This window comes from Pongo abelii, chromosome 7 (assembly GCF_028885655.2).
Source record: "Pongo abelii isolate AG06213 chromosome 7, NHGRI_mPonAbe1-v2.0_pri, whole genome shotgun sequence".
In the NCBI taxonomy this organism is placed as follows: domain Eukaryota; kingdom Metazoa; phylum Chordata; class Mammalia; order Primates; family Hominidae; genus Pongo; species Pongo abelii.
This window is the reverse complement of record NC_071992.2, coordinates 23,199,913-23,267,044: the sequence shown is the minus strand read 5'-3', so window position 1 is coordinate 23,267,044 and position 67,132 is coordinate 23,199,913. Positions and strand designations below refer to the sequence as shown.

The following is a 67,132-nucleotide window of genomic DNA, read 5'->3' as shown; positions in this document are numbered from 1 at the left end:
TCTGAAGCTATCCTGGAGCCCCAGCCATCAGTCATCCCATTAGCATAGAAAAAGGCATGTTTCACTCAGAGATTCCAAAGGCTTTAGGAGCTATGTGTCAGGAAACAGGTGGAAGACCAAAATATATAGTTCTGTGTAGAATGAGGAGATGATTAGGTCAATAGAAGACTACATATATGACCCTGGTCACATATTATGCTCCCATAATACTGTATTTTTACTGTACCTTTTCTAAACATACGCATATGTTACAATTGCCTACAGTATCAGTAAAATAACATGTTGTTCAGGTTTGTAACCTAGGAGCAATAGGCTTACCACATAGCCTAGGTGTGCAGTAGGCTATACCATCTAGGTTTGTGCAAGGACACTCTACAATGTTTGCACAATGACACATATCTTAGAATGTATCCCTGTTGAACACATGCAGCATCATATGTTCAGACTGCAGCATCACGCTGCCCTTATAGGCGTCTATCCTCATATCCCTTATAGGCATCTATCCTCATAGGTGTTCAGTGAGGCTTGTCTACTACCCTGACCTAGTTCTGGATCGTTGGAATACAGGCATCTGCTGAGATATCCTGCCCAGGACCTCTTCAGACCTAGGGGCTCCTCTGCTTTATCTGCTGTTCTTTGGGGAATGGGAACTGTCCACCTACTTCCATCATGCTGGAGTGTGGAGATTCATGCGAGGATGAATATGGGTCAGGTGTTCCATACTGTCACTTCCTCTCTGGGTTTATGCACTTCTGTAGAACCCACCTGTTAACTGCTCAATTGTGTCCCCCTGCAAATCCATATGTTGAAGCCCTAAACCTCCCCGGACCCATGTGACCGTAGTTGGAGATAGGACCCTTAGGGAAGTAATGAAGGTTAAATAAGGTTATAAGTTTGGGACCTCATCCAATAGGACAGTGTCCTTACACGAAAGGAAGAGACACCTGAGAGCTTTCTCTTCTCCACACGAGCACAGAGGAAAGGCCAGGTGAGGACCCAATGAGAAGGCTGCTGTCTGCAAGCCAGGCAGAGAGGTCTCACCAGAAACTCATCCTGCTGGTGCTTTGATCTCGGACTTACAGCCTCCATACTATGAGACAATAAATTCCTGTTAAGACGCTCAATCTATGGCTTCCTGTTATGACAGCCTGAGCAGATTGAGACAGTATCCCCAGAAAGGATCTAGCTTGAGCATTGAGCTCCTCTGCTCTCCTATCCCTTCCAAATCTCATATTCTTACCTTTTCTTACCCTGTCTCATCGGCCAGAAAATGTGCTGCAATTTGGTTGTAAAAATAAAGATGAAGTCTAACAATAGATTTAGAAAAAATGGTTACGTTCATAAGAGATTCATAGCTGTAATATACAAAGAGCTCTTAAAAATTAATAAAAAGATAACCAAACAAAACAACAGGCAAAGAATATGAATAAGCAGCTCACAGAGGAGCAAATCAGAATGACCAATAAACACATTAAGAAATGCTCAAGCTCACTAGAAAATACAAATTAAAGCAGCATTGAGTTATCACTTTCTACCCATCACACTAGCAAACATTAAGAAGACCAATAATATCTATTGTTGGAGGAGATATAGGGCAGAGTGAATTCATACATGCTGCTGGAGGACATGTAAATGGTTTCAGTCTTTTTGGAAAATGGCATGGCAATAGCTTGTAAAATAAAAAGAATATATATCCTCTTCTACCCAGCAGGCCCACTTCTGGGAACCTATTTCACAAAAATAAGAGCACCAAAGAGTAAGGGTAGATATGCAATGTTGCCTCAAAGGAAACATCCATCAATAGGAATAGTTGAATAAATTGCAGTACATTCACATCACAAATATTATGCCAACATTAAAATAAATTAATTTCAAGCTGCTCATTTGGAGAAATCTACAAAATATGAAACAAGCAAAGTGCAGAGAAGTGTGTAAAAATGATCCTTTTGTAAAATAATGACAACCTTCCTTACATGAGAGGTGGAGGGAGAAAGGGAAAGAGTAAATCTTCCCCAAACCAAGCTTGTGTGATACGATCCTATTAAATATTGTGGCAATACATAAAGACGTGTATGAGAGAATTCGGCCACCAAATCATTATTTTAGGGTTGAGAAATTTCAAGTAATTTATTTCTCTGTTATACTTCTATGTACTGTTAGAAAAAGTTATAATGAGCACTTACTTTTATAGTAGTAATGCATTTTACTTAAAAAAAAAAAAAAAAAAAAAAAGGATCTCACCACCCTCTCCAGTCCAGCACACTGCAACCCAGCACAGAGGATGATTAATTGACGTCACATGCTTCTCCCAGGAGAGGGGCTGTAGGAAAGACTTAGATGTACCTTCTGGGGACACCCAGCGGTAATGTGTTAAGTCCCTCCAGCCATCCCCTGGAAGCTCCTTCTTTCAGTGCCATTTCCTTCCTTGGGCCCCTGAGCTTGGGGTCTCAGGCCTCAGTGATGACTCATCACTGTGTCCCATCCCTGGCCCTAGATGGGGATGTTCCACCAGCTGCCATTGGGTCTCTAGAGAAGCCAGGCCTCTCTTGCCTGGGCCCCAGATCCTTGTGCCTCTGGTTCATTTTCCAACTCTCTCCCTGAATTCATGACCAGTAGTCCTCCTTGGGTAGTGCCTAGGAATCCTACTGTTTCTCACCCAAAAATACCTTCTCAAAAGCTCGTTATCCCTTTAACTCTGAATTTCCTGAATTGCCTTTTCAGATTAAGTAGTCATCCCTCAGTGTCTGTGGGGGATTGGTTCCAGGACTCCCTGTGGATACCTAAATCCACAGATGTTCAAGTCCTTTATATAAAATGATGTGATATTGGCATATAACCTAAGCATATCCTCCTGTACACTTTAAGTCATTTCTAGATTACTTATAATACCTGATGCAATGCCTACACATCACTTCATTCTTGAGGATTCAATGTAGTACTTGGTGCATGGCAAAGTCAAGGTTTGCTTTTTGGAACTTTGTGGAATTTTTTAAAAAAAATATTTTCAATCTGTAGTTGGTTGAATCCATGGATGCAGAATCCACGGATACGGAGTGCTATTTTTCTCTCAAACCCCAGACCACATCTCACATTTTACCTTTCTATAGCTACACCATTTTTTATGTCCCTCCTCTTCTGACAGGTGCTGGTCATTTGGCCAGGGCTGGGAATGAGCTTTCTGAAGGACTCCTAGGATATCCCACAGCAGGGAAGTGGAGAAAATCCAAGACAGAGACCTCCAGGGGGAGAGCAAGGGAGGAGCCAGAGAGAGCAGAGACACCCACAGGAAAGTCAGGGGCAGACAGAATGAGAGGGAAGACAGAATGAACAAGTGGACAGAAGTAGGCTGGGAGTGGCCGAGGTCCCTCTGTGGGTTCAGCCCTCAGGGGGTGGTATAAAGGCATCCATGTCTTGATGGGGTGCTTTACTCTTGGAATGTCATGAGCAAAGATTGATGTGGATCAGAGGAATCAGGAAAAATTTTAAGGAGTCAGAACTCTAATTGGATGCTGGAGAATGGATATATACATTTTTAAATCTATTCATATTTTAGATAATCACATGAAAGCTGAAAAGGACCTTAGAGATAATCTGGCCCTATGCTGTCAAGTATAGTAGCCATTAACCTCATGTGACTATCGAGCCCTTGAAATGTAGTAGCTAGCTGAACTGAGATGTCCAGCAGTGTGCAAAAGACATATCCAGTTTTTAAGACTTTGTATGAGAACAATAATGTAAAATAACTCCTAAAATTCTTTATATTAATTATACATTGTACTTTTGGGATATATTGGATTAAATGCAATATATCATTAAAATTTATTTTACTGCTTTCTTTTTATAGCACAGTCTTGGCTCACTGCAACCTCCACCTCCTGGGTTCAGGTGATTCTCCTGCCTCAGCCTCCTGAGTAGCTGGGATTACAGGCATGCATCACCACGCCTAACTAATTTTTTGTATTTTTAGTAGAGATGGGGTTGCACTATGTTGGCCAGCCTGGTCTCGAGCTCCTGACCTCAGGTGATCTGCCTGCCTCAGCCTCCCAAAGTGTTAGGATTACAAGTGTGGGCCACTGTGCCTGGCTTATTTTATTTATTTATTTATTTATTTTTTGAGACGGAGTCTCGCTCTGTCACCCAGGGTGGAATGCAGTGGCACATTCTCGGCTCACTGCAAGCTCTGCCTCCTGGGTTCATGCCATTCTCCTGTCTCAGCCTCCCGAGTAGCTGGGACTACAGGCGCCTGCCACCACGCCTGGCTAATTTTTGTATTTTTTAGTAGAGACGGGGTTTCACCGTGTTAGCCAGGATGGTCTCAATCTTCTGAAATTGTGATCCGCCCGCCTTGGCCTCCCAAAGTGCTGGGATTACAGGCGTGAGCCACCGTGCCTGGCGTGTGCCTGGCTTATTTTTTAAGCCAACTACCAGAAAATGTACTATTCCATAGTTGGCTCACATTGTATCTAATCTGTTGGACAGGGCTGCTGTAGACTAGGGGTTGGCAAACTTTTTCTTCAACAGGCCAGATAGTAAATATTTTAGGCTTTGCAGGTTGTATGGTCCCTATCCCAACTATCCAACTCTCCGATTGTAGTGCTTGAGGCCTGTACAAAAACAGGTAAAAGACCAAAGGCCTGTAGGCTATAGCTGGCTGTCCCATGTCTGGACCAATCCTCTAATTATAGAGTTGAAGTTATTAGTGCCTGGAGGGACAGAGACTTACACACATCATGTTATGCTAATACCAGAATTTACTAGACTTTCTGCCTGGTCTATTTATTTCCATTTTCAATAAATAAGCAAGAGCGCAGGTGTCCCTCTATGGATAAAAATACTATTCTATGTAAATCTGAAGTCTAGTTAAAGATGTGATAAACATGGCTGTCTTTTACAAAAATACACATTAATTATTGTGATTCCTCAAAGAAACTTCTCCAAGACTAAATCCAACTAAAAGTGGCTCAGATATTTCTGTTGATAGCTTTGGTGTCTCTCATTCCTCTTCTGATCAATGGTAAGGGTCTCTATGAGTAAGACTGATGAGGTTTTTGTAAGCTCTGGCAAGACAATGAGACCTTGGTGGTTCCTCAGAAAATACCTATGTATTTTGGGGCAGTCGAATTTGGATATATGTATTAAACAAATATAGAATTGGGAGAAGGGTGAAAGTGGAATCTTGATTCAGTTGGCAGGAAGTATCTAATTGATTATTCTTTGCCTGTGGGTTCCATCTCTAGCCTCAAGTCCTTTTGCTCCTCAGGACAAATGAGTAGGTTGCCATGCCAACCTGCCTGCTCTGGCATTGGTGACGGCTCCTTCATATTGGGTGTGGGTCAGTACTGTGGCAGGAAGTGACCCACTTGACATTCAGATTCCCTCTTGGGTAGAGATTTCAGCATAAGAGCATTTCATGGTTCCTAAAATCCCTCTCCTTTGCTGCGTCCTAACTGTGCCTTGCATTTTGGCCACTAATCAAACCTGATCTTCTCTTTGATGACTGTTTCGTGCTCTTTCCCTTGAGAAACTTGTAATCTTCTTGAGGCATATTTCTATCTGTTTAAAAAATATGACTGTTAGTAATTTTTAAAAATGTATTATGAAATATTTAAGATATGAAAAAGCTTTACAGATGAATATAAGAATGCCCATGCATTGCTCTGTGTACCATTTCCCACAGCATCTTCCCAGGTAACCTCTGCCTGAGTTTGTTGTTTATCATTCTCATGCATTTTATTTTTTACACATATGTATGTGTCTCTAAATATTATGTTCTACAGATTGAAAAATTTTACAGAAATTGTACCATCATGTATATATTCTGCTACTCTTTTTTGTTTTGTGTTTGATATTTGCCAAAATTAGGTTTCAAAAATTTATCCACATGATACATTGATTTGTTTTTGCTGCTAAATAAGTTTTCATTGTATAAATATGAAATTTATGTTTCTGTTCTCTTGGTGATGAATATCAGGTTGTTTCTAATTTTTGCTCACAAACAATGCTACCTCAAATATTTTTGTGCCCATTTAGAAGAATCTGGGGTACATACCTTGTAATGGATTTCCTTGAGCCTAGGGTGTGTACATGATACAATTTGGCTCTGTGTTCCCACCCAAATCTCATCTTGAATTGTAATCTCCAAGTGTTTAGAGAGAGGGAGACCTGGTGGGAAGTGACTGGATTATGGGGGTGGTTTCCCGCATCCTGTTCTCGTGATAGTAGGTGAATTCTCACGAGATCTGATGGTTTTTTGAATGGTAGTTTTTCCTGTGCTCTTACACACTCTTCTCTCTCCTGTCACCTTGTGAAGAAGATGTCTGCTTCCCCTTCTACCATGATTTTGTTTTCTGAGGCTTCCCCAGTCATGTGAAACTGTGAGGCAATTAAACCTCTTTCCTGCATAAATTATCCAGTCTTGGGTATTTCTTTATAGCAGAGTAAAAATGAACTAATAAAGTACATCTGCAGCTTTATTGTATAGTGGCAGATTGGTCTCCAATGCGATTGCACCAATTTGTATGATATCCACCTTCCTATCCTTCCTTTTTCTCACCAACACTTAGTGTCATAAGACATTCATCTTTTGTTGTTGTTCATCTGATGGTTATGAAATGGTAGCATTTCAGATTGTGCGTTTTTTTTCTGATTTCTAGTGAGCTTGATCTTTCTGGTTTTTCATACTTTAACTTGAGCTTTTTGTTCTGTGAATTGCCTGTTCATATCTTTTGCCCATTTTTCTATTGAGCTATTTGTCTCTTTCAGTAATAGACATTTATACATTCTAAAAAGTTATCCTCAGTTGGTTATGTGGCTTACAAACATCTTTTCTCAAGTTCTGGGTTGTCTTTGCCACTTTTAACAGAATCTTCAGAGAAATAGAAGGAATCTTGCTATGTTGCCCAGGCTGGATTCCAACTCTTAGGCTCAAAGGATCCTCCCATCTCAGCGTCTTGGGTAGCTGGGACTATAGGAATGTACTACTGTGCTTGGCTGAGGTTTTCCACTTTAATATGGTGATAAGCTCCAGTCCCACGTGGGGTGATGTGGAAGCTGTGCATAGGGGCCAAGAACAGTGGGCTCAGGGACACATGTTTTTTAACTCCCTTTACCCATCAGCCCAGGGATCCCTGATACAGATAACATAGCTAAGCAGACTAGAGGAAAAGAAGGCAGTCTGTGTTCCCTGCTTAGTGATTTTTTGGGTACTTAATATACTACTTTGAATCCCATGGTAATATTTGCAAAATGCCTCAATCGTAGGATAACTTAATTAAATATTACTTACAAGAATTTAATATTCATTATTTGGCTTCAATTACTGTCTTTGTCCCCTCCCCTCTTTCTCCCACACTGGAATGTTCTCTCCCCTCTCTTATTCCAAAGCTCTAATTAGGCTAATGGCTGCTGCTTGCAGTGACCTTGTGTCTGTTGAAAAACAAAAGAACAAATAAAGGCTCTCTTTGGTTTTCTTTCCCCAGTGATCTTTGCATGTGGCAGCTCCAACTCTTGAATTCCATGTTTCTTTCCTTTTTCAAATGCCGGAGCTCACTTGGGCTGTATAGCGGAATTAATGATGTCTATTTGAAAAGTCTTGGCAGCCAAATTGCAACAAACACAAGAGGGCTGCAGCATTGGAGAAAGGGAGGAATTGAGAAAAACCCTGAACCTTCCCACAAGGACTCAGCAGCAAAGACTGCCACAAGGCTGACAGGGAAAAGCTCTCAAAGGAGGGGGCATGCACAAACAAAAATGCATTCTTTTTTATTCTTTCTTTCTCCATCTTGGAGCTTAATAGCATCCTTAGCTCTCCTCTAAGAGTGTTTCTTCCGAGGCTTTTGGGAGTCTTTCCCAGGGCCCTGCCTGTAGCCTGTATACCACTGAGGGGCTGTCATGAAGGGAGGAAGCCGGGTGAGAGGTTTGTTCTCTGCTCTGGCTCAAAAGTCAATCTATACACTTATAGGTGCTGTACGTTGAGCTGGGCATTGTGGGGATGAAACATGGGAAATCTCCAGTTTCTGGAAGCCAGAGAAGCACAGAGGGAACTGTACTACCAGTCAGCTTGGGAGAACAGGAACAAGCTTTATCAAAGAGCACTCGGGTTGCTGAGCAGCGAGAAACTGGTTCTGACAAAAGCTGGGTATGGGAAGGAGGGAGTCAGGGAGACTGACTCCAAGAGTAATGTTCGAGGTGTGCCTTAACAGGTGAGAAGGAGGTGGAATTAACCAAGGGAAGGGATGGCATCTGGGCAGTGGAAAGGGGAGGTGCTAAGTACATGTCAATCAGAGGAAGCACTACCCCAAAAGCATTTGGGGTAGTGCTTCCTCTGATGGAGCTGGAACATAGCGAAGTTCTCTGTGGAAGCAGGAGGACTCTGTGCCTGGGAAGGTGAGAAGAGGAGGTGAGAAGGCAGTTTGCATCCAGGAGGTGAAGACCTTGAGTCTCAGCTAGGGATTTGGTCTCTATACTGGGAATACTTTATCCTGGGAATATACTGAAGGTTTACAACATATAGGGGATGATATAGTCTAAGGTGTGTTTTAAAGTAATACCTCCTGTAGCAGTAAGAAGGGTGAGTCTATGAGGAGATGAAAAGAGATACTGCATGGAAGAGACCAGAACCAGACAGAGCAGCTGGCAAGAGCTTGCTCACATGAGTAGAGATGCGAGTCTAAAATTAAAGGCACTTGGGAGGTAGATTCAGCAGGACATGGTGACCAAGGGGACGTGGCAGTTGTCCAAAGCTGCTTAGCCCTGATCATGAGCCACGCTGCAAACTCCCGTGAGGAGGAGAGAGTGATTGAGACCAGCTGCAGGCAGAGGCCAAGCAGAACTAACCCAGAGAGAGGCTGTCCCCAGTGGCCCAAGTCACTAGATTCACAGAGACAGAGCAAACTTAAGCCTGGTCCAGGCCCCTTGATATCTGAGGGGTCATGTCTGAGAGGGCAGGGTGAGACACAGGGTTAGAGCTTCTAGGGGATCCCAGGGAGGGGGTGATGACATCAGGACCCCAGCCTAATTCAGGGTTCCAGGCCTGACTTCAGTACTAGTGTAGAGCTCAGGATGTAGCCCATTGTTCAGACTGTCCCCAATTTCTGTTATTCAGGAAGGAGACTTGTCCACCTACTGCTTCTAAATGTACCCAAAGGCCAAGTTCACTCTCAAAGCACCCACGCCACATAGGTTTGTAGCCACAGAAAAATTCTACAGCCCATGTACAGGCAGGATAGGATCCCCCTCCCCCAAATATCTTTGCAATGGCCTCTTTTTGTTGGGATACTGAGCTGAGCCTATCTTTGGAGTCACTGATTCATGTTGGGGTCATCTGGGTAGAACTGAAATCGAAAGGGCTGACAGCAGAGTGGAATAGGGCAAGGAGGAAGTGAGGGGAAGTGACTTTCCCTAGGACAGTTATTGAATGGCAGAATTGGAACCATAGTCGACAACTTTTAACTTCTATTCTCATGTCTCTGTGTAATAGAACTATGGTCCTGGAGAATTTTCTTGTTTCCTCTTAGATCTTAGACTCCCGGGCCAGTGGTGGTTGTGCTGCCTGTACTAATGGCAGAGCCATGGCTGAAGCATATTTTCAGGCGGCTCATGGTTTTTATGGCTAGTTCCCAGAAGGCTGGGCAAACTGAGTATGGTGTAGAGTAGTGGTTATGGGAAAATATTCTGGAGCCAGACTGCCTGGGTTCAAATCCTGTTACTGCCACCTACTAGCTATATGTCCTTGGGCAAGTGATTGAGCTTGCCTCTACTTCAGTTTCGTATTCTGTAAAGTGCGTAGAGTAAGCAGACATCCTCAGCAGTTCGGTTAACACCTGTTTTCTTAGTATAATTATTAACGGTATTCCCTTTTCCTCTCAAAAATGTGTTGTTTTGGGTGAAACATCATATGGTCACTCTAAATACAGGGTGAGAAAAGTACCTATTTTATGAGGTTATAAAAAATATGTGAAAAGTCTTAGTGTCTGATAATATATGTATAGGCATCTGTTATTAATGATATACTGGATATTGCATTAATTTTCCTAGGGCAGTCATAGCAAATTAGTATTAATTAGGTTGGTGCAAAAAAAAATTAATGGCAAAAACTGTAGTTACTTTTGGACCAACCTAATACACACTAGAAGGCTTAAAACAACAGGAATATATTCTCTTACAGTTCTGGAGGCTACAAGATGGAATCAAGTTGTCAGCAAGGTTGCCCTCCCTCCAAAGACTCTACAGAAGAATCTTCTAGCTTCTGCTGGCAGCTGGTGACCCCTGGCAATCCTTGGATTGTGATAGGATCACTTTAATCTCAGCCCCTGCCTTCACTTGGACTTTTTCCCTGTTTGTGTGTCTGTCTAAATGTTCCTCTCCTTATAAGGACACCAGTCATGGGATTAGGGGCTTATCCTAATCCAGGATGACATCATTTTAACTTGATTACCTCTCAAAGACCTTATTTCTTTATCTTTTTTCTTTTCTTTTCTTTTCTTTTTTTTTTGAGACGGAGTCTTGCTCTGTCACCCAGGCTGGAGTGTAGTGGCGCGATCTTGGCTCACTGCAACCTCTGACTCCCTGGTTCAAGTGATTCTCCTGCCTCAGCCTCCCAAGTAGCCAGTATTACAGGCATGCACCGCCATGCCCAGGTAGTTTTTCTATTTTTAGTAGAGATGGGGTTTCACCATGTTGGCCAGGATGGTCTCAATTTCCTGACATTGTGATCCGCCCCCTCGGCCTCCCAAAGTGCTGGGATTACAGGTGCGAGCCACCGTGCCCGGTCAACCTTATTTTTAAATAAGGCACATTTACAGGTTCCAAGTGGACATGAATTTTTAGGGAAATGTTATTTGAGTACAGACAGATAATATATCTCATCTCTCAATTACATTTGGAGATATTTGACTTTTATATTTAGCATGAAACTTGGTGTGGCATAGTAGGTAGTTGATCTTTGATAGATACAGTGTTGCAAAATGATGGCCTTTGTGGGTTTATTGTGGAGGCAACAGCTGAGGCAAGGGAATTAGGGAAAAAAAGAGAGGCAGAAAGAAATATTTCTTCATGTCATCTCTCCCTTGGGTCAGCGGAGAATCTAGTTTCTAGGAGGTGTCAATCTCATCGCTTGCCTCACCCTTTGGCTAATCTTTAAAAAAAGTAAAAAGAAAAAAGCCATCAAATCATTCTTAAAAAATAATTTCAACAATGCAAATCAACAACCACACACACAAAATCCAACAAAAAGACCCCTCGGCACATCAAGAAGATGGTGATACCAAAAGCTGAAATAGCTTTTCCATAATGCAATGAAATATATTAAATTCAATAGACATCAAAGGAACTTCGAGAGCAACTGCTGAATTTCCGAAGTAAACAGGGCTTTCAAAAGAAACAAAAACAGCACTGGGATCTGGGGGGTGGGAGCGCATTTTGACGGGGCAAAGCATGGAATCCCCTGGCTCTTGATCAAAGGGGGAATTCTTTAAAAAGTACTAATAAATGAAGACTTGAAAACTGTTTTTGATCCAAACTGCCCCAGGTACAGGTACTGACTGCAAATGACAAATCCATTTCCAAATAAGGGAGGCCAACAATTCTGTCTTCAGCCTTACATTTTGCAGGTTATTCAAAGGAAAGAAATAATTCCAGACAAAAGGGATCCAGATAAGTAAAATGCAGCCTCATGTGGGCTGTAAAGAAGCAGAGGGCCTTTGTGTCTGGAATAGTATAATGACAATTCTGGCACCCTCAATCTCGGAGACATTAACATTTTAAAATTGAAAGGTGGGGTGTGGGTGTGTGTGTGTGCATGTACTCATGTGTGTGCATACCTACTTGTGTGACTGGGTGTCTGGCAGAATGACACCTGTTAGGGACACCCTGTTAGGGACACTGAGTGGGTTTATTATGGAGTTCTCTGAGATCATCAACGTATAGAATCCTGCAGGCTGGGGATCGCTCAACCTCCCTCTTAGGGTTCAAATGTACAAAATACAGTTCGAAAAAGATAAAAAGTGACTTGTCGAATATTACATAGATTCATTAAATGGCATTCCTTCCCCAACAGGCTAAATTTGGAATTCAACCCCTTCCCTACTTACATAGCTATCTGAGGAATAAGAGGATTTTTCTCAAGCAATCATATATAACCGAGTGTCCAGCCCAGTGGTTCCAAAACCTGCCTCATTATTAGAATTACCTGGCTGATTTTAAAAACACAGATTCCTATTAAATGTAAAGTTTGCTCTGAACATTCATGAGCAGGCATTTGTGTGCACAGGTGCTTTCATTTCTCTTGGGTAACCACCTAAAAATGCAGTGGCTGGTTCATATGATAGATGCACGTTTACCTTTTTTGAGACACGGTTGAATTGTTTTCCAAAGTGGCTGTGTCATTTTATATTCCCAGCAGCAGTGGATGAGCATTCCAGTAGTTCCACATCCTCACCAACACTTGCAATGGTTGGTCTTTTCAAATGTTAGTCACTCTAATACTTGTGGAAGGATATCTCATTGAGGTTTTAATCTGAATTTCTCCAGTGATAAATGGTGTTAAGCATCTTTTCCTGTGATTATTTGCCATTGGTATATCTTTTTGGGTGAAGTGTCTGTTCAAATATTTTCCTGATTTTTAGATTTTTTTTCCTCTTATTATTAAGGTTTAAGAGTTTGAATGTGAATGTTCCTAGAAGCCTTATTTGGAATAGCCTCACACTGGAAACAACACAGATATTCACTAACAACTGAATGGCTTATCCTTGGGATTGAATCTGCTCAGCAATAGAAGGGGACATGAAAACATGTGAGAACACACATGAATCTCAAGATAATTATGCTGACCAACAGAAGCCACATACTTCATGATTCCATATTCTATATAACTATAGAAACATATACTACATGATTCTATATTCTATATAAAAGTGCAAACTAACTTACAGTGACATAAAGGTCAGTGGTGGCCTGATGGTGTGGGGGATCCTGAGGGTGGGGGAAGGAGAAGGATTACAAAAGGCCTTGAGGAAACTTTTGGGGTGATGGAGATATTTATGATCTTGGTTATGGTGATGGTTTTACCAGTGTATATGTACGTAAGGACATCGAATTGTTCACTTTGAACATGTATAGTTGGGCATAAAAAAAAGATCTAGATTTGAATTTGACTGAAAATCAAAACCAAAACCACATAACCTCTCTGCATCTTAGTTTTCTGCATCTGTGCAAATGGAGTCATAACCTGAAATATCTTCCCAGTACTCTTGTGAGGCTTAAACTAAGTAAGCGAACGGAAGTGCCTGGCCCAGAGTAGGTCTCAGTAAGTGGATATTCATTTAATTCCCATTTTCATAAGAATCCTCAAAAGAGAAGTGGTGGGCTCTGGGAGAACACCCCAGGTGGGGGCCCTGGAGCATGTGTGTGTGCCTGTGAACGTGTGTGTACATGTGTGCACACACATGTATCCAGGTGAGGCTGACTCTGACTAGCCAAGGTTTAGCATGAAAGTCCCTGAAGACTTTGGGAAGTGGGATTAGCATTACTAACATCCACGTTTACTTCCTACATTCCCCACCAAAAGGCCTTAAGAAAAACACCAGCTCCCATGTGGGATTGCAGTGATTAATGTTTATCTCATTCTGCATCAGGGCTCCAGGCTGGAAGCTTGGGCTCCTTTCTGCCAGCCTTTATCATATTGTTACCTGGTTAACCAGCTCAGATCTTGCAGCCAAAACCAAAGGGAGGCAGCCCAAGTGGGCGTCTTTCTTTACTTCCCTGCCTCTTCCTCCCTCTTTGTAAGCTCTGTGGCTCGCTGCTCCATTGTTGGATGAGCTACAAAGGCTCTCCAGGTGCACGGCGAGCAGGAGTGTGACACGCGGGCACGCACACACACGCTCGCACACACGCCATCTGCTTCCAGCCGGGGCCAGGGTGATGAATTGCGCATTTGAAAGTCAGTCTCCTTATCGCGGTGATGCACATGGGCTGGGATGTGTGTGCCTGTTCGGGTGTTGCAAGAAAGCATTGGGGAGCTGGGAATGAGAAAATAGAGCTCCTGGCTCCCCTTGTCCCTGCCTCTTTGTCTAGATGCAATTTCAGATGCTGCTGGGTGTCTTGTCAGCAAGTCTTTTGCAAAATAAATGGAGGTAATATTTTTTAAAAAGCTGATTTGTTCAGTATTTAGCCCACGGAGAAAATGTGCACACAGGTGAATGAAAGACCTGCTCCCTTGTGTTGATGTGATGCCAAGAAGGAAGAAAGCAACGCTTTACTGAGTGCCTACTGTGTGCTAAGTCCTTCATGGACATATGCTGGCATGAGTCTTGTCACCTCCTGTAGGAGGCAGGTACTAAATAAATGTTACCAGGCTTGAAGTGGGTTAAAAGTTAGGGAGTTGCCTCTGTCCTCCTATCATGGATGGCCCAGTGTCAAGAAATGCGCCTCCACCTGGGAGGTGCTGGACACCGTGGGCAGGAAACTGAAAAGCCACATCTTGAATTTAGAGAGCACTGGACTTCCACGGTAAATCAAAGCACTTCTTTCTGTCTTTTTTTTTTTTTTAAATTATTTACTGTCTTCATTAAAAACACATTCTGCTTACTATTAGGCTGCAGGCAATACTAATGGAATTAAAAGAATGAAAAAAACTGCAGGCAATTAAATGACTAAGTCCTTTTGTCCGGGAAACAACTCTGAAAAAAAGGATGCATCATTTCTCCAAAGACTAGGGCAGGGAGTTGACGGATTTTCCCCTCCTCCCCACCACTTGCCACCCAATCTTCTGTCTAGTTTTTGGGGAGTGGTGAATGAAGAGCATTAGTTCTTCTGGAACTTTCCATTCATTTTTCACATACTGCCGTATTGTCTTCCCAACTCACCCTAGTGACAACTGTGCTGAGAAGGTCCAATGCATTTACTTCTTGTCAAAAGTGTTACTACCAGAGTACGATTCTATGGGAAGCTTGAGGATACTTTCCAGATAAGGGATCTTAGGTATGAACCATCACTGGCTGAGATAATTAATACACATTCAGTGCTTTACCACTTACTCCATTTCTACTCCCATTTGGTTCTTACAGCTTTTCTGCAACACATGTAGGTGTATTTGCCCCATTTTACAGATAAGAGAACTGTGGCTCGATTTGAGAAATTTAAAAAAATGTGCTGAAGGTCAAACAGTAGTGAAACCAGAACCATGATCTCAGGTCTCCTGACTGCTCTACTCTTTTCTCAGTGCCTAGGGCAGCATATTTTCTGAGTCAGAACTCCAGGTATATGATTTGAGAAGACTGAGTATTATGATATTTGCATCAGAATCATTCTGGGACATTAAAGGGTCCATTCTTTATGATTGCACCATATTGCTGGCATGGATGCACCTAATGTGAGCCTTAGAGCCTCGAGAATAAGAGGTGAGGGCAGCACAGGCTCTGAGTTGACCTGCAGAGTGGTTGCGGAGGATACAAGTTCTTGAGACTTCTGCCTTCTAAGACCCATGCACCATCCAAGCAAATGCTTGGACTGTTTTCTCTCTGTGGTCACCAGATGGTCTCCAATGTGGACAAAGCCTGTAGGCCTTAAAATAACAACAGTTTTAGATTTGGTTGCCAATTCACATGTGTGATTTGCTGTTAGCTACCTATTTTAAAGTCGTTGGTGGTTACCATTTTGCCTTGGGCAGCCTTGCCCCCAATGACTGGCTGTCTTCCACAGGACTGGCAGCCAAGGCAAAGGAAGAAAAAGGATTAAAAATTGGATCTTTCCTTTCTTATCTATTGACAAAGTCAATGCTATCTTCCCAGTTCATTGGAGTAATTGTCTTTGGTTCTTTAAGAAAGGCAATTTCATTAATTTTTTTTTTTTTTGAGACAGGGTTTTGCTCTGTTGTCTAGGCTGGAGTGCAATGGCTTGATCGTAGCTCACTGCAGCCTCCTGAGAAGCTGGGACCACTGGCATGCATCACCAACCCAGATAATTTTAATTTATTTGTAGAGACAGGGTCTTGCTATGTTGCCCAGGGTGGTCTCGAAATTCTGGGCTCAAGCAATCTTCTTGCCTTGGCCTCCCAAAGTGCTGGGATTATAAGCGTGAACCACTGTGTCCAGAGAATTTCATAAATATTTAATGATAGCAATAGTATCAATAATATCAACAGAATCCTTTCCAAATGCATAGAGCTTTGGAGTTTGCAGAGCTCCCACTGAACAGCCACAGGCACCTCAACTTTAAGTTGTTCAACGTGAGCTGTTTTCTTTGCTGTTCCCTTCTGTCAGTGTTCCCTGACTCAGTATTGTCACCATCCCACATCCTGATGTTCAAGCCAGAAACCCTGGAATCACCCCAGATCCCATACCACTCTCCACATGCAGGCAATCTTCCAACAAAGTCAGTTCTTTCTCCAGTTTTTTCAATTTACCTATGTTTCCCCATTCGCAATACCAATGCTTTATTCCAGGCCACTGCGGTGAGTCTTGGTGGGAGGAAAGGCTCAGTGTTTCCCCATGGAAACTGAAAAGTCTAGACATGTGTTCCTAGGACCCTGGGCAATTGGATGTTCCCATTTGGGACTTAGAATTTGCAGTAAGAGCTGCAAAGAAATGGGAACAGCTTGGAATTGACTGCAGTGGCTGCTGCAGCAGCGTCTTCATTCGCACAGTGAGGCAGGGGGCAGCCATAGGCTGGGGAATATTCTAGCCAGCAGTGGTGTTGGCAGCATCCTAAACCACCTGTCCCGTTGGGCAGCTGAAGCTGGGGTCTGGCCTCCTTACCTCCTTGGGTGCTACCCATCTGCCTTGTCAATTCTGTGAGATACCCAGCATCTTTACAACGATTGCTTTTGTTTGATTTAACTGGGTTATTTCCTGTTGCTTGCAATCAAGGACCCCGACTAGGACAAGGTTGTGGCCTCTATGCTATGCAAGACATTTTCTAGGATGCTGCATGGACAAAATCAAAGAGCGTGCAGCCTCAGGGCACTATGAACTGATAGGTGCATTTTAGAATTGTCTGGAATGTAGTTGGGCAACGCCGATGTGGACTTTCCACTAATATGGTCTCACCTCCTCCCAGGCTACTTAGAATCTGAGGAAAACTCATAGATAAAAGCATTTAAGGCATGTAGAGCAGAAGGAATATTACTTGCAGAGAAAGTTTTTAAAGGATTGGCCACCAAATAAAAATCGCTACAAATATTTAGAGGGAAAAAACAAAGCACAAGATTTTCGAGGTTATCAAGTTGACAGTCTGTTCTTGGTGGACAAACAATAATTTTCTCATATGAGTATCATGTTTCCCAAGTTTATGACAAGTCTTCAGCTTTCAGCTTTGAAAATTCAGGGCACAGCTGTTCTTGTTAGGGAGTCAGTAATTTACAAGAAAGCTCAAGGTTTCCTTTATTTTTGAAACTAGAGCTAGACAGGGAGGCTCTGGGGCTTTTGTTATGTTTGCTTGTAGAGTTGATGCTGGTTATTCGTCATAGTTCTGTTTTACAAAGTTGCCATGAACACTGAATTAGCCAATACTGACCCATTGTTCCCAGGGGAGATACAGGGTTAGGTTCCTGACAACCTCTGTTCATAACATTTTCATCAATCAGTCAATACAGGACCTTGTTTTATGTGTTTCTATTTAAAGATACTATATTTAATTTGCATCATTGATTCATTAACATTGAATCACGGCCAACACTATTATTCATAGCTGATTAAAGCCTGTCTAACACATATATTTTCTTTATAAGACACATCACAGCCTTCTTGTGCTTGGGAATTCTAGACAGCTATTGAGCACTACACTTGGGGGCCATCTTAAATAGTGAGATCACCAACAAAAAGCAAGAAAATACAAAAGATGTGGCACTCAATGGACCGTGAAGAGGACACTTGTTTACAGTATGGGAGCTGAGGCAAGAAGGCAGAGGGTTTGTTACCTTGTTGGAACTCCACTGGGAACATGCATGTAAGCAACTCCAAGTTTTTGCCACTTTGTGGATGTCCAAGTAGTGCGTTGAGCATTGGTTTTAGGATTATGAATCAATTCTAGGGTGTACAGAGTTGGTGAATAATGAAGACCAACTGTATGCATGCATGCACGTATGCTGTACATATGTATTTTGGCTTATCTAAGGGTACAAAGAGCTTTCTATGTCCGTTTATTGTGAGTTGAAAAAAGTAAAAATTAGTTCAGACTAGATGAGATGTGTATACTGCTCTTTAGTGGCTGAAGGTCAAGGTGTCAATTTTGTTTCCAAGTCAAATCTCCTTAGGCCCTTCACATGAAAAAACAGCTATACCTTTAGGGCAGTGGTTCTCAAAGTGGGGTCCGGGAGCTCTTGGTCTCCAAAACTATTTCAGCTGGTCAACGAGGTCAAAATTATTTCAATAGTACTGAGATGTTATTTGACTTTTCCACTCTTGTTCTCTCATGAGTGCAGAGTGGGGATTTCCAGGGAATTCGGGACATATGACGATGCCATTGCTCTGCTAAACCAAAGTTTATCCCATCAACATACATGTGCAACTGAAGACCTCAGTAATTTGTCTTGAGAACAGAATAATTTGTACTCTCTGCTCGAGATTGGGGAAAGTCCTCTAGGGGTCACATATAAGATGGGTCTGTCCCTTGCTCACTCTCAGATGTGTTCAGACCTCCCCTATTTGCCCACTCTGACTCCCATGATTGTGCAAGCTTTGCCCCTTGACCTCTGACCCCTCTGCATTGTGAGACCTCATGGTCCCTTGAACCCTGTTGGGACATGTATCCTGCTGCTTTGTTGCCTTTGGTTCTCTTCCCAGGCCTGGCTGCCATGGCTGTGGACAGAGGCAGCTGCTGCTTCCAAACGTCCTCTCCAGCTCTGACATGTGGGTTGTCCAGGCCCCTTCCTGGTGGTGGCCACCTCAGGGTGCTGCTGCTTCCACGGACTTGTCACTAATTAGGCTGTGCTCCTTCCTCCCCCAACTCCTCCCTTGTACTCTCTCTTCCTATTTCCTCTTCTGTCTCTTCTCGTTCTCACTTGATTTTATCCAAGTAGGCAGCCCAGTGGATTTGTATCAATAAGAAGCAATCAGGGACTGCCATAATACTTGCAATCAATAGATAATTGCATCAGGGTGATTCCATTACCTCAGGCTTCCATGCACTGATTACCGCTGAGGCCTTGCCGTTCCAGGAGCTATATCTCTGCTGTGCTGCAGGCGTTGGTGGAGCAGAGGGTAGGGGGCTGCTAGGTTGAGCCCCGGGGAGCCAACCCCGGGCCTGGGCAGTTGTGGGGCCCATCAGGGTCCAAGGTCAGGGTCCAACACCAGGAAATCAGGCACAGATGTGAGAGTCTGATGGGCTGACGAATGAGTCCAGAGGTAGCCTGGAGTCGGGCAGCAGGATCAACAGGACTAGAGCCCTGAGAAGCACATTCTGGAGTGGCCTTCTTAGATAGAGGCAACTACCCTCATGGCCCCCAAACCACTTTAACTGATGTTAAATTTGTATTGTGCTTTTCAATGCAGATAGCGCTTTCTCATACAGGACCTCACCCCAACCCTACAGGTTAAGTGTGACCATCCCTACTATATAGGCGAGAAAGTGGGATCCCAGAGGGGAGGCCGGGCTGAGGGCTCAGTGTTACTCACCTTCCAAGCTGAGAAGCCACAACTCAAACTCGATATTGAATTTAAAGTTGTAATCCACAGTTGAGTTCAAGGTTTGGTATGCTTTTTGTAATAGACCCAGAAAAACAAACAAACCCCACTGCCTTGGTAGAGCACTTCTACACATGTCACTTCAGCTGTCCTATGAGAAGGGCAGTGTAGTATATTACGGACATTTGACAGATAAGGATAGTGAGGTTCAGATTAGGGTGACCAGGTGTCCTGGCTTGTCTGGGGCTAAGGGAGCACTCCTGGAATTTTCATTGTTGACCAGCGAAGTCCCGAGTTGAGTGGCCACCTTAGTTCTGGTAAATCTGTGTTGACTTATTATAATGGCTGCTGATAGATTCCTTTCTCACAGCACTAAGCTACTCCAGGTAACTGTCTGTGCACCCATTTTACCTCTTGTCTTTAAGACTAATATAATAACAACAGCTATAATTTAGTGAGTGCTGATGGGACACTGGCATGTCACATAGTTGGTAATAATAGCCAACACGTTCTTAGCACTTACTGTGTGCCAACCACTCTTCTAAGCACTTTACAAACATTAACTTGTTTAATCCTTTTTTTTTTTTTTTTTTGAGATGGAGTCTCACTCTGTTTCCCAGGCTGGAGTGCAGTGGTGTGATCTTGGCTTACTGAAACCTACACCTGCTGGGTTCAAGTGATTCTCCTGCCTCAGCCTTCCAAGTAGCTGGGATTACAGGCACTTGCCAACATACCCAGCCATTTTTTTTTTTTTTTTTTTTTTTTTAAGTAGAGACAGGGTTTTACCTTTTTGGCCAGGCTGGTTTTGAACTCCTGACTTCATGTGATCCACCCACCTTGGCCTCCCAAAGTGCTAGGATTACAGGTATGAGCCACCACGCCTAGCCCCATTTAATCCTTTTACAGAGGAGAGCACAGAAGCAGAGAGAGTTTGAGTATTTTGTTCAAGATCATGCAGCCAGTGAGGGATGAAAACAGGTCTCAAATGTGGCCATCTGACTTCCAAGTACCCCCTCGTAACTACTTGCCTCTGTAATCTTGGACAAATGCTTAGACAACAGGAGATATTACCACTGTGATCTTTATGGAAAATAAAACTGAGGCAGAGAGTAAATTCTTGTTAAATGAATAAGTGAATAAGTGAATGAATGAATGGGGAGTCCTATAACTTTCCCGAGATCACAGAGTGAATGATGCCTATTCCCCTGTATACGATGGGACACTAGTCAGTAAAAGAAAGAAAATAATAGAGATGAAGGTCAAAAGCAATATGTTTTGGAGAAGAAGCTTGACACAAAAGACAACATTCTCTTTCATAGGAGTCCTTATTTATGAAGTTCAAGACTGGATCAAATCTATAGTGATAACATTCAGAATTGTTCTTGCCTATGGATGGTGGGGGTTGACTAAAAGGGGTCCTAAGGGAAATTTCTGGGGTGATAGAGATGTTCTATGTCTTTTTGTTTTTTATTATACTTTAAGTTATGGGATACATGTGTAGAACATGCAGGTTAGTTACATAGGTATATATGTGCCATGGTGTTTTGCTGCACCCATCAACCCATCATTATATATTAGGTACTTCTCCTAATGCTATCCCTCCCCAGCCCCCCACCCCCTGACAGGCTCCAGTGTGTGATGTTCCCCTCCCTGTGCCCAGATGTTCTCATTGTTCAACTCCCACTTATGAGTGAGAACATGTGGTGTTTGGTTTTCTGTTTTTGTGTTAGTTTGCTGAGAATGAGGGTTTCCAGCCAGGTTCGCATCCAGGTCCCCGCAAAGGACATGAACTCATTCTTTTTTATGGCTGCATAATATTCCATGGTGTATATCTGCCATATTTTCTTTATCAAGTCTGTCATTGATGGACATCTAGGTTGGTTCCAAGTCTTTGCTATTGTGAATAGTGCTGCAATAAATATATGTGTTCATGTGTCTTTATACAAGAATGATTTATAATCCTTTGGGTATATACCCAGTAATGGGATCACTGGGTCAAATGGTATTTTTAGGTTTAGATTCTTGAGGAATCGCCACACTGTCTTCCACAATGGTTGAACTAATTTACACTCCCACCAACAGTGTAGAAGTGTTCCTCTTTCTCCCCATCCTCTCCAGAATCTATTGTTTCCTGACTTTTTAATGGTCACCATTTTAAGTGGCATGAGAGGGTATCTCATTGTGGTTTTGATTTGCATTTCTCTAACGATCAGTCACGATGAGCTTTTTTTCCATATGTTTCTTGGCCGCATAAATATCTTCTTTTGAGAGTGTTTGTTCATAACCTTCACCCACTTTTTGATGGGATTTTTTGTTTTTTTTTTCTTGTAAATTTAAGTTCCTTGTAAATTCTGGATATTAGCCCTTTGTCAGATGGATAGATTGCAAAAATATTCTCCTATTCTCTAGGTTGCCTGTTCACTCTGATGATAGTTTCTTTTGCTGTGCAGAGGCTCTTTAGTTTAATTAGATCCCATTTGTCAATTATGGCTGTTGTTGCCATTGCTTTTGGTGTTTTAGTCATGAAGTCTTTGCCCATGCCTATTTCCTGAATGGTATTGCCTAGGTTTTCTTCTAGGGTTTTTATGATTTTAGGTGTTACATTTAAATCTTTAATCCATCTGGAGTTAATTTTTGTATAAGGTGTAAGAAAGTCGTCCAGTTTCAGTTTTCTGCATATGGCTAGCTAGTTTTCCCAACACCATTTATTAAATAGAGAATCCTTTCCCCCTTGCTTGTTTTTGTCAGGTTTGTCAAAAATCAGATGGTTGTAGATGTATGGTGTTATTTCTGAGGTCTCTGTTCTGTTCCATTGATCTATATATCTGTTTTGGTACCAGCATCATGCTGTTTTGGTTATTGTAGCCTTGTAGTAAGGTTTGAAGTCAGGTAGCATGATGCCTCCAGCTTTGTTCTTTTTGCTTAGGATTGTCTTGCCTATACAGGCTTTTTTTGGTTCCATATGAAATTTAAAGTAGTTTTTTTCTAATTCTGTGAAGAAAATCAATAGTAGCTTGATGGGAATAGCATTGAATCTATAAATCACTTTGGGCAGTATGGCCATTTTCACGATATTGATTCTTCCTATCCATGAGCATGGAATGTTTTTCCATTTGTTTGTGTCCTCTCTTATTTCCTTGAGCAGTGGTTTGTAGTTCTCCTTGAAGAGGTCCTTCGTATCTCTTGTAAGTTGTATTCCTAGGTATTTTATTCTCTTTGTAGCAATTGTGAATAGGAGTTCACTCATGGTTTGGCTCTCCATTATTGGTGTATAGGAATGCTTGTGATTTTTGCACATTGATTTTGTATCCTGAGATTTTGCTGAAGTTGCTTATCAGCTTAAGGAGTTTTTGGGCTGAGAAAATGGGGTTTTCTAAATATACAATTATGTCATCTGCAAACAGAGATAATTTGACTTTCTCTCTTCCTATTTGAATACCTTTTATTTCTTTCTCTTGCCTGATTGCCCTGGCCAGAATTTCTGACACTATGTTGAAAAGAAGTGGTGAGAGAGGGCATCTTTGTCTTGTGCCAATTTTCAAAGGGAATGCTTCCAGATTTTGCCCATTCAGTACAATATTGGCTGTGGGTTTTTCATAAATAGCTCTTATTATTTTGAAATACATTCCATCAATACCTAGTTGATTGTTTTCATTATGAAGGGGTGTTGAGTTTTGTCGAAGGCCTTTTCTGCATCTATGGCAGTAATCATGTGGTTGTTGTCATTTGTTCTGTTTATGTGATGGATTACGTTTATTGATTTGAGTATGTTGAACCAGCCCTGCATCCCAGGAATGAAGCCAACTTGATCATGGTGGATAAGCTTTTTAAAGTGCTGCTGGACTCAGTTTGCCAATATTCCATTGAGGATTTTCGCATTGATGTTCATCAGGGATATTGGCCTGAAATTTTTTTGTTGTTGTTGTGACTCTGCCAGGTTTGGTATCAGGATGATGCTGGCCTCATAAAATGAATTAGGGAGGAGTCCCTCTTTTTCTGTTGTTTGGAATAGTTTTAGAAGGAATGGTACCAGCTCCTCTTTGTACCTCTGGTAGAATTCGGCTGTGAATCTGTCTGATCCTGGGCTTTTTTTGGTTGGTAGACTATTAATTACTACCTCAATTTCAGAACTTGTTATTGGTCTATTTAGGGATTTGACTTCTTCCTGGTTTAGTCTTGGGAGGGTGTATGTGTCAGGAATTTATCCATTTCTTCTAGATTTTCTAGTTTATTTGCATAGAGGTGTTTATAGTATTATCTGGTGGTAGTTTGTATTTCTGTGGGATCATTGGTGATATCCCCTTTATCATTTTTTATTGTGTCTATTTGATTCTTCTCTCTTTTCTTCTTTATTAGTCTGGCTAGTGATCTACCTATTTTGTTAATCTTTTCAAAAAACTAACTCTTGGATTCATTGATTTTCTGAAGGGTTTTTCATGTCTCTATTTCCTTCAGTTCTGGTCTGATCTTGGTTATTTCTTGTCTTCTGCTAGCTTTTAAATTTGTTTGCTCTTGCTTCTCTAGTTCTTTTAATTGTGATGTTAGGGTGTCGATTTGAGACCTTTCCTGCTATCTCATGTGGGCATTTCGTGCTATAAATTTCCCTCTAAACACTGCTTTAGCTGTGTCCCAGAGATTCTGTTCCATTGTATCTTTGTTCTCGTTGGTTTCAAAGAACTTATTTATTTCTGCCGTAATTTCCTTATTTACCCAGTAGTCATTCAGGAGCAGGTTGTTCAGTTTCCATGTAGTTGTCTGGTTTTGAGTGAGTTTCTTAATTCTGAGTTCTAATTTGATTGCACTGTGGTCTGAGAGACTGTTATGATTTCTGTTCTGTTGTATTGCTGAGGAGTGTTTTACTTCCAATTATGTGGTCAGTTTTAGAATAAGTGCTATGTGGTTCTGAGAAGAATGTATATTCTGTTGATTTGGGGTGGAGAGTTCTGTAGATGTCTATTAGGTCCACTTGGTCCGGAGCTGAGTTCAAGTCCTGAATATCCTTGTTAATTTTCTGTCTCATTGATCTGTCTAATATTGACGGTGGGGTGTTAAAGTCTCCCACTATAATTGTATGGGAGTCTAAGTCTCTTTGTAGGTCTCTAAGAGCTTACTTTATGAATCTGCGTGCTCTTGTATTGGGCACATATATATTTAGGATAGTTAGCTCTTCTTGTTGCATTGATCCCTTTACCATTATGTAATGCCCTTCTTTGTCTCTTTTGATCTTTATTGGTTTAAAGTTTGTTTTGTCAGAGACTAGGATTGCAACCCCTGCTTTTTTTTTTTGCTTTCCATTTGCTTGATAAATCCTCTATCCCTTTATTTTGAGCCTTTGTGTGTCTTTGCACATGAGATGGGTCTCCTGAATACAGCACACCAATGGGTCTTGACTCTTTATCCAATTTTCCAGTCTGTGTCTTTTCACTGGGGCATTTAACCCATTTACATTTAAGCTTAATATTGTTATGTGTGAATTTGATCCTGTCATTATGATGCTAGCTGTTATTTTGCCCATTAGTTGATGCAGTTTCTTTATAGTGTCTATGGTCTTTACATTTTGGGATGTTTTTGCAGTGGCTGATACCGGTTTTTCCTTTCCATATTTAGTGCTTCCTTCAGGAGCTCTTGTAAGGCAGGCCTGGTGGTGACATCCCTCAGCGTTTGCTTGTATGTAAAGGATTTTATTTCTCCTTCACTTACGAAGCTTACTTTGGCTGGATATGAAATTGAAAATTCTTTTAAGAACGTTGAATATTGGCCCCTACTCTTTTCTGGCTTGAAGGGTTTCTGCAGAGAGATCTGCTATTAGTTTGATGGGCTTCCCTTGTCGGTAACCCAAGCTTTCTCTCTGGCTGCCCTTAACAGTTTTTCCTTCTTTTCAACCTTGGTGAAGTTGAAAGTTATGTGTCTTGGGGCTGCTCTTCTAGAGGAGTATCTTTGTGGTGTTCTCTGTATTTCCTGAATTTGCATGTTGGCCTGTCTTGCTAGGTTGGGGAAGGTTCTCCTGGATAATATCCTGAAGTGTGCTTTCCAAATTGGTTCCATTCTCCCCGTCACTTTCAGGTACACCAATCAAACATAGGTTTGGTCGTTTCACATAGTCCCATACTTTTTGGAGGATTTGTTCATTCCTTATCATACTTTTGTCTCTAACCTTGCTTTCATGCTTTATTTCATTAAGTTTATCTTCAATCTCTGATATCCTTTCTTCCGCTTGACTGATTCGGCTATTGATACTTGTGTATGTTTCACGGAAGTTCTTGTGCTGTGTTTTTCAGCTTCATCCAGTCATTTATGTTCTTCTCTAAACTGATTATTCTAGTTAGCATTTCCTGTAACCTTTTATCAAGTTTATTAGCTTCCTTGCATTGGGTTAGAACATGCTCCTTTAGCTTGGAGGAGTTTGTTATTACCCACTTTCTGAAGGCTACTTCTGTTAATTCATCAAACTCATTCTCTGTCCAGTTTTGTTCCCTTGCTGACAAGGAGTTGTGATCCTCTGGAGGGAAGAGGCATTCTGGTTTTTGGAATTTTCAGCCTTTTTGCATGGGTTTTTCCTCATCTTCATGGATTTATTTACCTTTGGTCTTTGATGTTGGTGACCTTTGGATGAGGTTTTTGCATGGTCGTCCTTTTTGTTGATGTTGATGCTATTGCTTTCTGTTTGTTACTTTTCCTTCTAACAGTCATGCCCCTCTTCTGCAGGTCTGTTGGAGTTTGCTGGAGGTCCACTTCAGACCCTGTTTCACTGGGTGTCACCAGTGGAGCATGCAGAACTGCAAAGATTGCTGCCTGCTCCTTCCTCTGGAAGCTTCATCCCAGAGGGGCACCCACCAGATGCCAGCCAGAGCTCTCCAGTATGAGGTGTCTGTCGACCACTGCTGGGAGGTGTCTCCCAGTCAGGAGGCATGGGGGTCAGGGACCCACTTGAGGAGGCAGTTTGTCCTTTAGCAGAACTCAAGCACTGTGCTGGGAGATCTACTGCTCTCTTCAGAGCTGGCAGGCAGGAACGTTTAAATCTGCTGAAGCTGCGTCCACAGGTGCCCCTTCTCCCAGGTGCTCTTTCCCAGGGAGATGGGAGTTTTATCTATAAGCCCCTGACTGGGGCTGCTGCCTTTCTTTCAGAGATGCCCTGCCCAGAGAGGAGGAATCTAGAGAGGCAGTCTGGTTACAGAGACTTTGTGGCACTACGGTGGGCTCTGCCCAGTCCGAACTTCCCGGGAGCTTTGTTTACACTGTGAGGGGAAAACCGCATACTCAAGCCTCAGTAATGGTGGATGCCCCTCCCCCACCAAGCTTGAGCATCGCAGATCAACTTCAGTCTGCTGTGCTGGCAGTGAGAATTTCAAGCCAGTGGATCTTGGGTTGCTAGGCTCTATGGGGGTGGGATCTACTGAGCTAGACCACTTGGCTCCCTGGCTTCAGGCCCCTTTCCAGGGGAGTGAATGGTTCTGTCTCGCTGGCATTCTAGGTGCCACTGGAGTATGAAAAAAAACTTCTGCAGCTAGCTCAGTGTCTTCCCAAATGGCCGCCCAGTTTTGTAGTTGAAACCCAGGGTCCTGGTGATATAGACACCCCAAGGAATCTCCTGGTCTGTGGGTTGTAAAGACCATGGGAAAAGCATAGTATCTGGGCTAGATAGCACCGTCCCTCATGGCACAGTCCCTCGTGGCTTCCCTTGGCTAGGGGAGGGAGTTCCTCAACCCCTTGAGCTTCCTGGGTGAGGTGACGCCCCACCCTGCTTCTGCTCACCCACTGTGGGCTGCACCCACTGTCTAACCAGTCCCAATGAGATGAACCAGGTACCTCCATTGTAAATGCAGAAATCCCCTGCCTTCTGCGTTGGTCTCACTGGGAACTGCAGATTGGAGCTGTTCCTATTCAACCATCTTGCCCAGGAATATTGAGATATTCTATGTCTTGACTGGGCTGTTAGTCACATGGCTGTATCTATTTGGCAAAGCTCATTGAATTGTACCTGTTAAGAACTATTCATCTTATATGTAAACTTTACCTCCAAAAAGTATAAAGCACAAAAGAATAGATGAAATAGAAGAGACATGATTCCCAAGTAGAGGTGTCTGTCCCCAAAGCCTGACTTCTGCCTACTGTTTGGATAGAAAGCACCTCTGTGTACAGCTAGTCACAGGTGGTGGCCAGGTGCGCTGCCAACATTAGGGGGATGTTCACAGGTAGGGGAGCCATCAAGGAGGAAGCCAGTTGAGCTGGTTCACCTGAGCCCCTGACCTGGGCCATGCTGAACTAGCCCCACAAGTGAGGATGAATTAGATGCAGCCACCACCTGGAGCAGTTTCCAGCCTGGGGATGCTGTCAGTATAACAGAGGTGGACCACAGGGAACAGCTTCAGTTGATACGGGACTCCAGTCCTTGAATAAGGTATGGGGTGGGGTGCATAACCAACAAAGGAAAAAGGGGATCCTAGTTTCAGAGGAATAGGGGTCCCAGGGACATAAGAAATACGGAGTCCCAGCCGGAGGGAATAAGGATGGAATTCAACTACTGCACGTGGAGTAGAAGGTAGGAATGTGGTTTTCAATGGAAGCCAGAAGAATAGGAACCACACTTGGGCCCAAAGAGAGAGCTGGGTTATCAGAAAGTCTGACTTCAGCTGAGTCTCCAGAGCACAGAGCCAGTGTGGTGTAGCATGGCTCTATTGCCTGCTAGTGTGTGACCTTGGGCTGGTTACTCAACATCTCTGCTCCTCAGTATCCTCCAGGGGAAATAATGACAGTACATACCTCAGCACAGTGTTCTGAGGATTAATTTATTTTATATGTCAAGCCATTAGACCAGTGCCAGCATCACAGTTGTTGTTATGTTATCACAAGTGTTGTTAAGTTAGGACCCTTAAACTGACACTAACTGAAGACATAGTTGGTTGCTAGCCCTGGTCAGGGGTCCATTTGTGGGTTAAGTAGCTCCAAAGGTGAGTTGTGGGGGTTGCAGATGCAACAGGACTTGGTGGGCATTAATAAAAAAAAGAACAAATATGGCTATCCCATTTCATGGGATAATATATCAAGGCCTCAGGAGGTTAACACTGGTCTGAGATGGCACAGCTAGTTAGTGGAAGACCCAGGGCTACCTGTCGGTTCTTCTGCTCCCCATCAGAGCTTCTCCCATCAGCTCAGAAACTGCCATCCTCCCTAGCCCTTTGGACTCATTAACTGACCTTGTACAGAGGTGACCTTGATCAGGAACGAGGGCTGCCTGTCTGATCTTCAGTTTGTATTGTGTAGAGCATCTTGCCCGGCACTTTGCTGGTGGTTTGACAACATCCTCATTACATTCTGGCTTGTGTTTATGTCAGAGGCACCTGTCACTATGTCACCTTGGCACCTTGATCACATATTTAACTGTCAGATCCACAAGCTCAGGGGCTGACAGTCTGCCATTTTTACAGAACACACCATTCTTCGCGATGAGTCTCTGACCCTGACCCCAATCTTTCCTTTGTTCTTTGTGTTTCTACACCTGGAAGTGTCAATATCTGCAGCAAGTCCCACTGCTTGTGCCCCCTGCCCTCTCTCCCCTAGAAAGAAAGATGGATAAGACCCAGGAGGAAGATCTCTGGCTATAACTAGGGTGGGAAGGGACAGGGAGCCTCAGCCCTGGGAAGCTGGACAAGGCAGATCTGTGTGGAGTGGTGGTGGCTGCAGCTGCTGTCTGCAGTGGAGTCTTAGAGTTGGCAGGAGCTGTGGCCAGCAGTGGCTAGGAGAAGGGCTGGGGTTGCAGGCAGGGGGTGGTTAGCCAAGCTTCCTATATGCTGTAGCTGGGAGGGTACTTAGGAGTTGTCTCTGAGTAACCTTCCTGATTCCTTCTTCCAAGCAAGAAAAGAAACCAAGGGGAGCTTATTCCGATCATTTCACTCGGCAGTCATGGTTTAGTTGTTGGTTTGTTTCCTAAATTCATTCATTTGCTCACTCATTCATGTATTCAACAATGTGTTAATAAAGCAGCTATTTGTTTAGCATCCAGGAACCAGAAGAAAATTAAGTTTTGGCTTTACCCAGCAAGTTAAAATAGAGACAGAAAAATATTAAGTGTGGGGAGTGAACCCAGATTTTAATAACATTAAATTCTCCTTGTAAGTCTATTTCTTGATACATAACCAATAAGATGCAGGACAACCATGTGTAGTGCTGCTACAGGAGCACCCAGTGAAGGTCACCTTTGGCTCACAGAGATGTGCACTGTTGGCCAGGGTAGCTATGCCACTCCTCTCTGCTGAACTTGCAGGAGGACACTCTTGGGGAAAATCGGCTTGGATCCTGAGAAAGTCTCTTGGTTACCTTCTGAGACTCTGGGAACCTTCCAGCTCAATGGTCTGGGGGCCCTGGAAGTTGGATAGATGTTGCACACATACCTGAAGCTATACCTAAGAAGAGGCTTCTACAAATGCCCAAGTGTTGGCTGGCTGATGCCTAGCCTTTAAGCAGTGCAGCATTTGTGCTTCTGTCCAGGATACCAGTGCATGCTATGGCATGACTCGTGTCAGAATATTCTCGATCTCTCTAAGTCTGGGCTACATGCTGCTCTGCTGAGTACTGACAGGACATGAAAGGGTGAGCCTTACCATTTGGTATGTGTGTCAAAACTCTCTGCAACCCAACTCAACCCCAAAATGTGCAAGGCCCAGGGCAAACCACATGTCCTGCCTGTTAGCCACCACTGGTATAGGTGGTGTATGTCATGTGTGGAAATGAATTAACAGAAGAGAAAAAATGTTATCAAGGATCCAAGAAAAAAAATACCAAGAGAAATAGAAACAGTAAGGAAGAAAATGGGTTGAGGTGAAAGCAGATTGAAAAGAAGATGGATGAAATATGAATAAAACTGAAGGATCCCTAAATGCAACAGAATAAATAAAATTCATATGGCAGTTAGTAAAGCAGGAGTTAACACTGCTAACACTCCAATTATTGATGAGAAGAACAAATTCTTATATTCACAGGGGAAAAAATAAAGAGATGAAAGTGATGGGAAGATAATGGGAATGGAGAAGGGAGAAGGAGATACAATACAGGAATCATAGGTATTGCTGAGGAATAATCCAGAACAATTTATACAGAAAGAACAAAGTCAAAATGGAAGAAAATGTTGGCCTAAATATGCAGGCAAAATAAATTTAAAGGGAACGGCATCAACATACATCCTGGCTAAATTTTTGAATTGCAAAGACGGAAAAAAATAGAAACAAATAGTTTGAATATGTAGTTACAAAAATTAAAATTAAAATATCTTTCAGCTTCTCTGCAAATACAGGACAACAGGGTAATTCTGTGGCCCAGACAGGGCTTCGTATTCATCAAACCATTTCCTTTTCTGTCTGGGAAAACAGGAAGACATTTCCCAGCCCGCTGGCATATAAGTGGCCCTGTAACTAGTTCTGTCTGAAGATCTGAGGGCAGAAGCCACCCATGCCCCTTCTGGCCTGGTCCCTAAAATCTGCTATGAGATCTACTATTCTCCTCCTTTCTTCCTTTCGTTTTCTCTGTTCATTGATCAGCCAGATGCCGAAGGCAGAGCAGAAGACCAGGTAAAAATGAAAACAGCCTGGGTTCCTAAATCTTGTCACAGAAGGCTGCCTTCTGTTCCCCAAAATGGACTTTGACAAGTGTTAAGCCACTGCGATTCCGAGGTTGTTTGTTACAGCATTTAGCTTGCCTTCCTATAAAGAGCTACAGACTTTGAGGGAAAATAATCATGATTCAAGTATTTTTAAAATTTAGTCAGGCTATCAACACAAGAGAAACACAATTTTGGAAACATAAGAGTTCAGAATGTAGAGCAATTCTATTTCCTTCCTGAGAAAAAGTACTGGAATATATTCCAGTTAATAGAGACATGTAAAGAATAAAGAATTTAAGCACAAGGAAGTTACCAAAGAAAAAGCTTGGGGCTGGGCACGGTGGCTCACGCCTGTAATCCCAGCACTTTGGGAGGTCGAGGCAGGCAGATCACTTGAGATCAGGAGTTCAAGACTAGCCTGACCAATGCGGCAACACCCCGTCTCTACTAAATATACAAAAATTAGCCAGGCGTGGTGACGCGTGCCTGTAATTCCAGCTACTCCAGAGGCTGAGGCACGAGAATGGCTTGAACCCAGGAGGTGGAGGTTGCGGAGAGCCCAAATCACACTGCTGCACTCCAACCTGGGTGACAGTGTGAGATTCTGTCTCAAAAACCAAACAAACAAATAAACAAAAACCCCAAAAAGCTTCGGTGGTGAGCACTGAGATCAGCTGAATATGGAGTAAAATCTAAATAATTCTTGTTAACATAGCTACAAAGTAAAATGGAAAGTAAAAAGTCATTCTCAAAAGTGAAAAATAAAACAAAAACAAAAAACACATTTTATTCCAAGAATGGGGTGAAAGAAGATTTGAAGGCATTAAAAGCATACTGGTTTCCTCATCTTACAGGGAGAAGTGAATAGATACTGTTTATTTTTGACCTTGATTATTAGAAAAATAAAGTTCAAGAATTATTTTCTAAAATGCAAAAGGACCACTAAGAGTTTAAAATGTTTTCTACCATCCAGGCTGTAAGAGGGGAAAAAACATGAAGAAAATAATTTATGTTCTCTCTACTAAATAGGCATTTTAAAAAGAAGGAAAATTACAAGGTAAAAACAAGTTAAGAAAATCAGAAAAGCTGAGGAAGTTCCAGTGGCAGAAATACTAAAATGAAGTGACAGTATGAAGTCTAGATGTAAAATTTATGACAAAAAAGTAAAAGGGTCAACCCTTCCATTGAAATACAGAGATTCTTAGATTAGGTCAAATAATAAATGTCAACTACATGCCATTTACAAGATATAAATCTAATCTACAATCATCAACAGAAAACGATAAAAAAAGGCTGGGTGAAAAATATCAGGAAAAGACATACAAATTGTAATAGTGACAATATTAATATAACAACAATAGAATTTGAAGCACAGAGAGAATTATGTAATATTGATGAAATAAAAATCCAGAATAAAAATGTAGCAGTCATAAATGAAACAGTAGATGATGTCAAATAATTGAATATTAAAATATTTAAAGAGAAAGCATTAGAAAATATAAGGAGAAAATAACAGAAAATATTTGTGGAGGGATGGCAATATATTTTTCTCAGAACATAGCAGATGAGGTGGGCAAAAAATGGAGGTGTGAGGTATGTGGACAGTGGAATTAGTAACTTTCGTTTGATAAAATGGATAACAAAGTTTAACTCTATGAAGACATCATAAACCTTCCTTTCAACTATTCTTAGAACAGTGAAAAAACTTAAAAGTTTAGTAAGTACTAAAAATCAGTGTTTATGTAGAGCATATTCACTGACCACAAATAAAGCATAGATAGCAATTAAAAAAGTTTTAAATAAGGCAGATCTGAGATCTTAGAAACTAAAAACTTCTCAGCTTAATTGTTAGGTCAAAGAAAAAATAACTATAAAGTAACAACAATAAGAATAGTTTATATAAAAGCTTTTATGGGGTAAAGTAAAAGCTATACAAAAGGGAAAATTCATAGGCTAAATGCTTGTATGATTACAATAAAATGAAATAATTATAATATTTTAATAAGCAACAAAGAAACTGAACATAAAGGGAAAAAAACAGGAGAGCTATTCTTGAATTCGAATAGCAGTAGAAAGACCTAGAAAGTCTAACAGGAAAAAGGAAAAAACAAATACATTAGGTTGCTGCAGCAGTAATTGTGGGTTTTGCCATTAAAAATAATGGCAATTATATAAAATTATAATAATACAACAATAAAAATACAAAATATTTAATACAATAATAATACAAATATTTAATACAAAAATGAATAATACAAAACCTTAGCTATTAGAAAGTGAACATAGCTGCAGATACTGAAAATATAGCATGTTTCATGATATTGACATATAATATTCTAAACTTTAAAGAAATTTTGATCACAGGACATAATTTTGTAGCAAGATATTAATCACCAAATTGACTTAAAAATAGAAAACTCATATTATTTGAAGAAATTGCAAGAAAAAATTGCTGAAGAATTACCTTTCGAAAAATGCTCGTGGCTTCTTATAATTCAGTTGATTAAATTTCAAGAAACATGTAATTTTTAGGGAGAAATTAACAATTTCTAATCATATATAAAAGTGGAAAACTTTCAAAATCATTTTATGAATCCAGCATAATCCTATCATAAAACAAAAGTAAATAATGGTTTAATTTCTTTTATGAAATGAGAATAAAAATCCTTAAATGCCATCCATTGCTATTAAGAAAAGAATACTATACCACATGCAGTTAGGCATTTCTCAAGAATGTAAGAGCCACTTAATGTTAGGAATTCTATTAATACAATCCAGGAATAAGTGAGGCAGAGAAAATTTGAGTTGATGCCTCAGTGACATTTGATAAAATGCCATTTGTTTGTAAAATATCTTGGTAAAAGTTTAATAAAAATTGATATAATATCGTTTATCACAAATGAAAAGTTCAATCTTACATGTGATGGTGAAATACAAAAGGAATTATCATTAAACTTGGAAAAGCATAAGGATACTGCAATACCACTGTCATCTAACAATGTTGTATACATTCTAGCTACACAACAATAAAGAATGGATTAAAATGGACTATGGTATAACTATATAATGAAATACAGTGCAGCAGTGGTTTTCACATGAGGTGACTGCAAGGTGATTGTGTGCCCCATGGGAGATTTGGCAATGTCTAGGGACATTTTTGGTTGTAAAGATGAAGGTACTACAGGTATCTAGTGCATAGAGGGCAGGGATAATGCAGGGTATATTACAATGCCCAGGACCATCTGCCGTAACAAGAGATATCTACCAGTGGGTACTCTTGAACAGCCATTAGCATCTGAGATTCAACCCATGCAATATTGAGCTTGTACTAAGTGAAATGTACCACACTAAATATGTAATTTAATCTTATTTAATCCTCACATACCCTCTGTAAATCAAGTACCATCATTATACTCTTCTCACATACTAAGTCATTGAGACATGGCGAGATTTCTATAACTTGTTCAAGGTCACATAGATATTAATGATAGGGACAGATTTGAACCTAGGCATTCTGGCTTCTTTCTTTTTCTTTTTCCATTGTGCTAGCTTGCTGACATTAAGTGACCAAAGCAGGATTCAAAATTATACACGCACATCATGATTCATCCCAATTTTGTAAAACACGATATATATTTAAATACAAGTAAATATATCTTGGTTTTTAGTAGTAATCTTCCATGATGGGACTTCTAAAGTGTTTTAATGAACATGTATTATTTTGTAATCAGATAAAACAAAAATCCAGTAAGTCATATAAAAGGATCAATGGCGCTAAATGTCTTTTGGTATTCTCTTATAAAAATTCAAAGCCTAAATTGAGAATCATGCTGCCTCTGCATTTATATGCATCAGAAAAAAAAATCACCATTCAAGAACATGCACTAGAATCCCTTAGAGTGCAGAAATCCTAACTAAAACAGGTTGGCTTAAACAGAGAAATGAGTTGGTTCATGTGACTGAAAAGTCTTGGAGAAAGGGCTGTGCTAGCTTCAGGCAAGGCTTGATCTTGCAGCACAAAATTTGTGACCCAGAGCCAGTTTCTCTGTCTCTCTCTGCAGTGCTTGACTTTGCTTCCTTAGTGCTGGCTCTACTGTGAGTAGGCTCTCTCCTCTCTCATACATCCAACAGGAAAAGCAAGTCTCTTGTCTAGCATCCCTTGCAGCCATCTAGATGTTTGCTCTGACTGGACCACCTTACATCGCATGAATGTATTGATTGGCCTCGCCTTGGTTTTGGGTCTCACTTCTGGAACTAGGGGTGAACTCAGCTTCCCTGGTGTCCTCTCATTCCCTAAATAGAAGATGGGGACATTCGGAAATGGAGTAATTTACATGCATTGGGGAAATGAATGGTGAAGACTGAACCAACGCAGGTCCACTACTTTAAGCGATGAGGGGAATAAGGCTCAATTGTATTAAATATCCACTTTGGTACATTTATTATCTAATAACAGACAACACATACACTGGATTAAGAGTAAGGAGAGGTCCCTGAAGGATGCAGTTATAAGGGAAGGTTGCCTGGTAGGGATGGGACTAGAGGAAACTCTTCAGGGACAGATCAGAGTTGGACTGGCAGGCAGAGGAGGGATGTGTCTGGGTGTGTAAGTGTAGCAGAGCAAGGCTAGGTGGCTTGTAGGAGAAGTGCTTGCCTGGGACCTAGAACAGCCACAGCAAGGAGCTACAGTGTGAGGAAAGGACTTAGCATAAGAAGGCTGGCTGTCTAAATCTTGCTGCTGCAACCCTTATCTGTAACTGGAGAAGAATACTCACGGGAAGCCATTGTGTGAAGGGTGTTCATACGCTAGTTGTTAATATTTTATACTGCAAAGCTCCTTTGTTTTTCCAGCCTCATTTTCCACATCTGTAAAATGGACAAAATAGCATAACCACAGGATTGGCATGTTGATTAAATAAGATTGTCTCTTTGGGTCTGCTGTAAGCTGTCATTAGGAGATACATATAGAAAAGGGTTTTGGAATGAGCCCAGGACTAGATGCAGAGTGTGATAGGGAAGTGGGGCACACTCATGTTTTAAAAGTGAGAAGAATCCCTGGGTTCCCTCTTACCCCCAGATGCACTGCCTTGCCTTCCTGGGATCTCGAAGACCTCCCTGTTTCCCTATGAGACAGCTGACTCATGTGGCCATGAGGGTGGGGCTAGCAAGAGAAGACAGAAGCTCTGGATGGCAAGGGAGCCCAGAGAGCTTCAGCGGAGGAGGGGCTGGGAGCGGCTGCATTCTGAGAAGGGGCAGGAGCTCCCAGGGAGGAGACAGGATGACTTCTTGGGCTGAGTCTGCCAGAGACCATAAAAACCTCAATGTATGAAATTAGCTTGATTCTATAAAATAGTTACATCAAGGTGGCTGTCAGGAAATCAATAGCATGCTGTAATTATGTCCATAAACATGCTGAAGAAGCAGGAGAGGTCAGTGGCAAAGGAAGGGGGTGGCCACTGCAAGGCCTTCGAAGACATGAGTCATGAAGCTGTGGGCAGTGGAGCCACCCCAGAGGGAGCCAGCTCCTCTCTTCTGCCACCGATTAATCCAGGGAGAAGGAAATTCAATTTGGCAAACATTTATTGAGCATTTACTTTAGTCCAGGCGCTGGGGGCAACAGCAGTGGGCTAGGTATTGGGTTAGTGGGCCAACCCTCTTAATCCAAATCATACTTTGCAAATGTGCCAAGTGGGAAGTTACTGGAATTGACACAGGGTTAGTAAATATAGACCTTTTGGGGAACAAGAAGAGAGGAATTTGCCCACACTTCTTCATGTTTGGATTTACAAATACAGCTGATTCTGCTCTGAGGATGGTGCTTGCAATTCCAGTGCCTGATATATGACCCATTTGCACTCAAAAGCTCTTCCTTTAAAATTCAAATACTATACATTTTGGAGAAGGAGGACGGAAACTCACAATTTCTGAGTGCTCAACAGTTCTGTGCTTTACCTATATTATATCATCTTCTCAAAAATATGAGCTGGGAATTTGAATCTCCCATTTTATAGATCCAAAAACTGAGGCTCAGTATAAAGAGGTGATATTTTCAACATTATGTTGATAGTAAGTGGAAATTTATGTATGATTCATATTTTAGTCTGAATGACTTTAATTGTCACAGTGGTGATTAGGACAAGCTCCTGGCTGATACTGATTTTGCTCAGAAAATAAGAATGTTGGCAGTAGAGGTGTTTGTGTGTTGGCTGGGACTGGACAGAGAAGGAAAAACGTAAATTTGAGCTGGGGAAATAGGGGAGAAGGGCAGACAGTTCTGGATGAGCCTTGGGTGAACTGGCTGGAGAGGGGGCAGCAATTGTGGCAGGGGGAGGAGAGGGGGCCATTGAGAAGGGGTGCACTGTTACTATTGCCCTCCAGCCCAGGGTGGGGTGAGGGGCTCAAGACATCCACATCCAGTGTCTGACTTGGACTAGCCGTGCCTGGTGAGACTTTCCTCTCACCTGTGTGCTGGCCCCCTAGAGTATTCTAGATGAGACTTCTTTTCCAGAATTTCCCAGGAAATGCGTGTGTTTTCCCAAATCATGAGAAAAATCAGTTGAGAAACAGGGTAAATGGTGAAAAGCAACATAGGTCTCCTTCAAGAATGATTGAAGCTTAATAGTCAACATAAAGATGTTACTGCTTTGAAAGAATCTGCTGAGATAAAGTAGAAACTCCTGATCGCAGGAGTTAAAGCTCAAGGTCTTAGTTTCCAGGACTTGGACAGGAGCAGGTGGGAGAGTAGCGGTCATTCTAGCCAGGTGCTTGGAGTCTTTGACATGTGAGAAGAGTGAGTTAATTGCCTTGTCTGCTGCTAGTGGTGAGTGCTTATTGCAGATAAAATAAATATTAGTAAGATGACACACATGGATAACTTTATACAACTTCTCTGGGTGGTGTTTCAGGAAATAATATGTTTTGGAAGTGAAATAAGTCATTAAATTGGCAATTTCAGCATGTGAGTCTGTGTGGTGCTGTTAGGAGCGCTTGCTAGGAGATCCAAAAATTATTTTATTTCGTTGCTACCCCAAAATGTTTATGGCTTGAATATTTGCTGTAAGTTACATTACAGTTATTTGCAAATACTTTAACAGAAATGCAAAGAGAAGATTTGGATGTTGTGGGAATACTACACCATTAAAGCGGAAACTGATTTAAAAATCTAAATTAGTAGAAGCAGTAATGAATTCGAAGACAAAACCAAAGTCAGATCAAGCAGACAAAATGCTTTAGCCATTAAAAAAAGAAATGAGCTTATGTAAAGCATCATAGACCTTAATGCCAGCTTGAAGTTGCTTTTTGACACAATCTTATCAGCTTGAAAAACGTCAGTGCAAAATGAAAGAAATTTTCTGTCCAGAATATTTGTCACACATACAAAAAGATCCAAACTTTTGGGTAGGGCAATTAATGCATTGTGTGTTTTAATATTTCATTTTGAGAATTTAAACGAGCATTTGAATATTAAATATTGTGCTGTTATTTTTAAATTTTAAGTAACTTTTATTTGGCATTCATTTTCTGCTAATATTCCCTTCCCTTCTTTTAATGTTTTTGATCATCAAACGTCTCTATCGGGGAGAGATCGTTTTTACATATTGAAGTTTATACTCCTGAATTATATTGAATTATATAATCTTAAAGTATATACTTATTGCAGTATATGAGCTTGTCATAAAATATTTTTATACTAACAAACCATTTATGACAATAAAAAACATTTATGATGTTTTTAATAAAAACTTCTGTGATAACCTGAAAATGATTCACTGTTTATTATATTCACTCATTATTATTTAAAAACACACAGAAGAAGTGTTATGAAAAACAGGGAATAACTTATGAATGGAGGGGACTCCCGAGAATTACCATTAATTCTGATGTCTTGTTTTTAAATTGTGCAGATTACTGTCTGTTGGGAATTAGGAAACACTACCCAGGAGACTCGGGGCACCTATACCTGTAATATTTTCCTCTTCTGCTGCTGGCCCTGACTCAAACCAACCAACACCACTGCAATATCAGAAAAGGAGATAGGCAAAGGGGAGAACTGGGCAAAGTATGAGATGCAATTTGGTGCTGCCGGTGAAAGTATTTATCATTAAAAAGAGCAGTTCTGACAACGGCCTTTAGAACTGGGTCAGCCTCAGAGGTCTGGCTTCATCTGGCCTGAGAATTGCTGAGTTTCCTATAGTCAACATGTACCTGATTCAGTTTCTCAACTTCACAGCCCCGCCTGGGGTACCCTGGGGTCAGTCAGTCCTAGGCCGACATGCTAGGTGAAGTGACATTTCTGGGGCCCCTTCCTCCTGCAATTTTTGCCATGCCCTAGCATCTGAACGTCCTCCCGGCCCCTTTTTGGAATGGATTCCTGTTCTTTGGATCCCCGGCCTAGCTTAGCATCCAGTTCTTGGCGCTTTGTTTGTTTTGTGGTCTTTTAGAAACATAATCAGAACTTGGCAGGATTAATTACAACAATACTTTTTTTTTTTAAACCAAATACCTAATAGGATTAATAACAGCTGATAAAGGAGCATAGGCCTTACTAGCTGATAGTGTTACAACACATAACAATTATGCTCCTATAAAGCTGATAATAGCTTAACTGCTATGGGGGGTGGGGGTGTGGTGTCAGCTCCTCAATGGGGCCTTTAGAAGAATCTAAACCTGGGGATAAGTGGCAGATGATGTTAGTCACCTATTCAGGTGCTGTTCCACCTTCCTCCCACTAACAGAACCTAGATCTTATTCAAGAAATTAGGGCTTCATGGAGCCCTGCATTTTTCAGAAGAAAGCTGACCAGATGAAGCCAGTCAGTGCAATCCCATTTCTTTGGCTGGGACTGATCAGGCATGAGTTGGTGGCCCTGCTGTAGTTCATGATAAGTAAAAGAAGTTTACTGAGTAGGGGGTGTCTGAAACCATCTTCATTGGTCTCATAAAATGGGGATATATTTTGTTTTCCTTCTGATTCAGTTATGTGAGGAAGAGATGCCTGGAGCCACCCACTGCAGCCATTGTGTGTCCAAGAGGGGAGCTGTCACCTTGCCAGGATGCAGAGCAGAAAGTTGGGAAGAACTTGAGGCCTGAATGACCTCTTTGCATGACTTTATTGACAGCCTGGGGCTACTCCATCTCTACATAGAGACTTCTATGTTTCAGATAGCATTGAGCACTTCTGCCTGTCTCTTGAACTTGGCAGTGAAAAGCATCTCAGATATAGATAGCCTTTGCCCTACCATGAGGTGAGTTTTGTGGTAAAACATGCAGAAGGACTTTTGAAAAGTTAAAAAGTCTGTAAGTTGAAGCTATTTATCTTTATCCCTTCCCCCAAACACACACATAATACCAAATGGTGTAACTCTATGCCTTGAGACTGGTTAGACAGGGAAATATTGGGAGGCAGGAGATCTTAGCAAAGTCTCTCAATCCACACCCCTTAGCTGGCTGGCTGCTTTGACATCCTATGAGGCTGACTCAACCCTCATTGGAAAGACTGCAGCAAGAGGAGATAGCTCGTGATGGTTGCCAGACCTGGTTTTAGGTTTATCTCTGTAAATAATTTGCCGTGAGACCCCAGACAAGTTAAGCATCCTCTCTTAGCCACAGATGCCTCTCTTAGAACCTGGAGGTCATAGCCTGTGTCTCTCTCAGGATCCTTTCCAGGATCAAATAAGCAGGCGTGTAGTTTTCAAACTACAATCCTGGAAAGTGATGATGATGTTTATGATAATAGTGATAAAGATGACTTTGTTCCATCTGGCTGTCAGTATAATTCTAAAAATAATGAAAATTGGAGAGAGCAGCTGGTGGACAGAAAAGGGTCGCAGAACAGGTGGGAAATCTGTGAACCCTGAGGTCTGAAACCTACCAGGAGGTCAATTTCCATGTAGGCGAGAGGAGCATTCACAGAAAATGTGGGTTGCCATCTCCTTAACGCAGGCACCATGAGCCTCCCGGGAGTCGATCTGTGCCTCCCTTATTCTGTTCTGACACATTTAGAAGAGTTTCCATTCAAATGGGCTTTCTCCATTTCTGAGCCTCACTTTCCTGGGGCTGCCTGTGTGCCATATGCAGCCAAGCACTGAGCTCCAGCAGTGTCTTCTTTTACTGCATTCTCTGAGAACACCCAGATGCGGCAATTCTTTTCTTACAAATGTACCTCTTTACACAAAATTAATGAGTTTGTTTATGGACATAAAGCAACATCTTGTAAATTGAGTCATATCATAAGTGCAGCAGGAGAGCTGTTTAGCTATAGGAATCCTGTGAGGACTTCTTAGGTACATCAGCTGAGTGGGTGAAGAATAAAGGTTTGAGTCTGGCTGAATCTGATCCTCCAATAGAGCGTGCTGTCTATCCACAACCTTCTCCTCTATTTCACCTTTGTGATCCTTCCCTCACCACCCCTGGGTGTTCTATGCATAGGCACACTGTTTCTTTATCATGTGGGATGTGGCCACATTCCAGCCTGGTGAACTCTTACTTAAACGTCAAGGTCCATTCCAAATGTCCCCTTCCTTTAACTGTCACCTGCTTTCCCTACAGCTTTACTTGACTATTCCATTATTAATAAATTGTTTGGTTTATCTTGATACCCAGACAATTTTAAGTGTGTCTTCGCCATAGCACTCACCACATTTGTAGAGGTATTTGTTCACTTGCCTGTCTCCCTCTGTTAAAGTATGAGTTTCCGAAGGGCAGGGATCATGTCTTAAGCATCTTTGTTATCACCTTCACTGGCACGATGCCCTGAATACAGAAAAAGTAATCAATAAACATTTGTTCAATTAAATTGAATTTGTAAATTAGACTTGCTTAAGGGAGAGCACACCTGTATTCATTTCACAAAAGAATTCTTGGCTATATAAATTATTTTGCTAAAGAATCTCTTGAAAGGGTGAGCCCCCTGGTGTATGTGCAGTAAGAGGCAATTTCAAATAGGCCACATTCCACATCATGTGTTGCAGGAGCACATTTCCTGCTTAAAGTGGGACGCCCACATTCACATCCTCAGCCTGCAATCAACACCTTGTTCGCAAGTGACATTGATAGTTCATAGAATGATAGTTTTTTTTTTTTCTTCAATCTCTGAGGAAAATCCCTGGGGGCATCCAGGGTACTGACTGAGCTTCTGAAATGACCCTGCAGTCTGCTGAAGACATAGGGAGACAGCGTGAAGGCCGGTTCTCACAAGGAGGAGCACACATCTGGTTTCCCATCTCCCATCAGCCTTCATGATAGTCCATTTCAGTTCCACCCAGGAATTGCCCATCTGTCATCACTCATTAAAGGTGTTTGTAAGGAATTGAAAAATATTGAAGCTGATGCTTTTTTGGCACTAATATTGCTATTAATATTGATATCCTTGTAATGCCAATGTCATATTAATCGTGCTTCTTGTAGGCTTCTTCGACGTTGTCCTCTTCTCCACTTTTATGTTTTCTAGTCTTGCCCTGCAGCTTATTTTTAAGGATTTAAAGAAGTTATTGATCACACAATAAAAGGGAGCAAGAAATCAAACCTGGCCTTTACATGGCTCTAATATGGTGTGTGTTGGAATGGGCATTCTTTAAATGCTATGGGATAGCTTCCTTCTTTGAGCAAGGTGGGCATGGTGGATCTTTAATCACTCATTTACCCCTGGAAATATCTTCAATGCCGTCTGTCTCTCAGGTACCATGGGAGGTGCTGGAGTCCCAGAAGGGAAGAGTCAGGGTCCTGCCCTCAGATGGTCATAGTCTGGCAGGAGACACACACTCAGGAAATAGCTCAGCAGTGAGAGGTGCTTCGAGGGGATGCTGTCTTGGTCTGTTTGTGTTGCTGTAAAGGAATACTTGAGGCTGGGTAATTGATAAAGGAAAGAGGTTTATTTTGTTCATGATCTTGCAGGGTATACAAGATGCATGGCTCCAGCATCTGCTTCTGGTGGGGGCTTCAGACTGCTTCCACTCAAGGTGGGAGGTGAAGGGGTGCTAGTGTGTGCAGGGATCACATGGTGAGAGAGGAAGCAAGAGAGAACGAGAAGGGGAGTGCAAGGATTTTTTGTTTGTTTGTTTTGTTTTTTGAGACGGAGTTTCGCTCTTGTTGCCCAGGCTGGAGTGCGATGGCACGATCTCGGCTCACCGCAATCTCCACCTCCCAGGTTCAAGCAGTTCTCCGGCCTCATCCTCCCGAGTAGCTGGGATTACAGGCATGCACCACCACGCCTGGCTAATTTTTTGTATTTTTAGTAGAGACGGGCTTTCTCCATGTTGAGGCTGGTCTCGAACTCCTGACCTCAGGTGACCCGCCCGCCTCAGCCTCCCAAAATGCTAGAATTACAGGCGTGAGCCACCGCGCCTGGCTGCAAGGATCTTTTTAACAATCAGCCCTTTTAACAACCAATAATAGAGCAGAACTCACTTCCCTGGCCCCCTCCTGCCTCAGGGGGGGGGCATTAATCTATTCATGAGGGATCCACGCTTATGACCTGAACACCTACCATTAGGCCCCACATCTAACACTGGAGACCAGATTTCAACATGGGATTTGGAGAGGACAAACCGTATAGATGTAAAAGCAGCATCAAGAAGGCCGCCTCTCCTGGCCTGATACAGGAGGCTCAGGAAAGCCTCCCTAGAGTTGCTGACAGCAGAGATGGGTTTTGCTTTAAGCTGAATTTTGTCCCCCCTCATGTTTCTATGTCGGAGTCTTAACCTCCAGTACCTTGGAATGTGACTGTATTTGAGAACAGCGTCTTTAAAGGATGACTAAGTTAAAATACAGCAACTGTGGTGGGCCCTATGCAATAGGACTGGTGTCTTTATAAGAAGAGGAGAGCAGGACAGGGACATGCACATAGGGGTGACCATGGAATACACATCTACAACCCAAGGGGAGAGGGCTCAGATAACAACAACCTTGCCAACACCCTAATCTGAACTTCCAGCCTCCAGAATTGTGAGAAAATAAATAGATGTTGTTGAAGCTCCCAGTCCGTGGTACTTTGTTATGGCAGCCTTAGTAGACTCATCTAGGCCTTAAGGCAGACCCAAGTAGAGAACATCCACTAGGCTGTCCAGATCCTGGGATGATTTGGGAATTAGAACACATGGAGAACATCTGGAACCTCTAAGGTGAATGTGGGAGAGCATATTAAGTGAGAAGAGGAGATGGGAACATGAACACATCTTGAGAACAGGACTTCCCAGTCTTCTTTCTCTTTGCAAAACCCAGCCAAAGGTATATAAACAGTCAAGGCTGGGCACGTTGGCTCACGCCTGTCATCCCAGCACTTAGGGAGGCCGAGGCAGGTGGATCACTTGAGGTCAGGAGTTCAAGACTAGCCTTGCCAATATGGTGAAATCCCATCTTTACTAAAAATACAAAAAAAAAATTAGCTAGGCATGGTGGCACACAACTATAATCCCAGCTACTTGGGAGGCTGAGGCAGGAGAATTGCTTGAACCCAGGAGGCAGAGTTTGCAGTGAGCTGAGATCGTGCCACTGCACTCCAGCCTGTGCGACAGAGTAAGACTCCATCTCAAAACAGCAACAACAACAACAAAAAGTCAAAAACTACTTTTAGAAGAAAAGTGTTGTGATAGTTCCAATTATTTGTGAGTAGATTTGTGTTTATAAAGTACCTCCCTGTATTTATCACATTCACCCTACACTGGGTGTACATAGAGATGTATAATTTATCACTCACATTTTATGAATGAGGAAACTTAAATTCAGAGGAGGCCGTTTGAGGCCCAGGTCTTCCTCACTGCAAAACTGTCTGTAGGAACAATTTCTGGTTCGGGGCCAGCAAGGGGCTAGGCCTGTGTGCATCAGATGACAGTGGAAGGAGCTACCTCTCCCCAAACTCTGCTGCTTCTGGCTTCCCTATGCAGGGTGTGTGCACCCCGGCCTCTTGTGGGAACCTGAGCCTTTATTTTGCATAGAAGTGTTTAAGGGCTGACTTGCTCCATTGTTTCATGCGAGGGTGGGATTTTGTTTTGTTTCCTTTATTTTTGTAGACAAGTGTCTCGCTCTGTCACCCAGGCTAGAGTGCAGTGGTGTGATCATAGGTCTCTGCAGCCTTGAACTCCTCAGCTCAACTGATCCTCCCATCTTAGCCTCCTGACTAGCTGGGACTACAGGCAAGTGCCGCCATGCCTGGCTAATTTTTTTTTTTTAAGAGATGAGGGTCTTACTATGTTGCCCAGATTGGTCTTGAACTCCTAGGCTCAGGTGATCCTCCTGCTTCAGCCTCCCAAAACACTGGGGTTACTGTTTTCTTTGTTCCAGCAGGTTCTTCTTTTTCCCAGCTGCCCCATTTTAAGCTCTGACATCCCTCAAATGTGCCCTACATCCTCCCCAGCCAGGCCTTAGTCTTCTGCTCCTGGACATCCTGCCCTTCACTGACCACTGTCTGAACAGGTCTGAGCCCTGCTCCCCGCTGTGCTTTGCTTGAGCTGCTCCCCCAGGCTCCAGCCAAAGCCAGTGGAGTCTTCCTCTGCTTAGCCTTTGCTTAGTTGAGAAAGGGAAGGCGGAGGCACAGAGCAAAAGAAAAACTTCTGCAGCTTCAAGTGTAGACCCATGTCTCTACCCACAGAGCCACTGCTGGTATTCCTCCCGAGTGTCCTGAAGGCAAATGTAACTTGCTTCCTTGAAAATAAATTTTCTTCATAGACTACCCAGTCTAGGCTACATGAGGAATTCTCCCTCTAGTCTAGGGGAAAAAAACCAGTGACTGTGTCCCTGTTCCTTGAGAAATAATAACCTTGACCTTGTTTTGCTAAAGGCATGTTCTCCTTTTATCCTGGCCTGGATTTCACCACAAAATGTTCTTGCATTAACCCTGGGGATGAATGTACCATGTGTGGAGATTTTCTCTGACCCTCAGATTTCTCTCCTGATCATGGAAGAGGAGATTTATATGTCCCTTTATCAACCCTCCATGGGGGCCTTATCCAAAAACCCCACTTCTCTCAATGACCCTTGCAATGAACACTCTGGATGGGGCAGGGCTCAGATATCCCCTTCATTTCAAAAATGAGGGATTCCAGGCTTGGCCTGGGGACGAAAACATGGCTGGCACTGCACTGGCTCTTCCGATGCAGTGACTGGCTGGGAGAGGCAGGGGTCAAGGTCAAAGCAGGAGCTAGATGTGCAGCTCTGACTCTCCAGCCAGCATGTCCTACTGAGCACACTCTGTGTCCTTCCCTAGGGCTTGCATGGGAATCTGCCCTCCCTGCCAGGCCTCCTGCTGCCACCTGCATCTCTAAGACCCAGGACACCACCTCAGGGGCCCAGTGAGCATTCTCTTTGATCCATGATCCTCTGCCCTCCTGGTTCTCCCTCCTGGTTCCTGTGGGAGCAGCCCTATCTGGCCAGCCCAGCTGGAGTCCGTTTCATGTCCTGCAGCCCCTCAGGATGAAGAGTTTACATTGGTGTCTGGCTTCTTACTTCTCAGTGTCACATGGGGGAGGCAGGGCTGGAATTTCTCCCTCCCCCGGGCAAATGGGGAAACAGAGATGCGTGGGCTCTTGGTTTGTAAGGATACAGCTTGCACCTTGGATAGTTTCCCGCGTTCTCTCACTTACACCTCCAGGTCTCTTGTCTAGGAACTGTGTGGTGTGGCTAACCTGAGCCCCACACCCCAGCACTTACAGCTGTACCTGTCCCCAGCTCCTCCGGCTGGGCAGCTTCTCCTTGTTTCTTGGTGGCTGGGGGGCAGTTTCTGCTGAGCAGATGGCAGTCAGCGCCCCCTCATCCCTGCTCTCTCTTCCCTGCTGGGGAGATGAGGCTGCGATTCTCCTTCTAGCTGTTGTACTCAACTCTCTGCTTTCCCAGTCTGATGGGCGGGTGGAAGACATTTTCCAGTTGGCGCCGTTGGTGTGGGTGCTGAGCGAGCAACTGCAGGTTTGATTTGCAGCCCTCTCCACAGGCTGTGTGAGAGGGCCTCTCCCCTTCTCCTGCCCTTTGGGGAAGGCTTGAGCCTGTGTGTCACTGTGTCTCCAGGCCTGTGTGTGTGGCCAGACTCTTTGCTTTGATCCCACTTCAGACTTCAGCTTTATTATTTTTCCAAGCACACTGATTATCCCCCTAATCATGCCAGGAAATGAAAAGCCACAGCCGCTTTCAGCTCAGTGGCCCTGTAGATCTCTGTTGTATTATGAATGTGAAAGTCGATTGAACCAGGGAAACAATTTGAAAGTAGAATTTCCAGACTGACCTTCATAAGAGGAAGCCTCGTCCAAGGTCTAGGGCAGCTCAGGCTGGCTGTGAGTGAGGTGCCACGATGGATGAGGGATTGCAGCATCTCGGCCCTGCCCAGCCTCTGCGGGTCTGGGTGGCACAGAATGGCCCAGCTGGACCAGTCTCAAGACTCTGTCAGCCCAGCTCTGGGTGCGCAGAAGAGGAAACAGGCTGATTCTACAAAGACCAGCCCCAGAGCTCTGAACTCTGCAGCTTTAGGGGCTCCCTGCTTTGGCTCTGGCCTCCTCCCTCACCTGCCTGGTGATTTGCCTTTCTCCATAGCTGCTTTCCTCCCTCCTCAGGGTGGGGACTTCCTCTTATTCACATATGTGTCCTGGATACCTGGTCTCTAGCACAACATAGGGGCTCCACACATTTGCTGAACAGATGTCACCATTTGAAGTCCAATAATGATGATGAGGCGGAGAATGTGTAAATAACATTGACTCTGTTCTGGATGTTTTAAATATCACTATGAATTCAATCTTCATCATCAATTTTATGGGAATCCAGGTTTGTTGTTTCTCTAGCCCCTCCTTTTCCAAAGTCTAGTGATATCTCGACTCTATCTTAACCAAGATCTAATTGCAGGACAAATGAGGGATCTTGGATTTGCAGCAAAAATCTCTGCCTGGGATTGAGTGCCGATTTCCCTTCTTTTCTTGTCTCCCCTTCCTCTCTGTTCCAACTTCCCTTCTTTCCCCTCCCCTTGCATCTCCAGCCTGCTCTCTGGTTTGCCTCCATTCTTGATCCCCTAAGAGCGGGTACTGGCTCAAGAGCTGCAAGCCAGTGAGCCCCCAAGCCCGCGCACACTGCTCCACGGCTTTCTCTGCTCTTTGTCACCCACCAGGAATACCTTTAATTTCATAATTTACCTCCTGCCTTCCCAATTGAATGTCATGAATATTGTTTTCGTTGATGGCCTGCTCATTTTAAAAAGGTGTATTTGCTATTCTGTGGGCTGGAGATGTCAAGGCTTAGGTGCACATAAAGAAAACAGCTTCTAAAATAAACATCATAAAGGCTATCCTTCCTCCCCAAGGCACTGGGGCTGCCAGGCAGAAATAGATGTGCACACCTCCCTGAGGGGCAAGGAGCAGGCCTTGAAGCAACTGTTGGGTTCACTGGGGATGGTCTAGAAGAGCTCACATAACCAGGCTTCCTCAAGGTGTCTTCCCAGCTATACAGTTGCTTATTCAACAAACACGTATTGAGCATGCATTGTATACAAGGCTCTCTAGAGCCAACAGAAAAGAGAGTCCTAACCCTCAGGGAGCTGAGGATGTGGCTGGGAGAACAGGGAACATGATGACAGCTTTGACCTGCCAGGTGCTGGTCTGACTGCTTTATAGAGAGTCATTCACTGAGTCTTGTAACAACCTAGCAGCTGGGTAGCATTAATATCATCCTTCCCATTGCACAGATGAAAAGACAGGTCCAGCAAGGGTAACCAAATTGCCCAAGGGTGCAAAACCATTAAATGGCAGAGCCAGGACCAAAATCCAGCCAGTGTGAAGATAACTACACTCTGCCTCCTAGGTTATCCTGCTCCTGTGTGTGCTGCAGTGTGATGCTGGAAAAATACTAGCTTCTGGGGGGCAATGGAGGAACATACACACATAAGGTGCAGTGAGAGTTCCTAAGAAAAGAGCTCTTCTGGGCTTGGGGAGGGCAGAAGAGGCTTCCTGGGGAAGATGGCACTGGATCTTTATGGAGGAGCAGGATTCAAAATGGTAGAGGAGAGAGGTAAGGGGAGGCAGGAAGAAGGAAAATATCAGGACATGGTTTCAGAGAGAGCATGCGATGGCAAGCATGTGTGTGCGTGTGCGCACGCATGTGTGTGCCTGTGTGTGCCTGTGTGCTGCCTGCTGGAGGTACAAGGGAAGGACAAGGATGCCATCCATCCAGTGTGTCCACTGGCATTTTATTGGTTGGCGGTCTGGGATGTGCAGAATCTTATTTGGGGAATCAGAGCTGGGCATACTGGGGCAGAGAGACTGGGGGCAGCGATTCCCCTTCAGCCCCAGTGCAGACTTGTTGTGTGTTTCTGTTCCCCACCCCCTGCCCCCGCCCAGCTGCCTTTCTAAGCGTAAGCTGCTTGCCTGGTGCAGACTGCCATTCTCAGCTTTCTTCAGCTGTCACGGTATTAAGTGTAAAACAACAACAACATATATTTATTTTATGTTATTTACAAACTGGAATGTTCAGAAGGAAAACAAATTGAGATTTCTGGGCAAAGAGGCAGCATCTGATGTTGGAGTGAGATTTCTCTCGATTCTGATTCACTTGCTCTGTGGCTGCGGATGCCTATGGAGGAGCCCAGAGGGGCTCTGCCTGGGGCAGGAGGGAAGGCTGTGAGGGACGGAGGGTGGCAGATGGAGACAGAGGTGGGTGGTGATGCCTTTAATGTGGACTTTGCAGGATCCAACCACCCGGGTCAGGGACATACCATAGGTCGTTAGCAAACAAGGATGAACACTGGTGATGCCCCTGTTGGCGGGTCTGGAATGCGCCATCTACTCTGCAGTACGTGCGTGCGTGTGTGTGCCTGCTCTTTGGTGCCTACTCTTGCCATTTTTTCCTGAGGGATTCTGACCTCCCTTCTTCAGCGTGTATCAAGCAGAGTTTTCATTTTCCAAGTCTTGTTTGGTAGTTGTGGCCCCTTTCCCTGAGACAGGTCATTTCCCATTTTGTTGATACAAAATCGTGTTATCGAAATCCCAGAATCAAGGTATCCATCTCCCTCATTCAGCAGTTGCTTATTTGTCCTGGGTTCCAAGCTCTCTTTGAGGGACCGTGAGCCATGACGTTGATGTCTACTCAAGTTCCCCCCTCTAAGGCCTCTTCTCTCCCAGGACTGGGCTCTCGACTTCTGCTCATCCACTCAGCAAATCTAGAACTTTGTGGAGTTCCTGGAAGAGAAACCCTTTATTTCCTCTTGGAATTGAAGCAGAAAGAATGGATAGGTTTCAGCAGCCACACAGCCACCCTGAAGGAAGACTTTCTGGGCATGACTCCCAGACCATCATTCCCAAACCTGGACACGAGGAGGAGCAGGGTCCTCGTGCTGCCGCCCAAGCCTCTGAATGCATCTGGTGTGAAGCTAGTCAATCCTCAGACCTCTCCCTTGGGCGAGGTGATAGGTTCTATTTTTCTCCTTTCTGTCATGGTTTGTCACTTGCATCTGTGAAAGAGTTATGAAGGCTGCAGTGCTGACCACTGCTAGGTGAATTGGACAGCAGAGTGGGGAGGAGGAAGGTGGCATAAAAGGAGGCCTGGAGGACAGGCCAGCATGAGGCTGCTAAGGCGGAGGGCAGCCCTATGCCTGGACCCCTCACTATACTCTTTGTGATTTAGAGAAGGAGAGAGGAGAAAGCTGGTGTGAACCCAACTCCTCATTTTATGTCTATGAAAGTTGAGGTCCCGGGAGGAGCACGACTGATCCAGGACCACATTGTGGGTTGGTGGCGTATTCTTTATTCTAACCTGATAGTTACAGTGTACAGAGCTGTTGGGTCGGGAAACCCACGGATGTGGACATTTTTCTTGGAAGAAGCAGGCAGTAGGAAGGGAGACAGTGCTGGAAGTGGGGTTGGGGCAGTGGTTGGAGCCTGGAAAAGGAGAACTCAACATTTTCCAGTGTCCTAAATCAAAAGGTGCCCCTGCAGAGATTTACTTTTAAAGCCAGCCACTGCCACCTCTATTTTTATCCTATCACATTACTGCTGCCCCCATCTGGAGCAGGTCCCCTCCTCCTGCCCACTCATCCTTCCTTCAGAGCTGAGAGGAAAGGAGCTTCATTAGTGGCTGGGCGTGAGGGTGGCCCTGGTTGTGGCTCTGGGAGGAAATTGGCTGTGGGTTGGTGGCCAGGGAGGGCAGTGCCAGGCATGAGTGGGTCATCAGAGAGGGAGCAACTTGTACAACCTGAATGGCAGTACCAAGCTTTGCTGAGATCAATACCAGGGTCATTCTCTCAGCATCTCTCCCTAAGGAAGGCAGTTTCCTCCATCCACGGTCTACATTGTCTCTCTGATCCTCTGAAGAAAATGATCAAAGATATAAATACCTACACATATGCCCCCTACATACACACAGGCATGCAAGCCACACAGACATGCATACATATACACACATGCATGTGCACACACATACACAGACACATGCACACACGCATGTACATATACACATATGCACCTCTGCATGTGTATACACATATGCATGCATGTATGCCTGCACATACACTATACACATGCGTGCATATATATACAGATACATGCATATACACAAACCAACACACATGCATATACACACATACATACAGAGAAGGGTGGGAAAACCCAACTTGAGGGCTGCCTTTTCTCTTCCCTCTCCCTTTAGGGAGCCCTCTCACAGGAATGAGTTACTGAGAGCCCCAGGGACGTGCTCAGCCAGGGCTCTGCCATGAGTACAGGAGGTGGGCAATTCATTCCTCCTGACGTTTCCAAACCTCTCCTGTTCAGTGTTTAGTGAAATGTTTTCTTTGCAGAACGCCTTTCTATTTGCAGAGAGGAGGAATGAGTCCATGTGTCTGAAAGACACGAGGCTGTTGAGGGGCACAGTTGTGGCTCTGCTACTCTTGCACCTTGGCCAAGTCACTGTCCTTCTCCAGGCCTCGGGTTTCTTATCAACAAACACTGGCTCTGCTGTACTCAGTCGATCTTTAAGTTTCTTGGCTTTGACTTCCTAGTCTCTTCTCTTGGTACCAAGTTGATTTTCACAGCCGGGCTCCTCCCGGCGGCTGTCCTGGTCGTCTGGCTGGCCTCAGCACTGCTGAAGGAATACCCTCCCCAGAGGTCTCAGGTGCATGGGAACCGGTAGCTGAGTGCTGACAGCTGCTCAGGGCATACCTGACAGGAAGCTCTGTCAAGGGAAGAGTCCTTCAGGCCTGAGCCGTGACAGTGAGGCTGAGGGTCCCTGGGGGGAGTGGGTGGAGGAGCTGCCTGGAGTCGTTGAGATGGACACAGCAGAAGCAGCTGCCTCTGGAGTGGGGGATTGTGAATGGGTATGTGTGTTGATGAGGGTGAGGGGCGGAGAGTGTCCGACTTCATTGCTTCTGATTCTGAATCTTGCATAAATAAAATTCAGAATATTTCAAGTTAATGTTCTAAGTTGTCACATACAAGGGTTGTCAGATCTGAACTTTCTTTTGCAGCAACAGTAGCACGTGAGTATGTACACAGTTTTAATATCCTCTCTCAAAAAGTTATTCCCTCCTAAAAGTGGAGGCCAAGTTGGTGATAAATTGCTGACTCTTTCGACATGAATATTGTTCAATTATTCACAGATGTGTTTGGCCTGACAAAAGCCTCTGCTTCAGCACATTCCACGGGTAACCGAAGGTATTCATGCTAATGTAGAATCAGCTATCATTAGCACAGACTTTCCACACCTTTCAACCACTCCAGTGTCGTCTTTCTTCACTCTATCATTTTCTCTTATGATTTAATTAGTGTGAGGCTGGAATCCTGGACTCTTAATTTACCCAGGAAGTTGAACAAACTGAATTCTGCCACCTGCTGAATTTCCCAAGTGGGGCTGTCTGCTCTGTTCTTCACCCACTAAGCGACAGGGTGGGACATTGGCTTTGAAGGTCTCCCACACCCAGCCTTTGGGGTGAGCAGCTTGGCCGTGGTAGGATTCGGGATTTGGAATATAGGCTGCTTGCCCTGGGGTGTGGGCTTTAACCCTTCAATTTCCAATTGGACTGATCTAAGGGATAGTTTTCTACCACCTGGAAGGCCCATCTGCCTTCATCCTCCTAGCCTGGGTTGTCCAGTGATCTCTTATCTAAAAAAGGGCAGCTGCCTTAGAGACCACCAAGAGCAATGGTTTTCAAGCTTTCTATTGTTGGCAGTGGAATGCTTTTCAAATGCAGTCTTGTGCAGGATGCCACCTGTCCATGAGAGACGTGCAAAGCCACTCTGTCCATGCCACATGCTCCCTTTTCTCCCCAGACACCCAAGACCCTCTCAGGAATCCCATCCTGAAATCCCTGATCAATCAAAGTACAACTGAGAGAGGCTGCGACTTGGCCAAGGTCAGACAGCAGCCACTGTCAGAGCTGCACCAGGATGCAAGCAGCTCGAGAGACTTCTCAATATTCTGTTCACTCAGCCCCTTCTTCCCCAGCTTTTCCCAAATGCCACCTTCTTCATTAAGCCTTTCTCAATACCTACAACTTGTTCTGCTCATTTTTTATTCAACGAGTATTTATTGAGCTATATGCTGGGCACTGTTTTATGTGCAGAAGAAGCAGCAGGAAACAAATCAGGTGAAAATCTTTGCTCTTACGAAGTTTATATTCTAATGGGGAGAGAGAAACAATAAAGAAATGAATAATTAGATTATTTAGTGTGTTAGGTAAGTGTTTGTCGAAAAAACAAGTCAGGGAAAGGAATGCCAGGGAATGGGGCTTGTAATTTGAAATAGGTGCTCTCTTATGTAACATCATATACATTTCTGTTAATTAGGATTAGAGACAAGTTCTGTTTAGAAATAACTCCAAGAACAGTTTTTATATTTTATTTTCACATTGGTAATCGGTCAGATTTGCTTCAGCCTCAAAGATTGTGTTTATGTAAAATTAAATGAGCGCTGGCAGTGAGCTTCACCTTTTTTTTTTTTTTTTAAATGGGAAATGGGTTAAAGAGGAGAGGAGTAATATATGGCCAAAGAGATAATAGGACCAAATCACTCAGGACCATACGGGTCATTGTAAAAACCTGGCCTTGCACTTGTGTGAATAGGGAAGCTACTGGATTGTTCTGAACCAAGGGATCCATGATCTGACTTGGTTTTTTTTTTGTTTGTTTGTTTTAATTTTTTGTTTTTTAGATGGAGTCTTGCTCTGTTGCCAGACTGGAGTGCAGTGGCGCAATCTTGGTTCACTGCAACCTTCAACTCCTTCGTTCAAGTGATTCTCCTGCCTCAGCCTCCTGAGTGGCTGGGATTACGGGCATGCGCCACCACGCCCAGCTAATTTTTGTATTTTTAGGAGAGACAGGGTTTCACCATGTTGACCAGGCTGGTCTCGATCTCCTGACCTCGTAATCCACCTGCCTCGGCCTCCCAAAGTGCTGGGATTACAGGTGTGAGCCACCGCGCTTGGCCTTGGGTTTTAAAGGGATTCCATCTACTGCTGTGTTGAAAATTATAGGGGTGCAAGGGTGGAGGCAGGGAGACTAGTAAGGACACGGTGGCTGTAATCTAGGTGAGAGATGATCACAATGTACACCTGTATCATAGTAAAGGTGGTGAGGAGTGTTTGTATTCTGAATTTATTTTGAGGCTAGAGTCAACAAAATCATCTAAAGGATTGGTTGTGAGGTGAGAGAGCAAAAGAACAGTCAAGGATGATTATAATGGTTTTAGCCTGAGGTCGTGACATCTTTAGAAAGATGTCATGACCCGAGATGGGGAAGACTAACGAAGGAGCAGGTTTAGGATCAGAGACTCAGTTTTGGAAAAGTTAACTTTAGGGGTTTGTTAGATGTGATGTGAAGATTCTGTTCAGCGGTGAAGCTTCCAACCTTTTAACCCCCAAAACATTATCACAATTTCCCAGAGGTACTTAATCATTTTCTATGCAGGCTTACAATTATGTATGCACGTGTCTGAATATTGTTAGGACAATATAAGCATCCTGGGGTCAGGGACCTTGTTCATCCTGGTATCCTCCAGTGCTTTAGCACAGGGCTGGGCAGATGGTTTGTGCTTAATAAATGCTTGTTGTTATGAATTCTGCAAACATTTTGGAAAAGTTAGAGAGTTAGAAGAGCAGTATGATATAGCTTAATATCCCCCAAATTGTTTTCTTCTGAATATCGGTCCCTTGAGATGTTCAATTATGAAACAGATCTCATAGTTGAATACATTTGGGAAACCCTATATTCTATACCCCTCTCTTTGAGCATCACATATCACAGTTCTTCCACACTAAAAGAGATTTAAAGAATCTTCCCAAATGTACTTTACTCTGTTCAAATCAATGTCTCCCAATCATATCTGACTACTTAACTTTTCTTCAAATTACACTATGATACCTTCTGTAACTCGGGTTCTATATGAACACACCATGTTGGGTGACGAAATGTTGAGATCTGTTAGACAGAAAGAGTGCTGGCATTAGGAATCTGAAGACATAGGCTCAAACACCCACAATGTGATCTTGGACAAATATCGTCGGCTGTCTGGGTTCAGTTTCCTCATCTAAGAGAATGAAACTGGTTGATTTATATGGCTATGGCTCTAATGTGAAACATGCACATTTTATACATGCCTTTCATTTATGGTTCTCCCTGTGGCAGGGCTGGGCTTTAGGATGTTAGTTGAGACACTGTGGTTTTTATTTAGTATCCTGCTTCTTCATACTGCTCACCTGAATGCCCTCTGAGTGTCCCTAGGGAAACTCCTGTTATCCCCTAGCCAACTAACCCCCCAATCCCCAACACTGATACGTGTCTCTCTCTTTAATTTCTATCCCTACCACTTTCCCTCTCTAGATAATGGGTTAGTTTCCAGAGCTCTCCTGCCTTCCCCTTGTCTCCCACAACCCTACATTTTCCAGTCTGGCCAAATGACAGCTAGCTAGTGTCTGTTGGGTTACCAGGACACAATGGCTTGTATATTTCTCCTCCCTGGTAACTCCAATTTTGGCAGGCCCCTCTGCAGGTTAGTGCCTGGGTCCAAACAAGTATGTATCTGATGGTAAGAATCTCAAGATTATGAGGCAGCTTTTACACAAGTGTGTCTTGCAATCCTTCATACCACAGTAGAAAGAATATTAACTTCTTCATTTACATGTAGGAGTCTTCTTGGTATGTTCAGCAATCTCACAAATGAAGTCTATGGAGAGCAAGAACAGATAAAAAAACGTTCAGATGAACCCCCCATTAAGTACAGCTAACCAATATATGTGGGATTTAAAATAAGAGTCTTTTAGAAGTGTGGCTAAGCTAGGGCAAAGTAAGTGATTGCCATAGAGGCTGGCATTTGTCCTTTGTGTCTTAAGTGTTACACATATAGGACATAAGAGAAAAGGGCTACAATCTAAACAAAGTGAAAATACTCATGCATAAAGCTGAGGTCCTTCAGTGAGCAACCTGAAAAAGTTATCCACCCTACAGAAGGAGACAATGAGAAAACATAACTGTTGGCTGTAGGTAGAACAGAGTAAAAGAACATTTCTCCCCTGAGAACTTTTATCCACAAGCCTTCCCTCATGCTTTCATGCATATTTGGTGGTCTGTATTTGTTACATGTATGACCTGAAAAATTATGTGCTGAAAATTTAGTTTTAAGTTTGGTAATGCCCCTGGATATTTTGAAAAAACAAATATAAACACTCTTTGGAGGAAAACTCTAACCACAGGCTTGGAAAACTCCCACAGATAAAGATCCTAGGAACATAAGCTCACAATGAGAAACTGATAAATACATGAGGACACAAACCACCATTAGTGAGAGTCAGCATAAACAACCAACTGTACAATCAGAACCATGACTGCAGACGTTGGAACTAGCAGAAAGAGAATTCAATGTGAAGATGTTGAAGGAGTAAAAGAAGGGATTAAAACCCCTCAAGAGATTATACAAATTGATCAGGCAGGATTGAAAAGTGGCCAAATAGAGCTTCTAAAAATAAGAAATGATTACAAATGAAGTTAAAATTTAGCAGACAGTTGAAGACAAGATTAGTGAAGTGAAAGATAGATCTAAAAGAGACCTGCAAAAGATGTTGAGAGTCATGGATGGTAGAATGAGAGAGTCCAGGATCTCTATCACTGGAATAGAAAAAGAAGAAAAAGAAGAGAAGAGATGCTACTCTGAGATATATAATGATTGATAATTTTTCTATTTTATAAAAGATACCAAAGCCTACATTGAGTAAATCCATACACAAATACACCACAGTGAAACTACAGGACATCAGAGACAGAGATCTTAAAGGCAGCCAGGAACAAAAGACAAATTACCCTAAAGGAATGAAAATTCGGTTATGATAACTTCTCAACACCAACAATCAAACTCTGAACTTAGGGAAATGAGATTTTCACACTTTAGAGAGAATATGACTGTCAACATAATGAGATACAGGAGGCAGGACTCTACTCCAGAGGTGGGGCTTGGACACTGGACCAAATTGAGGACTAGCTAAAATGGGTCCAGGGCTGAAGTAGCTTTCCATAATACATGCCCACCAGTGTGCCATGTCAGTTTACCATTGCCATGGCAACACCTAGAAGTTACCATGGCATCCCACCTGTTTCCATGGCAATGACCATGGCAACCCAAAAGTTGTGACCCTTCTCCTAGAAATTTATTCATAACCTGACCCTTAATTTGCATTTAATTAAAAGTGGGTATAAATATTAGTGCAGACCTGCATCTGAGCTGCTACTCTAGGCATACTGCCTGTAGGGAGCACTGATCCACAAGGAGCAGTCCCTCTGCTGCTGCTGTGCACTACTGCTTCAATAAAAGTTGCTAACACCACTGGCTCACCCTTGAATTCTTTCTTGGGTGAAGCCAAGAACCCTGCTGGGCTAAGCCCCAATTTTGGGGCTTACCTGTCCTGCATCAACAGGACCCTATATCAAATGAAACTCCTTTCATGAACGAGGACAACAAAAAGAAATTTTCAGACAACCAGGCATGGGGAGCATTTTTCGACAGCAGCCTTCTCTAAAGGAACAGCCAAGGATTTTTAATTTAGGAAGAAGGAAAATGATTTTGAATGGAAGGTCTAAAATGCTAGTTAGATGGGTAAGCAAAGAAAATAACAGATGGGTAAATTGAAACAAACATTGACTGTATTAAACAATATTAATATACCTAATTTGTGGAGTAAAATAGAACCATAATCCTGGACACTTACAAATAAGTCAGGATGGGAGTGGTTGAATTTAAAGCATTCTATGATCCCTGTTTTTTTGAGAGAAGAGTAAAGATGATTTATGTAGCAGACAGCCCTGTCCTCTTTCTTCTCAGTTGCAGCTGTGGTAGGTACTAATATGTGACCTTGAACTCATGCTGAAAACATCCAACCTGGACGCACGGTGCTCCTTTCCTCTTCATGCTGAAAAGCCTTCTCCAAAGCCGTGGGAGACCAACAGGCCCTTGTGCAAGTGCAGAATAGAGGTATGGGGGATTATTGACCCTGTGGGCACCCCCAACTAATGAGGAATGGGAAGTGATAGATAACTGCTTGTACTTCCACATGGATAATTCTAGAAGTCATTCGTTCAGATGTGAAATTCTAGAAGTCATTCGTTCAGATGGGAAATTCTGGAAGTCATTTTTCATGTTTTTCAGAAAACCTGGCTGAATTCTGTCATGGCAGAAAACCTACCATTGCTCACAGTAGTGACCTTGATAATGACCCTTGCTAAGAGTTTTTCCTCTTCTTCCCACCATTCTCTCACTCCTTTGCTTTTTTGGTTGCCTGCCAAATACATTATCTGCCTTCAAGCCCTTGTATTAGATTCTGTTAATCAGGGAGCCCAAACTATGACAATTAACTTTTCACTTTAATAACTGTTAAACTTAAGCATAAAAATAAAGTGAATAACTTCCAAAACTAGTACAAGAAAAACTGGAATGGAAGGAGAACTAAATTAATCTAAAAGAAGGAAACGGTTTTTAAAAGTTGAAAATAAGATGGTAGAAGTAAACTCAAATGTATGAGAAATTGAAAGCCATATGAAAGGGCCAAATGCCATGTTCAAAGATAAAGAATGCCAAAATGGATTTAAAAAGCATAACAAAACAGAAATCCAGTTATATGCTATTTACAAAATACATATCAAAATCCAAGAATAGAGAAAGATTGAAATTAAACGATAGGAAAAATCATAACTAGATAAATGCTAAAGAAAGCTAGTATAGTATATAAATCTCATATATAATAGCCTTTAAGGCCAAAAATATTTTTAGAGATAAAAAACTCACTACAAATTAATAGAGTTTCAATATATACCAATTCTAAATTTGAATATATCTAACAATATAGCTTCAAAATCTATAAAGCAAAAACTGATGCAACTATAAGGACAAATTGACAAATTTACAACCTAAGTGGGAGATTTTAGCATCCTGCTCTCAATGACTGAGCCAGTGATTTTTTTGATGTAGTCAAGCAGATCAGACAATGACAGAGAAGATCTGAAAAACACATTTAACAAGTTTGATTTAACATGTACAGAACACGCACAAACAATTGAAGAATACATATTCTTTTCAAGTGCACATAGAACATTTATAATAATTAATCAAGTATGAGGCTGTCTGCCTTTTAATGAATATAGTCTTATAAACCGCATTCTTAGGCAACAACAAAATTATGTTATAAATGACTAAAAATGAAGAAAACAGAAATGAAAGAAGCTTTATAGTGAATATGTAATAAAAACATCATTGTGAAAATCTTATAAATCAAATCTTGTGAGGGTTCAGCTTAAATGGTACCTACAAATAAAATTATGGCTTTAAATGCTTATATTGTAAAGAAGAGGGGCTGAAAAGAAGTGAGTTAAACATCTTACTTTAAACAGTAGAAAGTAGTAATAGAAAATACTCAAGGAAAGAAGTTAGGAAGTAGTAAAGACAAGGTCAGAAATTACAAAAATGAAAAACAGAGTCAATAGAAGGGAGCAATAGATAAAACTTGCTTCTTTGAAAATCTTAATGAAATTCGCATATCTCTGCAAGACTGATAAGGATATAATGAGAAAAAACAAGTAAATAGCAATTAGGATGAAAGAGACATAACTATGCACTGAGGCAGCAGAGATTAAAAAGTAATTAAAATAAAAACTCCATAACTTAAAAATTCAGACAATATGAATACATTCTTAGGAAAATAAAAATCCCTAAAATTGAATAAGAAATGATTTTATAGCCTTTAAGGTACTGATTCAATATTTTAAAACTTCTCTTCAAAGAAGATACCAGGTACAGAGTTCTAAATATTAGGTAAGCTTTTAGGGAACAAATAATTCCAAACTTACATAAAATTTCAGAAAGTCAAAAAGAGGCCAGCGTATCTTCAAAATGAAAATCTAGCAAAGTCTGTACAAGAAAGGGAAGTTACAGGGCAATTTAACAGTTTATTATTGATTAAACATCTGAAACAAAATATTAGCAAATTGAATCTAAAACCAATGATAATATACTATGACCAAGTTCATATGATTACAGGAATATAATGTTAGTCCAACGTTTAATAGATAAATATTATTTGTCACAATAGCTAATTAAATAATATTTTTTATGATAAAAATTTTTAGCAAACTCAAAATAGAAGAAGAAACTTCTTAGCCTGATACACTATTCTACCTGAAATCTATAGCCAACATTTTATTCAGTGGTTAAATATAAAATTATCTCTATTTAAAGTTAGGAACAAGAAAGGATTCTTGCCACTGTAATTTGTATTCAACAATATACTGGCAGTATTAGCCAATGCAATAAGACAAGAAAAAAATCAAATATACAAGAAGTAGAGTGGATGAAGTCGTATTATTAGCAGATAATCTACTAAAATGCTCAAAATAATGTACAAGAATCCTTAGAATTAATAAGATAATCTAACCAGTTTTCAGCTTTTGATTAATATAATTGTCAATTGTCCGTGTATACTGACACGTATAAATCAGCTACACGCATAAATGCAATTTAAAATGCTATTTATGGGAGGAAAATAAAATGTAATGTATCTAGAGATGATAAAAGCGAAGACTTATATAGTACTTACCATGGGCTATGCACTATTCAAAACACTTTACATATAAATAAAATAGTTTAGAATAGTACATGGCTCATGATAAGTGCTATATAAAGTCTTTGCATTTATTATCCTAGATATATTTTGTTTATAACTACACTATATTTTTGATTTATATATTTTCTTTTGTGTTTGTGTATATATATTTATATATAGTATATATTTTATATATAGTATATATTACATATATATTTATATATAATATATAAGTATACAAAAATTCATGCATCCTTATAAGAACCCTATGAGGTAAGTACTATTAATTAGTTCCACTTACAGCTGAGAAAACTGAGACCCAAAGAGATCACATAAGTTGTTCCATATTCCACAGTTAATAAATTGCAGAGTAGGAATTCAAACCCAGCATCTGTTTCTAGAATATGTGCTCGTAACTGCTATTCTGTAATTTTCTTTTTGGAGAAAATTATGCCACTGTATTGAAAGACATCCAAAAGGTCTGAAAAAAAAAGAGACATACCATGATTGTAAATAAGATTATTTGATATCATAAAAATAACAATTCTTCCAAAATTGATATACATAGAATGGAGTTCCCATGAAAATCCTGACAGAATTTTCATGGAACCTGATAAACTAATTTCAAAATTTATGTGGAAAAGCCAAAGGTCAAGAAGAGCCAATGCATTCCTGAAAAGTAAGAATAAGCGGGGAGAGGGATAGTTGCCCTATCAGATAACAGCATAAAATATTAATGGTCCAGAAATAAAGAGTGAGGCTTTGGCACAGGGATAGAAAAATAGACCAATGGAATGCAATCAAGAGCTTCTAAATCGACCCATGCATATGTGGAAACTGATAGCTGAGAGTATATCAGTGGGGAAAAGATAGACTCTTCAGAAACAGATATCGGTTATCCAGACTTAAAAAATATGAAAATAGATCCCTACTTTATTCCATACACCAAAATTAATTACAGATCGATAGAGTTCTTAAAAATGAAAGATAAAAGTTTAAGATTTTTAGAAGAAAATCTGAAAGAATATCTTGAAGACCTTAGGGTAGTTATTTCTTAAACATGCCACGCACACAAAAACACCCTAACAATAAATAAAAAGATTGCAAAATCAGAGTAAATTAAAATTAATAACATGTAGCTATTATATGACATCAGAGACTAGAAAGACAAGCCACAGACTGAGAGAAGAGATTTGCAACACATGTAACTGACACCGGCTCAGTGTCTAGAATCTAATAAAAAAACTATGAGTAAATATAGAAAAGACTAATGGCCCAAAAGAAAGTGGAACAAAAGAGATGAGTAGAAATTTCACCATAGAGAGCATGAATGGCCAATGAACATGTAAAAAGATGTTCAGCTACTACAGTCATCTTGGAATCCACATTACAATCATAATGTGATATAATTTCTTACTGTCTAGATAAACAATAATAAAAAGTCTGAAAATACCAAGTTAAGGATGTGGAAGTCAGTAAGGAGGCGGAACAAAGGAAACTTTTCTGCACTTTTGGTGGGAGTATAAACTGACACAGCGACTTTGAGAAACAACTGCATTATTCAGTAAAGTTGAAAATGTGAATACCCTGTGATCCAGCAACTCTACTCATAGACACATAACTTAGAGAAATTCCTGCAATTATGCATCAGGAGAAAGATATAACAATGTTATCAGCAGCACTATTCTTAATACTAGAAAGCTGGAAATAATGCAAATAATGCAACAGCAAGATAGAGAAATACATTTTTTGGTATAGTCACACCAAGGAATACTACACAATGACACAAGGAGTATACTCTGCAAATACTTCCCAGGTTCCATAGTATAGTTTTAAGATTTCTTCATATTCAGCACTCAGCTGAATATGAAGCTGAATACAGCCAAGTGCTGAATATGAAGGAATCTCAGAACTATACTATGGAATCTGGGAAGTATTTGCAGAAGAAGAAATAGGGTACAGTTCCATTTATATAGAGGAAAGTCAGGAAAAACTAAACAGGATTTCATTTAGGAATTACAGACACACCTCATAAAACTATAAAGCAAAGCAAGGGTAATGTCAAATATAATTCAAAATAGTAGTAGTAAAAATATAATTCAAAATAGTAGTTTGAATAAAGATAATTCAAAATGAGTGTCCCTCCCCCAGTTGGCACTCATGGGGTTTAGAAGGCAATGGCTATGCTCTGTTTCTTCATCTGCATAGTGATACAGGTTGTTGTATTACATTGTTTTATTAGTTTCATTCTTTAAACCTTACATGTATTTTATATGCAGTACTTTGTGTATATGATATAGTTCCCATTGAACAAAAGAGAAAAAAGAGTCTATGGAGAGACTTTCTATTTATGACTGTGAGTGTTGCCCTTGACCTTTCCCAAGTGCTTCTGAAAACTTTCAGAAAGAAGAAGAGAAAAAGCACATCACAAATAAGGATGCAAGGCAACTGACAAACCCTGAACAAGAAAGTATGGAGTGTATCTGTCAAAAACCAGACACTGGCCCAAGCAGAGGAAGCATGCCTAAAGCTGACACATGCCACCTTGGGCTATGAGCAGGATGCAGACTTCCCCAAAGACAAGTACTTCCATGTAAAAGACCATGGTAATGATATTCTGGTTAAAACCATGAGAACAAGGGGTGTGGCCTGGCCCCAGGAGAGGTGCAAATGTCCCTGGAGAGCAGAATGTGTGACTGCAGAGAGGGAACGCAGCGGGGAGCGGAAGGAGACCCAAGAAGGCAGGGCATTTCTATTACGAAGTTCTTGATGTCTGGCCATCTCTCCCATGGCGACTGCCTGAGACATAGCAGGCTGGAAGAGGGACAGGAGGCAGGACAGAAAGCCCAGACTCCTGTTTCCAGCCAGAGCATCCATCCTGCAGCTGCTTGTGTGTTGGGTGCAATGGTTCCCTTCTCCAGAGAATATCCCACAACATGATGAGCTGCCTTCTCCAGAAATGCCTGATAGGTTACAACCCTGTCCCTGGGCATGGGGTGGGGGCTCCAGCTCATGGCTGGCTAATAAGGGAAACTCATGGTGGGCAATTCTGTGATATTATGTATGGTCCAGAGCTCCCTGAAGGATCAGCCTGAGGCGAGACTTCAGCTGGAACTTCATCTTTGCTTAGCTTCTTCCTCTGCTGTAGCCAATATCCCTCAGTCCCTTACAAGTTCCTTGTGTAAGAATTCGTTTCCAGGGCTTTGCTTTTAGTGAACTAAATGTGTGTGAGCTACGTGGGTCTACTAAGCACCTAAAGTTGAGGGTGAACATGCTCTCAGAGAAGAAGAAATTCCAGATTTGGGAGAAGAAATCTTTCACAATGTGCCCAAAAGTGTACTGAGAGGGTCCCAACTCCTTTCCTTACCTCCTCTGACATTACTCTAGCACATAATGAACTTCATTCACATATAACATTATTTTATAAAAGGAAACAAATATAGGATCTTTGCATGGAAGTGGTAAATAAAGTGGGGGTGGGATAGAGAGAGAAGACAGATGAAGTAAAAAGAAATGAAAAACATACATGACAAGGGGAAGGAACAAGAAACTACAGAAAAACTTCCGATAAATAAATGTTAAGTTGAACCATACGAAATTGTCCATATGTGACCATTTTTGACTCACAAAAATACAATTCCATATGGCCCAACTTGAGTATTTTTCCACATTCTTACAGGCATTACATATGATATAATCATTCTTAAAAAGAGCTCAAAAAGAAATAGATGGGTCAAAGAAAAAATAATAGAAAGAAATGGCATGTAAGTTAGTAGAGCTCTTGAAGAAAATGAAAGATGAAGCAAAAATATTACAGAGACAAAAGCCACATTAAAGGCCATGAAACTAGAATGAAAACGGAAAACAATGACATGGTGGCTTGAAGAAATCATGCAAAACAAAATGGAAAAGTGCAATGATATAGTCATGATTACAGACAAGGTCATGGGAACTGTCATCTGTGGTCACATGGCCTATAACAGGTTCTGCGGGGAAAGTTGTATGCAGTGGGCTTGGTGCAATGCTCTTGGGGCCACCCCTCTATGGAAGAGAGGAAGGCAGAAATGGGTAGAGGGAAAGCTCACCTGTGGTGTGGCTGTGACTGAGGTCTTAGCAGATCCCACATGGAGCTCTGGAGCTAGACAACCCTTCCGAACTGTTCTGAATTGAGGAAGGAGGGCCAAGCCTTTGTTTTTCCTTATTACTCCAGACCCTCATTGGTAATAGGCTGGTCTCTGAGTGATGAAGTTTCTTGGGGCTAAAGGTGATTCTCACTGAGGGACACAGCTTTGAGCCCTTAGCAGCCCTTTGAGCCTTCTAGCAGCTATGGGCTGACTACCTTGGCCTAATAGAGGGAAGCTGGTGGGGCAACACAATATCCACGCAAGCCACCCCTCACACTGCTCATATACACTTGCTTCTTGGGGTAAGTTCACTCCACCCAGAAACAGCTTCTTCAGGACTCTCTTTGGCCTTGCTTCCAGAGATCTTGCTTCTATGGAGTCATATGGCCTAAGCAGCAAGAGCTGCTGGTGCTGCAGCCCTAACCTGCTGCAGAGCCCTTTCCTGCTCCAGGCACCACTGAGAGCTTATAGGCTTCTGTGTCACCCAACAAATAGGTTGCACATGCAGTTTCTTGAACCCAAGGAGGCCCATAAACAGGTTGTGCTTTTTTCTTGGGAATATTATGAAATACAATCATGTGTCCTTTACTTTTGAGGGCATCAGGCATGTCTCAAATGCCTGGCTGTGGAAACCTTACTGATCTATCTGGTCCCTGAATCTTAGAAGGGTTTATCTTACTGAGGCCTCCATTGTACTTGCCACAGCTTGCTCATTCTCTATAGTCAGTAGGATGGACCTCTTGTAGGTTCTGCCAGTTATGTGATTTGATTTTTTGGTCTGGCTGATGGGAGGGGAGGTGGGGTAGATCCTGAAAGGAATAGGTATTATAAGGCACCAGACTCACTGGAGGCTCTTGCCTGGTCTTTAAGCAGGGAGGATTCACTATCTTCTAACAGTATGGGCCACTTTGCATGCCTAGCAAGTTCTGGGGAAGCTGGATGTTAAAGATATTCAAATGTAAATATTCATATCCCTCGTCCCAAGTCCCAAACCTTCCCAAGGAGAGCCCTGACTTTTGCATAAAAGACTTGATGGACTGGGGATTCGACTTCCTCTGCATCTCTTCTGAACTCCTGATCCCTGTTCTCTACTCTGTTTGCCCAGCAACTGCAGTACATTAGGGGTTTCTTAAACCCTGCTAAGGAGACCCTCTGGCTTTCACTTTTTTTCTTGAATTGGTGATGAATCTCACTCAGCATGTCGACACTGCTCACGTAGGGATCATAGAGAAATTTCCCCTTTGCCCTCTGAAGTTTCACTGAAAAATCAGCTCACAAAAGGCAGATTAATTGGACAAAAGGCATACAATTTATCTAATGTGTACACACAGGAGCTTTCAGAATGAAGACCCAAACATTGTAGGAGAAATTGCCCATTTTTATGCCTAGGTTCAACAAATATGGACAATCGTGTAGAAATATGGTTAGACAAACAGGGTATGATCTAATTCAAATAGAGTGGGTGGGGAAACCCAGAAAGGCCTGTCTGTCTAGATCCTTCCTGGTGTTTCTGAGCAGCATTGCTCTCTTCTGGGTATGCGACAGGACCCTCTCTGGAATGGGGGTCTTATGACCTAAAGCCAAACAAGGTAGGTCAGATAATTTCTTTATGACCAGTTTTTATACGGAAAGGCAGGGGGAAAGTTAGAGTAATATTTTTAGGTTTTGTGGCTGGCTTTCGGGAAAAGGGGTCCTGGTTTCTATGGCCCACCTCGGGAAGGAGGAATTCTACTTTCTATAGTTAGCCTTGGGGGAGAATGGGACTGAGAGAC

The 67,132-nt window shown here is 42.3% G+C and overlaps 1 long non-coding RNA gene across 1 annotated transcript; it reads left to right on the top strand.

Annotated features, from left to right (window-relative positions):
• The first annotated feature begins 12,920 nt into the window (after positions 1-12,920).
• LOC129060918 (uncharacterized) lies at positions 12,921-42,519 on the top strand. The gene is made up of 3 exons (XR_008527813.2): positions 12,921-12,939; positions 40,185-40,453; positions 42,305-42,519. It is a non-coding gene; the product is annotated as an uncharacterized LOC129060918 (long non-coding RNA).
• Positions 42,520-67,132: the final 24,613 nt, after the last annotated feature.